This window comes from Vombatus ursinus, unplaced genomic scaffold, assembly GCF_900497805.2.
Source record: "Vombatus ursinus unplaced genomic scaffold, bare-nosed wombat genome assembly UNPS02014775.1, whole genome shotgun sequence".
Classification (NCBI taxonomy): domain Eukaryota; kingdom Metazoa; phylum Chordata; class Mammalia; order Diprotodontia; family Vombatidae; genus Vombatus; species Vombatus ursinus.
In genome coordinates this window covers 11,549,116-11,617,237 of record NW_020954553.1, presented here as the reverse complement: position 1 = coordinate 11,617,237, position 68,122 = coordinate 11,549,116, and the positions used below count along the sequence as shown (strand labels likewise).

At 46.3% G+C, this 68,122-nt stretch overlaps 3 protein-coding genes across 3 annotated transcripts; 1 reads left to right on the top strand and 2 right to left on the bottom strand.

Annotated features, from left to right (window-relative positions):
• Positions 1–7,512: 7,512 nt before the first annotated feature.
• Positions 7,513–25,019, bottom strand: SF3A3 (splicing factor 3a subunit 3). The gene is made up of 17 exons (XM_027864727.1): positions 24,866–25,019; positions 24,550–24,597; positions 23,398–23,450; positions 23,191–23,296; positions 20,914–20,986; positions 20,344–20,435; positions 18,983–19,065; positions 17,880–18,018; positions 17,554–17,622; positions 16,928–16,995; positions 16,656–16,763; positions 15,191–15,260; positions 13,128–13,292; positions 12,924–13,034; positions 10,896–10,986; positions 10,038–10,093; positions 7,513–8,821 (listed from the first exon to the last, which is right to left on the bottom strand). Exons 1-17 carry the CDS (start codon positions 24,959–24,961, stop codon positions 8,744–8,746), a joined length of 1,506 nt encoding a protein of 501 aa, XP_027720528.1. The 5' UTR covers positions 24,962–25,019; the 3' UTR covers positions 7,513–8,743.
• Positions 25,020–35,052: 10,033 nt separating this feature from the next.
• Positions 35,053–45,819, bottom strand: FHL3 (four and a half LIM domains 3). Its single transcript, XM_027864621.1, has 6 exons — positions 45,739–45,819; positions 37,283–37,454; positions 36,869–37,043; positions 36,569–36,738; positions 36,060–36,246; positions 35,053–35,869 (listed from the first exon to the last, which is right to left on the bottom strand). Exons 2-6 carry the CDS (start codon positions 37,436–37,438, stop codon positions 35,715–35,717), a joined length of 843 nt encoding a protein of 280 aa, XP_027720422.1. The 5' UTR covers positions 37,439–37,454; positions 45,739–45,819; the 3' UTR covers positions 35,053–35,714.
• A 10,327-nt stretch (positions 45,820–56,146) lies between these two features.
• UTP11 (UTP11 small subunit processome component) lies at positions 56,147–67,231 on the top strand. Its single transcript, XM_027864620.1, has 8 exons — positions 56,147–56,296; positions 60,195–60,256; positions 61,666–61,768; positions 62,611–62,724; positions 63,025–63,118; positions 63,216–63,346; positions 66,509–66,619; positions 67,147–67,231. The coding sequence occupies exons 1-8, from the start codon at positions 56,234–56,236 to the stop codon at positions 67,228–67,230; spliced, it is 762 nt and encodes a 253-aa protein (XP_027720421.1). The 5' UTR covers positions 56,147–56,233; the 3' UTR covers position 67,231.
• Positions 67,232–68,122: the final 891 nt, after the last annotated feature.

Genomic DNA, 68,122 nt, shown 5'->3' with positions numbered 1-68,122 from the left:
GATATGTGGCCTGTAGGGATCCCTATGTAGAGTTTAGTGGCCCTATTTCTATTTGAATTTGATATTATTACTTGAGGTAATTCTTTAAGATTAAGTTTCAATATGCTGACCTGAAATGGTAGAGGGAGTTTCCTCCTCCATGAGCTCCCTATACTAATGAAATCATAGCTCTGAATCCTATCTATATGTGTGCATATAGGTGTCCCAAAAGTCTTAGTGCAGTGCATAATTATATACGTATATATGCATATAATAACACATCAATCGAGCCTTATTGTATATTATATATATAATACAAATGTATACAATTATATACTATGTATATAATATTTATTCTATGTATGTATTATAATATACAATGTTACATTATTATATGTTTGACTGTATTTTATAACATATATAACTTGTTATATATATTATAATACATATTGTTTATATTATTAATGTTATATGTATTATATATAACATACATACATAGTGGTATCATATGTAAATAATATATTGAATGTATTACATAATTATATATTTTATCTAAAATGTCACATACATACACATACGTATGTGTGTGTATGTGTGTTCTGTATTCTAAGGTCTCTTTTGTTAATAATACTCTGTGACTGAGTTCAACCTCTTGCACAGTCCTGGACACATAAAAAAGACCTTCAGTAAACCTTTAAATTTGGACAAATTTGTGCTCGTGCTCTCTGCTTCGATTCTATAGAACCTCTCACCCTGCCCTCAACCTCCCAACCAATGGAGAGGGTTCACTCTCCTACCTAGGGATGTCAATCATGATGGTGAGGAGTGGGCCATTCTTTCCCCATTCCCATGCTGGAAAAGAAAACCCAGTCACTCCTTCCTTTCCAAAGCTGTGGGGTGGTTAAAGCCATGGCCCGTCCTGTTTTACAGATAGAAACCAGGTAAAGCTATGGGGCTCCAATGTCTCTCCCACGTGCCCCATTCACTGTCCACTACTTGCCTTTGGTAAATATCCACCTTTCAGTCACATAATGTTTATTGAGGTCACATTTCTGACGGGGAGAGGACATGGCAGAGGAGTCAGCAGAATCCATGGGGAGAAGAGCAGGGCTGAAACTTCCCTGACTGAGGGACAGAAGGCTAGAAGGAAACAGCTCCTTCCCACCAACAGCTCCCTCTGATCTCAGCAGAAGAGAGGATCTCTGGCCCATTCTTTTAGCTGCTTCCCTCTGTTCCTCTCTCATACCCTGGCTTCCCCATGCAAGACCCAAGGCTACTCTGCAGCGGTGATTGACCTCAGAGGAGGGGATGGGGAAAGGGCAAGAGGTGTATATCCCTGCTTCTAGAAACTCGCTGTCCCTGCCTTTCCCATCAATGTAGTCACCAAAGACTCTCTAGGCCCTGCAGCCCAGTAAAGGGCACTAAGGGGAGCAGCAGCTGCTGTGGTTGGCATGGTAATGGTGGCCTCCATCCCAATGCCCCAATGTCCCAGTGTCCCAGCGCCAACTGGAGCTCAGAGCAGGTGCCAGGAAGGAAAGATCCAGGCATCCTGTGCCTCTGTCCAGGGACTCATTTGCTTCTATTCAAACAGTGTGAAGAGGGGCAGAGTTGGGGGGGGGGTGTGGAGGGGTAGGATTTTGGTTTCTCAGGTGGAAAGAACAGGCCCTGGGGGAAAGTTCTGTAGCAGAGGACAGGAGAGTGGCAGAGAGGCTTATTTGGAGGAAGGGACTTTTGTTTGTTTGCTTGTTTGTTTCAGGAGGTGTCAGACACACTCACCAGCAGACAGGAAAAAGGGAAAGTGGAGACTCTGTGCTCATCAGTTCTTGTCCCACTGTCCACTCCTACTCAGGTGTGCCATCTAGGACAATGAAGGCACCAAGCTCTGAACTGCCCCTCCCCAAATCTGAGGTCAGAAAACGAACCAGATCACTTCAGGATCAGGTCCATGATGTAGTTTCCCAGAGGGACAGCCAAGCAGACCAGATCTCCTGGTGCTGTTGCCTGGGGTCCCCAGGCACGTTAGACACAGTCCTACCCCGACTCCAACACACAGAACACACCCCTTACCCAAGATGTCTCCCTCTTACTCTGCCACTGAGCCCCTGAGACTTCCTGAGTTGGGCTCAATCTCCCATAAGAGTCCCTAGAGAATGGTATCTAAGAACTCCAGGCTTGGGCTCTAGTCATCAGGAGGTGTGCAGGTTATGATCATGCAGAATTTATATCCAAACTGCAGGTCTTTCCCTCATCTTCTATTTGCCCCAGGGCAGAACAGGGCAGGAAGTAGCTCTCAGATACCATTGGTCACATCATGAAGGAAAAAACCAGCAATCCCTAATCCCTAAGAGCCCTATCTCCCCAGGCCTCAGGCTCCCCAGGGACAAGACATACCTTTCCACCAGGGCCCCTTCATTTAGATAACTCCTGTGTTTTGCGCACAAGATCACTGAGCCCCCAAGACCAAGGTTCTCACCCACCAAGAGAAAGGAACCCAAGGAATTCCCTCTTCACCCCTATCCAAAGCAAGGAGAACACAGCCTCAGGCCAAGAATTACTTCTGCTCCCATCCCCTAAGTAGTACCAATGGGGAAGGTTCTCTCCCCAACCGCCCAGAGGACACAAACCCTTAGCTTCCCGGGGGGTAACCAGATTCCAAGCCCCTGCAGCAGCTTAATGGACTCCTCAGATCAGCAGTGAGATCTGTCACAGAGGTCAGTGCAATCTCCCCACCCCTCCCAAGCACAGCTAGGGCACTTACAGGACAGAGATTTGGCTGTTCCTTCCCTGTTTAGGGGCTCCTACTCTGGATTATGGGTTGAGCTCCCCAACACTATGCATATTGGAAAGACAAGGCAACACTCAGGATGCCTGATGCTGGAGGTTAAATGATGATGGGTGGTGGGGAGGGGAGGAAGGAAGGGGAAGAAGGAACTGCCGTTACCGCCAGGTAATAGCGTAAAGAATACCCACCACACAGGGTTGTGAAGAAAATGTTTTGTAAACCTTAAAATGCCATAGAAATTTGTTATTGTTCTTTCTTGCCTGAATGATGGGGGACATTAAGATCCCAGTCAGAGGACTGAGGCTAGAGATTGTTTTTTACTTCCTATGTATGCCTAGCAAAGTACATAGTGCCTGGCACACAGTAGGCACTTAATGCTTGTTGACTGACCAACTGACCTAGAGGTAGGTAAGAGGGCAAGGCTGGGACAGGGAGACCCAGGTAGAAGAGTCCTAGGCAGAACAGCCCTGGAGCTTCACCCTCTCCCGTCCCCACATCTCATTATTTTCTTGTCTGAGCTCTTCACTGACTCTTCCAGCAAAAGCAATCCCAGTGGAAAGGGGTGGGGGTGGGGGTGGGAGGAATCAGCCAAAGATACCGGGGCTTTGAGTCTGAGATGGGGGGCACAGACTTAGTCTGGAGGGAGTGAAGTAATGGAATGCCTGCCTATCCAGGGAATAGGGAGGAGGGCTCATGGCCGAGAGGTTCAATCCCAGGTTTTGCCTCTGGCTTTGCAAAAATCATTGCCACAGTAGCAGGAGCTGAATTTTGGATTAATTTCCAAGAGGAAAATCTCAAACCTCCTACCCTGTCCTTAAAAAGGATACATGAGGAATCAGATGGCGGGTGAATAGAGGCATCTGTCTGGGGCCTTTGGGTGATCTCTCACTTGGAGGAGGAATAACCATGACAATCTTCAATACTCTTCCCCGGCTGTTAAAGTAGGGTAAGCAACTGAGTGGCCCGGTGAAGAGTACGCTGGACATGGAATCAGGAAGACCCAAGTTCAAAACCTGCCGGAGACAGTTACTGTGTAACCCTAGGCAAGTTAGCCACAGTTTGCCTCAGTTTCCTCAACTGTAAAGTGGGAATAATAACAGCACCTACCTTGCAGGGTTATTGTGAGGATCAAATGATATTTGTAAAGTGATCAGCACAGTGCCCGGAATAAATAGGCACTACAGAACTGCTTATTCTCTCTGTAGCTCCCTCACCACACAAGTCACTTAACCCTCCCATGTCTCAGGCTTCTCATCTGTAAAATGGAGAGGGTGGGGATGATAATAATAGCATCTACCTCCCGGAGTTGTGAGGACCCAAGGAAGCAACACATAGACCTTAAAGGGCTCTGTAAATGCTGGCTCTTAGATTGGGAAGCCAGCCTAGCACTGCCCAAATAAAGGAAAAACGCAACTCCGCCATGCCCCATGTGGGACCAGCAGTACCCACAACAGTAATAAACTGCAGAGAAGGGAAGGACATTAAGCTCATACTACAAGAAAACCAGTATAATCTATTTTTTTTTTCCGATAGGTAATCAGGGGTTAAGTGACTTGCCCAGGGCCACACAGCTAGTAAGTTTCAAGTGTCTGAGGACAAATTTGAACTCAGGTCCTCCTAACTCCAAGGCTGGAGCTCTATCCACTGTGCCACCTCGCTGCCCCAAAGGGCAGTATAATCTAAATATAACAGGGCAAGGACTATCTTTTGACTCTTTTTGTAACCCTGGCTCTTGGCTCGGAGCCTGGCACATAGGAGACCTTTAATAAATTGACTGACCTTCATCAGGAGACCTAGATTCAAACCCAAGTTGCTTCCTTTGGCTGAAACTTAACTTCCTAATCCATAAAGTGAGAAAAATATTTGTCTCCCTACTTCAAGGAGCTGGTCTGAGGAAAGTGCTATAAGAAATTTGAGCTATCATTCAAGAATGGAATCATGGGTCTCATTCAGATCTTATCTCTGAACTTCAGTTTTCCCATTTATAAAAATCCAAGGGTTAGAAAGAACCTCAGAGTTCATCTTACTTGAATATGAATTCCCTTTATAGCCTCCCTGACAAATGGTCATCTAGTCTCTGCTTAAAGGAAACTCATTCCCTTCTGAAGGGGCCCATACATCCTTTGGATGGCTCCAATTCTAAAGATTTACTTGAAGGCAGTGAGGCTTGGGTCTCAACACAAACCTAAGAGCCCCAGGCCCCCCAAGGCCAAGGAAGGAACTTGGAAATTTGAGTGAGTTATCAGGTACACCTCATGGCTTCCCTATAATAACATTTACATAGTACTTTAAGGTTTCCAGAAGCTTTCCTCAGAACTCTAAGAGGTAGCAAGTGGAGGTTATAGCCAGGAAACTAAGGCTCAGAGGTGAAGTGACTTGCCCAGGGTCACACAGCCCTAGTGAGTGCCAGAGGTGAGGACTCAGATCTGACCAATGAGTGCTCTTCCCACTACATGCCTATGCCTAGCACCTATTAGGGGTCTTGACCTTCACCTCCACCACCCAGCCAAACCCCCCCACCGTCCTGCCAGTTTATCACCTCCTTGGTTTTCCCTGGCACTGATTGCCCCAGTGGCTCATTACAGTAATCAAGTCCTCCTCGATGGCTCAATTAAGCTTAAATATCCATCTATGCTACCCTAGAGCCCCAAGAGACCATGTAGTCCAACTGAGGTTTTCAACAGCTGCAGGAACTAGTCTGTAAATTACTATGTGAGAAGTGGCCCTTGGGAGTCCTAGGGAGCCCAAGGGATAAGGACTGAACTCCCTCAAAATAGGGCACATGGAGCATCTTTGAATTAGCGGGCTCCCTGCCCCCATCCTTTCCCCACTCCGGCCCATCCCCCACACAGTAGTGTGGGTGATTTTCCGTAGGTATAGATCTGACCGTGTCACTATCCTACTGGTTGATCTCAAGGGACTCTCTTGGAGAAAACAAACTCCTCCTTCACAACCTGCCCCAAGCCATCTTTCCAGCTTCATTATCTCTTCCTCCCCTTCCCACACTTGCAGCCAAACCGGCCTTTGTCCCTTACACACGATGGCCCTTTTCTGTGTTACATTCGTCTTGTGTGCCCCATGCCTGGAATGCTCACTCTCCTTCTCACCTTGTAGCTCAAGCATCACGTTCTGATCACTCCTTCCAACTCCTAATGCCCTTCCAGCTATCCACTACCTTACACAAGGTTATTGTGATAGAAGAGCTTACAATACTAGAGAGCTATAGAAATAGCAGCTCTTCTTAAATACTCAAATGAGTAAAGCAGATTGTGGCCCTGCAGCTTGTGCCTGTCCACCCTGTGTGATTCTGGTTTCTGTCCATTTGTCCAGCCCATTCAATTAACTCCAGTGGTTCCCCATTGCTTTCCAAGATCAAATATAAACCCCTCAACCCTTCACAACCTGACCCCTGCCTGCCTTTCCGGTCTTCAAACACCTTACTCCCCTCGCCGTCCTTTGATCCAGTGACTCTGGCCCCCTCGCTCTTCCTTGGACGTGACCCTCCATCTCCCAGCTCCGGACCTTCTCCCTGGCTGTCCCCCAATACTTGGAACTCTCTTTCGTGGCTTCCTTCAAGTTTCAGCTCATGGCTCACTTTGAACAAGAAGCCTCTCCCAGTCTTACTTGAGAGGCTTCCCTCTGCGATTATCTTTAAATTTCCATGTATGTAATAGCTTGTTTGTACATTGTTATTTGAGTATTGTCTCCCTATCAGACCAAGAACAGAAGTTTGGCATATTTATACCAAAGGAAGGGATTGCAGAAACCCAGTTCAGGTTCAAGCATCTCCTGGGACAACCCTGTGGAACGCTCAGGTGCCCCCACCCCAATACTCCCTGGCCCTTCCCTGAGACATAGTACCAAACCCCAAGGTGGCATCCTCAGCCCTGTTCACCACCTTGCCCTGTAAACACAGCCCCCCTCCACTGAGGTCCTAAGAACTATGGAGGGTGTTGGTAGCGTAACCCAAGCCAATGCCCACCTCTCTGGATGACCAATGCCATGGCAAATGCACAGACAACAGTCTTGGCAGCAAGTTTGGGTAGGGGTGTCTATCTGCGGGTCTGCCTAAAAGTCAGACTGAATGGGTTCAAATCTTTCTGGCTGTTGACACTTTACTAGGTTAATCACGGGCAAGGTCAATTAATCTCTTTAGCCTCAGATTCCTCATCTATAAATTACGGATGAATAATGTACCACCTACTTCATAAGGATCAATTGAGAAAGTACATAAAATGCCATGGGAACCTGACAGCAGAGTATACAGGACAGCTGTTACTATGTCGGGTGAGGGAAAGCCCCACGCAGAGGCGGAGGGCAGGGCTCAGCTGTCCATTGCCAAGCCTTTAAGTGAAGGGGTGGGACACAACCAGACCCAGGGCAGAAGAGGTCCCAGAGGCTCCTGGCGCCAAGGACAGCAGAGAGAGAAGACTCGGGATCATAGCTTGGAGGAAACAGACCTAGAAGAGGCTTGAGGGGTTGGTCGCCTCTGCCTGCTTCAATTTACACTTGAGGATATTGATGCCTGGGAGGAAGACGGCTCAAGATCACATTGCTAATAAAAGCTGTTGGGGTTCAAACCCAGAGAGGAGGAGGAGGAGCAGAGCTTTAGATAAAGGAAGGGCTTCAGAAATCATTCAGGCCAGTCTTGTTCCCTTTCTGACCCCCATTTTATAGATAGAATCGGGGCCCACAAGAGTAGACAACGGTCAAATTTCCAAGGACGATGGCGTAGGGCCGAGTTTAATGTGGTATCATGGGGAAGAGGCATTTGGCAGGTAGCAGCTCTGACTGAAACTAGACAATTCAAGGCATATTTATCAAGTGCCTGCTGTATGCAAGGTACATTAGGTACTGAACCAAAGCAGGTCTTGGAAGGAAAGATAAGAAGACTCTTTGCTGAACGGTTCAGCCTCTAGGGAGGTGAGCCGGCAAGGCCGACAGGCAGTTTACCACAGCAACCTGTCTTCCGAGATCATCTATCACAATACCTTCCCATGACAGTGAGGGAGGACTACAGACTAAAGATCTTACTTCCTACCAGAATGGAAGGCAAGGAGACTATTTCGGTATCCAGAAGAGAAGGCATGTTTGTCTTTCTGTGGTGGCCAAGGAACCACAAATTGTCCTCAAGGTGTAGCCTGGCCACCCTCCTAGAAGAGGGGCAGAGGCCGGAGGAACACCCTTTTTCTCTCTGGGTCATCAGGGAGAAGTGCTCTTTGAGCGAAAAAAAAAGCTACACAATAAAAATAAGGAGCAAAAGATCTGAGGAGCCACAAGAAAATTCCGACCCATGTCAAGAGTGTGAAGAGCGTTTCATCATTTGTCCCTGTATCCCCCAGGCCCAGCACATAGCAGGACCTTAAATGCATGTTGACTGACTGTGAAGATAAGGAGGGCACTGAAAACACAGAGTTAGAGATCACAGGCTCCTCCCGTATGAGAAAGCAGGTGCTGGGGCTCCAACAATTAAGCATGGGGCTCCCCAGGGGCCATCGGGAGAGAAGTCCTCCAGTGAAAAGGGACAGGAGAAAGAGAGGAGAGCAATGGTGCTTGGTGGTTCCCTGAGGAGGGCCCTGAGGCAGCTCTGTGTTGGCTTCACATTAACGATAGAGAAGTCTGTCGATTTCTGATATTCTGACAGAGTTCCTTCTTCTTTTCAACCTCTGACCTTCCAGACTAGGCACAGAAAGTGACAGGAACTAATGGCCCGAAGAACTGGATTCCCTACGAGGCTTTCAGACGCACCACATTCAAATCAAATCTAGTTTTTTTGTGTTTTTTTTTTGCAGAACCTTTTTAATATAAAACGAAAATTTAAACATATTTCAAATCTTCACTATGTCCGCAATTCTTGTCTTCACAAGACACATGGTAGAACGTTAGGTCATGTAGCAGTCTTTGGGAACATGTGCTTGTGTGGAATAAAAAAATGCCAAATCCTAGGATGCTCTGCCAGTCACCGAGCTCGTCCTCAAGACACTAGAGCAGTCCCTGGCGTTTCAAGTCCTCATATGTTTTCTTATTCACAACATTTCCACTGGAATCCTCATACTCCTCCTAAAAAACGGGGGAGAAAGAGGGAAGTGGTTTATTAGCCCTGGGGAAAACAAGCATTTGGATGTTTGGAAATGGCCTCGGGTCACTTCTGGGCAATCTTAAGGTACGTGAGCAAAGCATGGTGGCTGCTGCTCCCCAATCTAGTAACCACCACTTGGTGTTTGCCTTAACACCTGCACTCCCTCTGCAAACCATCTTCACCCCTCCAAAACAAGGGAGGCAGTCTCGTTATCGATAATCACATCTGCACAGGAGCCAGCTGGTCATTAGATATCCCCAACAAAGGCAGATCATGCAAAAGTATTCAGAGCTCCTGGGGCAGGGGTTCTTAACTTGGCCTCCATCAACTTGTTTATCTGAATATCTTCCCTAACTTTTAATGTGACTGATTTCATTCATAATCCTATGTATTTTAAAAACAAAGGTTTCACTGGACTGTCCAAGGGTCCTGGACACAGAAAAAGTGAAGAACCCCTGCTGAAAGGCATCCACTCTCAATTTTTGTGGCTACTGATTCACTCTGGTAAGGCAAAGGACTTGTCTAACTGCTGCTCACCCCCCTAACAAATCCTCGCCAGAATTAATAGAAAGATGACACTATTTTTGAAGAAAGGCACATGGGTGACTTCTGGTTTTATGACACATTTCAAGAATTCATGATTTTATTGGTGTGGGCACTCCCTCAATCGGAGAATACTAAGGAAGCTGTCTTTATGAGTTGCTACAGTTCAAAAAATTCAGCCCTTGGTGGTTACCCCTCTGGCGATAAGTTTCTAGGTTAGTCTTTGGATGTCAGATACAGAGCCTACCCACCATGAGGGCCCTACCCACCATGAGGCCCTGACTGGAAACCTTTCCAGATTCATGGGACTTGGCAGAGCTTTTATTCTGGCTAGCACAGCCTCTGAAAACACAAGAGTCACCTCCTACTACAATGGGATACTTGAAAGGTGACAGTGGAGAGTTTATGATATATCCCACGTAAATTTCTAATTCACGTCAGAAACCAAAGGATGCTCATTATCCTATTACAAACCATACTCCTACAAGTATTTAGCATCAAATCTATTTGGACCACTGCCAGGACGTCACTGGCCATGACCAGAGACTCACTGCTGCAATGCAGCAAGGCTGGGACAATGTCTACAGCTCCCTGATAAAGAAGCAGGTCTTTGTTGCTTGGTATCATCCTTGACTAACTCTACCAGCCCCTTACCTCAGTGTCAGGCTGCCATCGTTCCGAAGCCTTCTGCAGTTTCAATTTGGCCCACACTACAAAATAATTACCAGCAATTAGTATTAACAGCATCCAGGGGCTGCACGGGACTAGAACTCCAAGTGGAAATAACAACAGTAGACATTAACGTGGCATTTTAAGGCTGACAAAGCCCTTTCAACTCTGTAAAGCAGGTCACATCCCTATTCCCTATCCCCTACACCCTTCCCTGGCTCTAATTTCATTGGCACAGGATGGGCACCTGCTGTGCAACCTCAAGTCCTTGAGAGCAGCCCGGAGCATGACAGGTTAAGTGTCCTAGAGTTAAACGATAAGGAAGAACTAGATGATGAGCAGAATGAGGGGAACCTTGGTAAGAATATGGCCACATCATCGTGGGGTTCATATTAATGAAGGAAAGCTGACGGCATTGTTAGTCAGATACTGAAGACCACTCCATTTTGCCAGGTACACTAATGCATGCCTGCAATTCCAGCCACTGGGAAGGCTGAGGCTGGTGGGCCTTCTCAGCTGAGCTAAGAGGGCTAACACTGGTCATGTGTCCACACTAAGTGTGGCATTAATATGAATCCTCAGGAGCCAGAAGTTGTTAAGATACCTAAGGAGGAGCAAACTGTTCCAGTGTGGAAATTGAATAGGCCATCGGTAATGGGAGAAGGGCCTGGCATGGATACCCTTTATACTTCCAGCCTGGCAAGACAGGAAAAGAGACAGACTGTGCCACCTTTCAGAGGGCTTTCTGTGAGGGCTGATTCACCACTGGTACCAAGGGTAGTAAGGGATAAACGGAGAGGGCACTCAAGTCTGTCCTAATACTTAGAACTAAAGGTTACTTACAAGAGACAGCATCTTCAATCTGGGTCACATTAGCAAAGTGGGCTGTATTTGGAATGCCCAAGCACCTCATGCCATGAGCATGACGCCACTCCTGGGAGGGAAGAAAGTCAGAAGGACGATGGGAAACAGGTACCAACTATACACAAAGCATTATTCTCACTTCATCCCTAAATCTTGAAACTCCCCCTTCATTAGACTCTTCCTAAAAGCAGTTAAGACTGTGATTAACACCACAGGAAGCAGCTGATTAAAAAAAGTACTACACCATTTGGCCCCAAACACTTTTCTTCTGAGTTGTACTATTTAGTCAGTCAGTTAAGGTCCAGCTTCTACACACTAGTCCATCTTGCTGTCAATAACGGTGCCATGACCACAGAACGGTAGGCAACACCATGGTGCAGCAAACAGAGTACTAGAGAGGGAATCAGCACAGTGTTCTCTAAGTACCCGCTCTACAACTAGCTAGCTGTGCAACTACAGCAAAGAGAACTTTCCCCTTTGGGAATAAGTTTCCTCATCTGTAAAACATGGTGGTCAGACTACATATCTCTCAGTTCCATCATTCTATGATTTTAGTGAACCTTTCTAATCAATCTTTTGACTAGTCATTTTAAAATACATACTGTTATTTCAAGGAGAAGTGGGTGAGAGAGGATGGCTGGCTAGACACAAACCACTACCACTACTAGAAAAATAATCCAAAGTATATCTCAGTGATGACTGGCCAATAATACCATCTCTGTAAATAATAAGTTCATTTCACTGTTGGTCTATGAAAGAGTAGAAAATATGATAAAGATTATGTTAGATATGAACCAATGTTTAAAAAAAGGTATACTTTTCTATGGTGCTCTTTTGTACACCCATCCTGGGAGACAGGGGATGCAGGTATCATAATTAACCCCATTTTACAGATGGAAAATAGCAAGCCTATTAAGTTAAGAGATTTGCTTAAGGTTACTCAGCAAATAAGTATCAAAATTCAATACCAAGTCAATTCTCTTGACTTTTAGTCTAACATTCTTTCTCCTTATTAGAAGCCTTTTCCTTCTTGGAACAGTAACTTCTAAGCAGCAAAAATAGCTGAAAATAAGAAGTTTAAGCTATTTTACTGACCATGGTAAATCCTTTCATTAACAACTTGTTTTATGGGCAGCTAGGTGGTGCAGTGGATAGAGCACCGGCCCCGGATTCAAGAAGACCTGGGTTCAAATCCAGCCTCAGACACATTAACACTTACTAGCTGTGTGATCCTGGGCAAGTCACTTGTCACTTAACCCCATTGCCCAGCCAAAAAAAAAAAAAAAAAAATGCTACTATGAACACTGTCATCCTTCATGTCATAAATGGCTTTACTTTCTGTAAGATGCACAATGCAGAAGCCCACAGTAACCTCAGGACCAGATGTAGACCCTATCTCAGCCTTTAATGCCATCAATGGACCATGAAAAGCTCTGAGAAAAGTGTAAGACATAAGTATTGAGAAGGCAAAAAAAGCCAAGGCAAAAGAAAGGGAATGAAGAAAAAGAAACAAAATTCAAAGAAGTATGGAATATTTGTATGGAATTATGTAGTCTGAAGAAAAAGAAGCTAAGAGAGTAATATACACATTCCTGCCTTCATTTCCTCCCTTTGAAAGAATGGTAAACAACACGGGTGTAATGGTGCACACACTGCCTCTCACAATCACTCTTTCGTACTGTTCAGCTTAACTGCTTTTGGGGAACATACCGAGTGATGGCTTCAGTCTGGCCCATGTATGTTACAACCAAGAGGTTCACAGGGTAAGGCCCAGCAGGATGCCAGCTCCGCAATGGCTTCAGCTCTGACGCCAGGGCTGCACAGGCATGTGCTGCTGGCCCAGGGCACCCCACCATATTCCAACACCTCCAAACACACTGTCTAATCATCCTTCCTCTTCCCTCTTAACTCCACAAAGCAGCTGGCCATGGGTTCTCCCCATTTAAAGATTTTTCCCTCCCATGCTTTGTTTTCCTTTCTGGTGGAACAGGCCTCAGGACTCCTTACCGCAAAATGCCGCTGGAAGGCCTTGGGTCCTCGATAGGTGTAGTTGCCACAGATCTCACAGTTATAGTTTATATTGAGGCCGTGCAGCTTATACAGCCAGTACGGAATGGGCTGGAAGAAATGAGACACAGGACACAGTAAGACCCTGAAGTGTGAAGACAGGAAGGGCTAAACAGGCTGTCGGAATAGGGTACAAGCACTCACTTTGCCATCCCAACCCAGGGGCAGGTTTTTGGGGTTGTAGATAATCTCATTCTCTTCATCTTCACTTTCACTCTCACTTATTTGCTCTTCCTCTTCCTCCTCTCTTTCCTCCCCTGTCCGTGCCTGTTTGCGCTGCACATTTTCATGAGTGAGATGTCGCTGTTCCTAAAGGACCCAGAAGATAAGCTAATTAATAAACAGGCAGGAGAAGTGCAGCCCAATGTGGGAGGACAAAGATAGTTGCTGAGGCACTATGGGTGGAACCGTGAAGTGATCCAGTACTTTTGGGACACCATTTGGAGCTATACCCCAACAAAACAGGGCATCCTCTCTGAACCTATTATACCAATAATAGGAATATACCCAAAAGAGAGGAAAAGAATCTCTATGTATAAAAATATTCACAGGAGCACTTTTTGTTATAGCCAAGAACTGGAAACTAAGGTGGGGGGGGAGGGGTGTGTGTGTGTGTAGTTGCCCAGCAAATGGAGAATACCTAAATAAATTATGGTATATAAATATAATAAAACATTACTGTGCAATAAGAGATGACAAGAGATGGATCCAGAGAAATGCGGGAATACTTGTATATACGGATGCAGAGTGGAGTAAATAGAACCAGAACAGTTCATATAATAACTACAACTTTGGGGGGGAAAACTACTTTGAAAGACTTAAAGAAAACTCTGATCAATGCAAAAACCAACCACAACTCCAAAGGACTAAACAATGAAACATGCTACCTACCACCTGATATGGAAGACAGACCAAAGTTACAGAGTAAGAAATAACATTTTCAGACACAGCCAATGTGTGGATCAATTTTGCTTGGCTATGCTTGTTAAAAGAGTTAGGTTTATATTTTTTTAATGGGGGGAAAACACTGAAGGAGAGGGAGCTAAAAATAGTGATGCCCCAAAAAGGGATGAAGAAAGCTTCACTGAAGTATTTTAATAAGCAAAGGAGGGAAGAAGAGAAAAACATAGAAGCAGGACAGCTTTGAAAGTAACAAGATGAATTTATTATAAATTTTCAAAAAATTAAAGGTATACATAAGATTTATATACAGTTGTTTTTCTGTTCTCTACATATGGAAATGTTTATGTTTGTTGATGTTTTTCAAGTTCAATATAACAAAAAATAAAAAGATAAATACATTTTTAATAAGGTATCTAGGTGGTATAGTGGTTACAAGTTCAGGGCCTGGAGTCAGGAAGCCCCAAGTTCAAATCTCCCTCAGATATCTGCTATGTGACCCTGGGGCAAGTCACTTAACCTCAGCTTCAGTCTGGGGAAACTAACAGCACTTATCTTCACAAGGTTATTGTGAAGATCAAATGAGATAAAGTATAAAGTGTTTTACAAACCTTAAAGCGCTATATAAATGCTAGCTTTTATAATCGTTATTATTGAGGGGAACCTCTCTCGATTTGCCCAAAATCCTTGAAACCATTATGTCCAGGGACATGGAATCAGGAACACCTCTTCAAATGGGCTGTAGCACCTGCAATTTTATTTTCTGATAGGACAAGGATTACAGGTTTTTAAAAAGCAGAGATGACTTACTGGACTTATCTGATCCGAATAGTTTCAGAGCTTCCTGTCTGAATGTATCTCCTGATCTGGGACAAAAAAGCCCAAAATTATAGTCATTCACTTAAAATCCTTTACTGTAGGGATCAAACTGTCTTAGCCAAAGGTGAAGAAACCTCGTTCTTCCAAAGACTAGAACTTGTTCCAGAAATCAAATGGTCTCAAATCCCCAAAACACCTCTTGAATATAAATACAGCATGCTCTCAAAAGTGTAGAGGGATGCAGATGATTTCCTAAAATCAAAAACTAGAGACAGATTTGGCATCCAGTTATGCTTGGGAAGACTGGCAACTTGGGCTGTGCCCAAGACCAGTGTGGAGAACTTGAAGTTGTCTAAAGAGAACAACCTTTTGACATCAATAATCCTTTTTTAAAATTTAATTGTCTAAGCGAAAACAGAGATATGAGTGGGTGGCCTTTCAGTGGATGATGTTGTGTGGTTACATTACCTTCAGAGTTACATACTCACCCCGAGAATCTCTACATACTCATAGATCTGGGCTTCAAGGAAAGCAATGTCTTTATTCCTCTCAGTGTCCCTGTGAACAAGAAGTAATCCAGGTCATTTGAAGAGGACTGAAATATGATATAATGGGGGTTCTCTATAATTCAACTCAATCCCCCAATCCTAAGAACCACTTAGCACCTCACTCCCTGTAAGTGAACATTTCTTTTAGAGAAGCAATTTTTAAAAATCTTAAAAGCCATAACCACCTAAACCCATAATGGGTTGATAAAACAAGAGTATACAATCTTCTAGAAATTTGAAAATAATGTCACAGAGGCAATGACTACACTTTATGCCACTGACAGAGAACATCAGAGTACTGGGGTACTAGCCTATCACCACTGAACAGACCAAAACGGAGTCATCTCTGATCTTTCCCCTTCTTTTCTCCCCCTCCCCCATATCTAAAGTTTCTAAATCCTGTTACTAACTTCATAATACCTCTTCCCAACTTTCTTTTCATATACACAGCCACTTGGACTTCAGTGCTTAGAAACCTTTGGTGGCTTCCTATTACCACTAGGATAAGACACAAATTCTTTAATTAGAACTTTAATATGGCTCCAACCTGCCTTTCCAGCTTATCTTACATTACATACCTTAACACAATCTATGTTACCACCACACTAGACTGTAAAATAAAGTTGAATTTCCTAAATCACCATGACAAATCTAGCCAGCATGCATTGAGACAAGCAATCCTCAACATAAGAAATGCACCTCTTTCTCCTTCTCTTCCTCCTCAATGTTTCTCAGACACCTTCTCTTTCTTCCAGGCTCAGCTAAGGTGAAGCCTCTCCTCTAGCTCTCAATGCTATCTCTCTCTCTTTCACAGGTCTCTCACTCCTCAAATTCTCTTAAGAGCACTTTGTGAGAGCTCTCTTTTGCCCCACACCTCTTGACTGTGTTATGCTCATCTAGCAGAGACTAAACTTGTGGAGGGCAGAAGGGGTTTTGTTTTGTCTTTTACCCCAAGTGCCTTGCTTCAAGTTTATGTTTAGTAAATGCTTGCTAAATTCAATCTACTTATGTTTCTATCTAATTGAGGTAACATTTCTATAGCATAGGCTAGAGTCAACTCTAAATTAAACAAGTGTAAATTTATTTGTTTGGGAATATTAATACAACTTTCCTCCAATAGTGCAGATACTCAAACTGGTCATCACTATGGATCAGTGATGGCAAAACACAGGCTTCAAAATCTACCTTTTAAACAATAATAGGCGCAACTCATTGGTAAAACACTTTGATGTGAGTCTTTAGGGGTCGAATACCCAAGTACTATTATCCCTAATTTACACGTGAAGAGTTTGAGACTCAGAGGGGAGTCTAATGCTTCTCTGAACACACCGTGCCGCCTGCCAGGGGAAAGGACCAAGACAGAACTAACTGTACAAGGGGACACAGAAGCTACCAGGTCACTCACCTCTTGGTTCCCTTTGATTTGGGATTCTTAGCAAACAGAGAGGAGTCGAGTGATTCCAGGGACTTGCCTTTAGTGCTGAATAGCCTCTGGGCCCGCTCTTCCAGCGTACTGTAAAGACAAGGGGACAAAGGGTTCCCTGTTATCACACCAGGTAGTCTCACCTGCACTTGGCTAGTATTACAGGAGTCAGACAAATGGAGCTTAAGCTCCTTTGATGGACAAGTAGAAAAAGGGAATACTGGGCAGCTAAGACTATAGTCTCCGCCTCTTACCCGCCACATTTCAGTCCTAAAGCCAAGAGTGCAGATTTCAGTCTGTCCAGACCCAAAGAGGCCAACTCCTATAAAACAGAGGAATAAGTTAGGATGCTGAAGAAAATGACTCCTGAGACCAAATGCTCCAAATGCTATCCTGCTAGAACTGGGTACTAGTGAAGGTTGGTTAACTCCTCTACATTTTAGTAAATGACTTCACATGTTGCTATGGCTGAAAAAATTCATCGGCTTGTGGCCAACTTTCTGTTGAGGAATCTTGCTGCACTTAACCAAGTTAATCCTCAAATGTCATATACACGGTCCTATGTTCATCCAGCATGTGAAGCCCTTCCAGACTGGTAGGACTTGCTTGAACTTGAGATCCCAGGGTGATCTCCATATCGTGGTAAAGCAACAGTAAAGTTAATAATCATAGTACCACATGTGCATATGGCACTTTACAATTATTCAAATGTATAGAAACACATTATCCCATTTGATTTTTCCTTATCTTATACAGATGCCCAGTTCTAGAAAACTGTGGGTTTTTTTTTTAATTGCAAAGAAAAGAATGTGTTACGAACAAACAAACAAGAGTAGCTGGTTAGTCTGTGAGACAGACTGGAGAATTACAGAAAACATACCTCCCAGGAGGAAAATGCAGAGAGGTCAAGATGGGCTCCAGCGTGTGTCAGTGCACTGCTTGTCTCTTTCTGCCAAGAAAGAAAACAAGGAATTTTATCAATAGTCAGCTCTAGGGCACCAGATCCCTCCTACTTTCACATATGCAAGTCTTAGGAATAACCTCCAAAAGAAAACATAAAAAGAAAACCAGATTCCATAAAACTACAGGGCAGAGAATGCTTCTGGGTCACAACTGAGTGTGAAAGGACCATTTATTATATCCTTTACTAAAATGCAAAGGGCAAGACTCATGATTAAGTTTCCTGAAAGAGCCCCTCCAGCTCACCGGCCAGCCTGGGAAGGTACCGTTGTCCCACTTCTTCTCAAATTCATTCTGAATCTTCCCAAACAGTTCATTCTGGTCTTGTAGGGGCTTTACCCTGTCTGTGTAGTCCTGGAGGTACTCGAGCAACATCTCCAGGTACCTGAGAGAGAGAGAGAGAGAGAGAGAGAGAGAGAGGAGGAGGGGGAGAGAGAGACTCAGTCAGAGAAAGTTAGGGGTGCTGTGATGGAGGTGGCAAAGCAAAATAAGTCTTGTTTCCCCTCCAAGCACAGGCCTGGTTTCGTCACTGCAGCCACAGCCCCAAAGACACAAAGCCCTAAGCATGAGAGCCTTATACGGCTTATGGGGGACGGTAATGAAGCAGCAGGTTGGGCTGAAGATGAAAAATCATATTCCTTCTATTATTGTACCATAAGAAATGACAAAAGGGACAGATTCAGAAAAACCTGAGACTCCTTTCAACTGATGCAGACTTAAGTGAGCAGAGCTGGGAGAATAATTAATACAATGACTACAACACTGTAAAGGAAAACACCCTGCAAGAAGGATGATGAAGCCCACCTCTCGGCAGACTGGATGAACTAGAGGTGCAGACGAGACAGTTGCAGACATAGCCAACGTATGGATCTATTTTTCTTAACTGTACATATTTATTACAATAAAAGGCTTTTATCTGGGAGAAGGGGAAGAAGAAGAGAGATCGTGATTAAAAAGAAAAGAAAGGTCCATCAAGAAATATGTTAAAAATGCATGGTAAAGAACACTAAGTTCACAAGGGGACAAAGACAAGCAAGGCAGTATTTAAATTTAACACATGTTAAATTTAACACATACTCTGCAAAAACCAAGCTGTACATGAGTTTCACAGTTTCATATAAAATTCTGTTTCTCCCTGTTCTTTCTATACAGAAGTATTCGTGTTTGTCAAGTTCATAATAATTTTAAAGTATATTCACTCTGCCAAGACTGGTAGAGTATAAATGTTCTAAAACTGGCTTTTTAGAGTTCCACATTCCCCAATAACTCTAGAGTGCTCAGAGAACAGCCAAGGTTAGAATTTAGCTTCTAATTTAAAAAAACAAGCCAAGAAGTTTGACAATGCTCACCTCTTGTACTCTGCATTCTTCCTTTCCTTGGGAATATCAAATAACTGGTCAAAGATAGACAGGTATGTGATATAATCCAGTTTCTGAAAATAACACAGGAGGCTTGACTAAGCTGGGTGTGCAGAATTCAAAGACACAGTCTAATCAATTCTACGCAAGATCCAATTTGAGAACTCAATGTAACAAGGTACAACTTGGAGTCTTTTCTTCATGTGCAATTTTTCCAATATTCAAACCCTGCACTACTTTGGTAGGTGATGTCTTAGTCTGGATATTTAGAAGAGAAGCAGACACAGTGACAAAAAAATTATAAAATTACAACGAGATTTCCTCCTGGCAGTGGGACGCTCCAGACAGAGTAAATTAACCTGGAAACTTGATTTAAGTTTCTTCTCAATTCTGATCTTACTTAATGTTTATGTTCTTCACTTGGGAGTTATTACTTGTCAATTGTTTTTGCAGTTAAAAATTCTCAGTACCTATGTCAGTGACATTTACACAGAAGGTATTTTGTAAACATTAGTTGATTTGAACTCATGTTTCTACCAACTATACTGTGAACTCCTTAAAGGTAGGGTCCATGCTTCTACCCTAGCCATCTTCTTGTCTTCCATCCTACTGCTGTACCCTGGGGACCACCACACTTCCAGATACCTTGCCCTGGGGGATTTAAGCCATTCAGCTTTGCCCTTCCTACTTTGGGGCTTGTGATTGGTAAGTGTATGGGCACAAATGCACAGGGTTAGATGGCCCCCCACACCGAGCTAACCAAGCCAAGCTTCTCAGTCATGACCTTCATCTCCCTTCCATCTAGCCTGCCTATGAACACGTACTCTACTCCCCCTTTCCATCTCTTCCTCTAGGAATCATAATCAAATCTATACTGCCATTGCTACTGAAAAAGGCATGTCAATCAATCACCTCCTCTATGGTTCCACTCACCATCCCTCTGATTTCTTCAACTAACACTGCCATTTGACCTCCTCTGGTGACCACTTCTCTATATGTGTTGTCTCCCCCATCAGGATGAATGCCCCTTGAGAATGGGGACTATCTCACTTTTCTATTTATAGTCTCAGCTCTTAGTAGTGTTTTAGCACATAGAAAGCGCTAATAAAAGCATTTTCCTTCATGCTTTACACATCACTGTAGTCCCCACTGCACAGGGCACATTGTCTTGTAAATAATGGGCACATACTATCTATTGTGTTTTCATTTTTCAAGTGAAGGCTCATTCAAACAGTGCACTTCACATTTCCAATCTAGCAGGAAGTGAAACACCACCTGTTTCAGAGTCAGTATCCCCAGCCCAACCTCCCTGATCCACTTTTGTGAATCAAGATCTCTCTCTAATATCTTACCTCAGATGCTTTCAAGTTAATGTACTTAAGGTAGCAGTCGTGAAGATCCAGGTAACGGCCATATCCTTCTTCATCTGTGAATTCCACCAAGTCTGAGGGAATCAGAGAACATTTGCCCCAAATAAATTAAAAACAGTCCCTTACACAAAACCCCTCTGGTCAGCCTATTCATTTAGCCTGTCTGCTTCTTCACTAGACAGTAAGGTCCATTCACAAAGCTGTCCCCTGCTGCTTCTGAGGTAAGCTGACCACAACATGCTGAGAAGCTTTCCAAGCCGCTGAAGCTAAGTGAACTCTGGAAGAAAAGGTCCCAGGAAGCTACTTCCAACTCCAGAGTCCTCATTTGATTCAAGTGATTATAGAAACTGAGGCCAATTGCTTCCTAAGTGACGTCCCCCTCAGCAAGGAACCAAGCCAAGATTTCAACTCACTAAATAGCCTGAGGGAACTAACATACATCTTCTCTGGGAGACTCTATTTTCCAGAGGGGGGAAGACAGCTGCAATTACACAAAAACTGGCCGAACAATTGCTATATTTTTGCTAATATGAAATGTGAAACCCCACTTACTTTGTGCCTCTTCACTAGGATTTTCTCTGGCTTTCAGGAGCTCCTCAAATTCCACTGACATTGGCACACAAATCTGAGAAGAGAAAGCACAAAGCCCAGATGGATCCTCTATTTCTTTTTTCTTTCTTTTTTTTTTTTTTTAGGCAATTGGGGTGAAGCGACTTGCCCAGGGTCACACAGCTAGTAAGTGTCACGTGTTTTTTAAACTCAGGTCCTCCTGACTCCAGGGCCAGTGCTCTATCCACTGCGCCACCTAGCTGCCCCTTGGATCCTCCACTTCTTCTGAACAGAAGCAACACTGTCTCATATGTAGGGCTCTGTGTCCTGAACTGGGCTCTCTATGCAGCATGGCTTCCAGCATTGTCGTTGACTCTAATACATCATAGCAAGGTGCTGGAGGGATACTCAAGCCTTCCCTCTTATTCCTATCCTCACCAGGCCTTACACTGTCTTCCAAACCCTCCGGGCACTGACATCTGACCAAACAATTCAATCTAAGGACCCTGGGCCTGGCCTGTAGCTGCATACTAAGGACTGCTAAAGCCTTTAACACATCTGTGTTTTCTCCCCTAATCAGAAACGTGACTCCCTGACAACTCTTGATTTTCCTTGCTTGCTTTTCTTTTTGTATCCCAACACTTAGCGCAGTGTTTGGCACAAAGCAAGTGCTCAATAATTACTTTTCTGTCCATCTGTTCATGACCAGAAGACAGGTGACAACCCAGAATGGTAAAGTACAGCCTTATACTGGCAGATGTGCTTCCTTAGCTACTGTGCCCACATTCCCCCTCAATGCAGGCATCTTCACTTGACTTTTCACCTTCAGCATCTCCCTGGCTTTTCATCCCCACTGGCACCAACTTAGTCCAAGTCCTTATCACCTTATACCTGGATGATTTTAACTGCCTCATTGGTCCCTGCAGCCAATTCAGCCTGTATACCGCTGGCAGATTACCTTTTCTAATTTCTGTTACTTTCACATAATGACCTTCCTCAAAAGCCTTTGATCTTTTCCACTTCCTACACCCCTGAACCTGAAATTCAAAGCTCTATAGTCTGACCTCACACTCCCTTTCCTCCTCTCCTGCTAATACAACATGACCTTTCACTCAAGGTTGGTTACTCACTGTTCTTCAAACATATCTTGTTTATTCTCACTTCTGCACCTTTTCTCACAGTGCTCCCTTACCCTGGAATTCCCTTCCCATGAATCTCTATCGAACCATCCTTAAAGGCCAAATTCAGGTCCTCATTCTTGAAAAAGCTTTCCTCTTCCTCCACCCCCTGAGCTTTCTTGCCTTTAAATGTCTATAGTACTCACTGCCTGTATCCTCAAAATCATGCCAGGTCAGAACTGGACAGATCTTCGCGGTCATCCAACCCAACCCCAAAATCAGACCCCAAAATTGAGCCCCAGAAACATGAAGTTGTAATTTGCTCAAAGCCACAGAGATTGTTAGTGCCAGAAATGAATTAAAACCCAATTCTCCTGGGTATAGGGGAAATAGTCCTGAGCCCAAGTCAGCACTGCTCAGTAAACCATGGCTGTCTCCTGTCTGGTACTTAAATATGTCTCTCCGCTGGGGTAGTCAGCTCTTTCAGGGCAAAGACCAAGTCTCAGACTTCTTTTGTTTCTTCTTTAGTACATGCATATAATGGACACTCAAACTGTGATCAACTACACACCATAACAGTAATAATAATAATGATAATGAACATTCACATAATCCTTTAAAGCTTGCAAAGTATTTTCCATACATTGTAACAACCCTGGGAGGTAGGTACTACAGGTATTATTATCTCTATTTTACAGAAAGAGAAAATGAGGATAAACTACTCGCCCATAGTCAAATAGCTAGTTACGTATCAGAGGCAGGATTTGAACCCAAGTCTTCCTCACGGTCAAGTCCAGCACTCTATTGTGGCACTATACCAAAATGTTTATTTGTCATACTATAATAACAATAATAAAGATAATCTCTATATTCATACATAATAAAATTACAGGAAAAAATGTTAATACAGCAAACTAGGAAAGATGGAGACAATAGCTGCCAAAGTCTCTTATACTGTCTTTCAATGATAAATATACTGCCCCTTGCTCAGTTGTTATAGGTCATCAAAACAACTCTAAGGTGCAGATCAGGTAACTGATGAGTAAAAACAAACCAAAGAGCCGTAATATTCCTCCTCTCTGCTGCCTCTTCTTGTAGTAACTATCCCTCCGCTCACTCTGAAAGTATATGCCACATTTCATCAACAACTCTTAGGGCTTACCTCATTTGGGTGCTTCCGGTGGAATTCTTTTATCTGTTTAAGTCTATTATAGAATTCTGCAAATTCATTTGGTCCTGAAATAGCACTGAGCTCCTCCTTTCTTAACCTGAAATTCCCAAAAGGACCAAAAGAGAAAACAAGAGACCAGGGTCAGTAATTTGATTGACACTATGAAGCCCCCATACATGGCCCAGCACTGCCACTTACCCATCCTTGTCATCATACAAATCTCTCAGGTTCCCACTGACTTCCATATACCTCTAAAAGGCAAAAAAACACAAAACAAAACAAAAAAAAAACAAATAAAAAAACACTTCATCAAATAGAGCAATTTCTGTCACCACACAACTGGATATCCAACAAAGATTCTTCAGTCCTCTAAGGGGCACCAAGACTTCAGCAGACAGTGAAGATATTATTATGATTAGATAGTGAAATATCTTGCTTGAGGTCATAAAACTACTACTACTACTAATCGCTAGCATTTATATATCACTTTAAGGTTTGCGAAGCTCTTTACAAACACCATCCCATTTTTACCTCCCAATAACCCTGGGAGGTAGGTGCTAAAATTATCCCCATTTTATAGATGAGGAAACCGAGGCAGACAGATGAAACGACTTGCCCAGGGTCGCACAGATAGGAAGTATCTGAACTTAGGTCTTCCTGATCCCAGGCAGAGCTGGGATTCAAATCCAGGATACGGATCCCTTGTCTATGTGTTGTGGAAAAGGTACTCCATGAGGGACCTAGATAGTCCAAAAGCATGGTCAGGTGTGGGCTAGACTCCATGTTTTCTCAGATCTAATTCTTCTGAGACTCTAATCTCTTCCTTCTCTGGTAGCTAACTTCAAAAATGAACACTGCGTGTTGGCACAGAATAGGTGGGTAATGGTTATTTCGGTGAAATGAATAAAGTGATTAATCCCACCTTCCACTGGATTGTGCCGGCCTTGAGAGCAGGGCCTGTTTGTTCTTCTGCCCTTCTTTGTATTCCCAGTGCTTAGCACAGTGCCGGGCCCACAGGAAACGGTTAAATTCTGGCAAACTGACCACCGATGGCCCGGTACCTCTGCTGCCCTTCTTGGAAAGCCAAGCAAGCATTAATTAAGCGCTCACTATATCAGTCAATAAACCGTTACTAATGTTCCAGCCTCAGAGCTGACAGGCCCTGGCCTAAGCACGAAAGACATTGATAACGACAAAAAACAGAAGAGTCACTGCTCTGGAGGAACTCACAGTCCCACGGGGAAGGACTCAGAGAGAAACTGGGGATACAAACAGACGCTACGGTCGGTGCCTGCCCTCCAGGGGCTTACACTCCAACCGCATTCGGACCCTCCCCGCCCCAGAACTCACGTCCTGCATAGCCCGAGTGCGATGGTCCGAGTTGATCTGGTCCCGGAGCTGAAGGGGGAAGAGACACGGACCCGGTCAGCCTCAACCTGCCGGGGACCCCCACCCCCCAACCCCCGGACTGCAGCGGGACAGTCCCGCAGGGCAGCCGGGCCCGCCAGGCTGGAAGCGCGCCCCCAGAAGCGGAGGTTGGGCCCTGGGACACGGGAGCCGGGGATCCCTGGGGCCGGGGGAGGGGCAGGATCCCGGATGTGACCGCTTTTTTTTTTCTCTCTCTCCCTCCCCGCCTCGTCCCGTTGCCCTCCCTCCGGCCGCTCACCGTAGACTTCTTAATGAGCATCTCCTTGGCCATGACGTCCATGAGCCGCTCTTTCTCTTCATGGTAGCGCCGCTGCTGCTCCAGGATAGTCTCCATCTTGCCGCCGCCACCACCACCTCACTCCAGCAGCCGTTACGACCGGAAGTTGCCGCAGCCGCCGGTGCGGCTCAGCGCGCTCTACCGCCCGCGCCTCGCACCTAGCGACACTGACGTTCCGCCCTCGCCGGAAGTCCTTGCCTGGGAGTGGGGCAGGGGAGGAGCTAGTAAAGGGAGAAGCACCGAGAGGAGCAGGCGGCTCGGGCCGAGGCGGCAGCGCCCCCTGCTGACCATGCGGAGACACTGGCGTCCCTCAGCCGCTTGTGCTCACGTTCCTGGAGGAGACCAGAGCAGCCAGAGGGGTCTGTGACCTAGCTGGGCTCCTGGGCTCCTGGGACCTCCTTGAGACTGGGGTTCGGGGACTGGGGAGGGCGAGGCAGGATGTGAGATAGTACCAGACCTCATTCATATCCCGTCCTCTTCACAATGGCCCCGTGAGGGAAGCCGGTCAAGGATCACTGTACCCATTTCACAGATGAAGAAACCGTATTTTTAAAATGCGATTTCGAGCTGCTAGAGATCATCTTGCCCAATCCCTTTATTTTACATTGTCGCCTTCATCACTGACATTTCTAAAGCGGCTTTAAAGTTTGCACAATGCTGTACACATTATCCCAGAGAATAATAATTTCCATAATCCTTTAAAATTTACAAAACCCATTTTTTTCACAGCCTTGTAATGTTATCAGCCTCATTTTACAGACAAAAAACCTGAGACTCAGATAAAGTGACTTGCCAAGAATGACACACAAAAATTGGGTTTTTTTTTTTTTTTTTTTGGTGAGGTGACTGAGGTTAAGTGACAGAGTCACACAGCTACTAAGTGTCATGTGTCTGAAGCCGGATTTGAACTCAGGTACTCCTGGCTTCAGGGCCAGTGCTCTATCCACTTCACCATCTAGCTGTCCCCACAAAAATTGTTTTAAAAAAACACACACAAAAAAAGACCTCCCCACTCTCTTCCATTCTCTATTCAGTTGTCAAAATGATTAAATCAAAGGTCTGATCATGCCATTCCTACAAAATACTCTTCAGAATCAAATACAAAATCCTCTGTGTGTCATTCAAAACTCTTGTAACCTAGCCCCCTCCTACCTTTCTAGTCTTCTCACCCCTTACATGTCCTCTTAGATCAGGCGACACTGGCCTTCCATAGATAGGACACTCTTATCTCTCCTTTCTGAGCATTTTCCCATCCACATCTGGCCACTGGACCCACCTGGCTCCAGAGAAAGTGAGGCTGGTGACTCCGCACAGCCCTCCCTCACTTAGATCCAATTCACTTAGAAGTCATGGCATCATGTCCCTGGCATCACAGTCCTCTTTGAGAATGAAAGACAACAGCACCAACCCCCATGCCTGGAATGTTCTCTCTCCTCCATTCCAACTACTGACCTCCTAGTCCCTCCCCTCTGTTAATTATCTCCAATTTATCCTGCATACAGCTTGCTTGTACTTGGTTGTTTACCTGTTATCTGAGGTCTTAGTATCTCCAGTGGTTGGCACATAGTGGATGCTTAATAAATATTTCCTGGTTAACATACTTATCTACATAGGAGGAAACTACATAGGAGACCCAGAGAATAACAATTTCCCCAGTCCTTTTATGAATGTATAAAACTCTTTTTTCATAGCCTTGTGATGTTATCACTCCTATTTTACAGATGAAGAAACTGAGACTCTGAGATGAAGTAACTTGCTAAGGATTGCACGGCTAGAACCCAGGTCTCCTGACTCCAACTCCGACCTACTTTCTGTTAATGTTCCTTTGTGTTTGTACTCACGTGTTAATAGGGGTCAGATGGGACTTTGAATTGAAATCCTTTGACTTCTGAATTTAGTGCTTTTCTTTCACTACATAATTAGACTTCCCAAACCACAAAGAGTAGAGATCCTCCTAACTCACCAAGGGGTTTGAGGCCTGTCAGTTACCCTCAGTCTGGTTCAGCCTGTCTGCCAAGACAGTTTTACTGGGGTATGGCTGCTGAACCCGCTACAGCTTCTTGGAACCAGAGGTGAGAGTTGGGGGAACACCAAAGGCTGATGAGTAGCCCTGAGAAGGGCTCAGCAAGCCTTCACACCAGAGGTGCTAGTCCTCCTTGAACATCCATACTGTGCCCCACCCCCTAGATGTTCTTAAAAAAAATAAAATAAAAAGGTTTGTTTCATTGTTCTCTGGAACTAAGATAGATCTCCATAATTTTTTTTAGAGTTGGCTTCCTTTTAGGGTTATTTTCTTTCCTATTTTTACATTATGGTGATCATTGTGGTTTTTTTTTTCTGGTTCTGCTGACCTCATTCTGCATCAGTTCATAGTAGTCTTTCCATGTTTCTCTGACTTTCTCACGTAATGAAGGCCCAGTGCTTAAAATATGGACACATTTGCCTCTCTGGTTAGGTTAAACCATGAACATGTCCCTACCTGCCACCGATCCAACTCTGGAAGCTGGTTTGGGTCATGATGAAAAGTCTTCTAGTTGGTTGGAGCTGGAAGAGCTGATAATGGAGAGATTGAGCCAGAAATGAGGGTACCCACACAAGAGTCGAGTGAAAGATCTCCATTTATTCTCCCCTGCAGGCTTCCAGTGAGGAAGAACTTTGATGGACCTCAGCAGAGAGAAGGGGTAGCCTTTTATCCTCAGCCTGCCATGGGGCCATATACGGGGCCCTGCGTATATGGCCCCTGTTTCTGTTGTATTTCTTCTTTCCAGATCTTAGATGAATGAGCGTATGAAAATGGAATCGACCAGGTTACTACCTTTTTGAGCTTCAAAAGGTTGGAAGAGCCCCTCACTGTCTCCTCAACAAATCAGATTGCTAGCAGAGGCCTTGGGAGCCAGTAGCAGCAATACCTGAATTCAGAGGAGCAGTCTGTTTGACTGAGCTGACAAATGGAGCCCGGGAGCAAGTTGCTCATCTGTGATGCCACTCCGTGAAGTGGATTTGGTGGGGATTCTTCCAAGGACTCTCATGTTTAGAAGGACCTATTCTCTACTGGATGTTCTAGCTTAAAAATCGAGTTCAATTCCCAGGAATTAAATTTGTGCAGATGGGAGCATATGCTCATGATTGAGGAGGGGGGAAGGCCCAAAGTTTGTAGGGGCTTTTTAACTTTGAGTCTCCTCTTCCCAAGAAAGAGCACACTCCTCAGTTTGGGGGTAATATTATGCAACTACTCTGCTAGCTGCTGGGTCATCTCCAGTCGTCCTGATGAATATCTGGCCACTGGACCCAGATGGCTCTGGAGGAGAAAGTGAGGCTGGTGACCTTGCACAGTCCTCACTCAAATCAAAGTCAATTGCAAGTCATGTTATCACCTCCCTGATGTCATGGTCCTCTTGGAGAACAAAGGACAAACACAACAACCTTCTTGCTGTATCTTCTCAGTAAGTATCCCTTTATAAAAGCTAATTACTATCGGCTGATTGATAGATAATGGGGAGGGAGAGAAGGGAATCACCCTGAATGGAGGCTCCTGAGTCATAGTATTAGAAATTCCAGCCTCTCAGAGTTATTCAGTGATAGAGCCCTGAGCAGGAAGAGTAGTAATTGCCCATTGTGGACTAAGCTGGCCAATGTCACTACCCCAGAGATGGTACAATTTATCAAAATTTGGCTTCCTTGGTTACTTTTTAAAATTTATGTTCCTAAAGTCATTATCACTGTATATATTGGTCCCCTAGTTTACTTCACTGTCATCAGCTCATACAAGTCTTTCCATTTTTCTTTGACTTTGTAAGTTTTTAGCATGTAATAATATCCCATGACATTTACGTATTACTATTTGTTCAGACATTCCCCAATTGATACACATTTTGTTTCCAGTTTTTTAGTAATTTATTTATTGATTGATCATCTTTTCAAGTTAAATGACTTACCATCAGTGCAATAGTTGACCTTGATGCCATTTTTGTCCTCAGTGAAGGTGTCCGACAATATTGCTGAAAACATGCTAAAAAGCCTGGGAGGAAGCACACAGCCCTGTTTCACTCTATTGGTGGCTGGGAAAGCTACACAGCATTGCCATCATGGACCTGGTATATAATACTGATGAACTTCCAACCAAATTTTGCCATGATCTTCCACAAGCTCTCACAATTGACAAAATCAAAGGCCTTGGTCAGGTCAATGAACATTGTGTACAGACCCCAGTTCTGCTCTTCGTGTTTCTCCTGGAGTTGTTGGGTAGCAAACACCACATCAACCATTCCTCAGCCCTTTCTGAAGCCATACTGGCTCTCCAGTAGACGACCATCTTCTAGGTGAAGAATCAGCCTACTAAGGAGGACTCTGGCAAGATCTTGCCAGCAATGACTAAGAGAGAGACTCCTCTATGATTGTCAAAGGATGATCTATTTTCTTTTCCTTTATAGAGATGGACAATAGAGGCATCCTTGAACTCCTGGGGATAACCTCCTCTTGCCATGTGACCTGGAAGATTTCAGTAGCTTTTGTATGAGCAGTGGACCCCCTGCCTTGTAAATCTCAACTGGAATAGATCAGCACCAGGTGCTTTGCCACATGGGAGGAGCCCAACGGCATTCAAAACCTCTTTTTCAGATGGAAGTTCGGCTAGACTCAAATTGACTTCAATCTGAGGTATGCAATCAATGACTTCAGCATTGGTTGATGATGGTCTGTTGAGAACACCATAGAAGTGCTCAGCCCATCTCTCCAGGATCATGGCCTACTAATCAATGTGGCTCCATCAGCACTGAGTAGTTGAGAGGCACCATAGTCTTTGGCCCATAAATAGCCATTAGGGAATTATTAACACACACACACACACACACAACACTCTTTGGGTTGTTTCTATCAGTGTAAAACTGAATTTCATCTGCCTTCTTACTGAGCCAAGAATCCTGCATCTCTGAGCTTTGCTTGCACTTTACTTTTGATGGAGTTAAATGCTGCAGGGTAACTATCCAATGGACTTCTCATTTTTCATTTAGCAGCTTCTGAATTTCCTCGTCATTTTCATCAAACCAGTCTCGATGTTTTCGAGTGTTGTGGGCCCGACGTGGTGCCAGACACCAAATTCCCGAAAGCTGCCCACTCTTTTTCTGCTCCATTGTTACCAGCCTGAGTTGGCTCAGCTTTCCCTCCAAGTTGGCAACAAACTGTTCTCGAAGGGAGAAGCAATCTAATTTGTTGACATTAAGTCTTCTGGTAGTCACCTTGCCTTGGGGCCACTGGTTTTGTTGAATTTGAATGTTTAGTTTGGAGAGGATAAGTCTATGGTTGGTCTAGCACTCTAGGCCACACATCTCACATCCTGTCCATGGATAAGTTCACTTAACTGTGCTCTCAGTGAGGTACATATAGATGATGAGGTTAACACACACATCACCAGAGCTCTCTCAGTGTTTGGGAGGCTCTGAAGGAAAGTGCAGGAAAGAAGAGATGTTAGGCTGCCTACTAAACTGAAGGTCTATGGAGGCATTGCACTGACCTTGTTGATGTATGCCTGTGAAACCTGGACAGTCTACCAGCGCCATGCCAGGAAACTGAATCACTTCTATGTGAATTGTCTCAGGAAGATTCTGAAGATCACGCGGCAAGATAAAGTACCAGACACTGAGGTCCTTTCTTGAGCTGAACTGACAAGCATTCAAATTCTGCTGCAAAGAGTGCGACTCCGATGGGCTGGCCACATTGTTCGAATGCCAAATGTATGTTTGCCTAAAAGATTATTTTATGAAGAACTCACACAAGGTAAGTGCTCACACAAAGGTCAGATGAAGCTTCACCACACTCTTGGTCAGATGATACAAGGACCCTCTCAGGGTCTCTTTGAAGAACCTTTGGAACTGATTGTGAGGCATGGGAGATATTGGCACAGGACTGCCCAGCATGGCATGCCCCCATCAAAGAAGGCTCTGTGTTCAATGAACAAAAGAGACTCTCAGTAGCTCCAAAGAAAGGTGATGTGCAAATTTAGAGGCATCTCCACTCCAAATGTTCACGTGGGCTATCTGTGCCCAACCTGTGATAGAGCCTTCTAGGCTTGTACTGCCAGAACTGGACACGTCATACACTGACCCCGACATGGGGATGTCATTTTGGTCCTCTTCAAGCATGAAGGACAACAGCCAACCACCTACTGGTCATCTGTCTTGTGACAGGTGTTTAGGGAGGGGGGGCAGCAGACAGAAGGGAGGCAATGTGGCTTAGTGGAATTTCAATGCCAAGTGCTGTACCCTTTATGGGGTACCTCCAACTCTAACTCATGCATAGGTCCCTGCTCGGCAGCTCCTCACAGGTTTAAGATACTCTGTGCTTTTACATTCTTAAAAACTATCGCTTATGAGTCCCCACCAGAGCATTTACCTTTAATAATCAGCAAGTTGACACATTTAGCTTAAAACAAAAGTATTTTCTGAGATGGTAGGAATAATAGTTACAACACATCCCCCTCATAAACCTGGGGCACACTCTCCCACCCGACAACACATCACAACCACACACAGCATTAGTGGAAAGATTGAGAACACGCTAGTACAAAGGCTGACACGTAGTACATGGGGCCAAGGCAACTCATCTGCAGGTCCCCAGGGTCTTTTCCCTTCTTGTAGTGTCATCGTGTTGCTCGTTCTGGGTGGCAGTGTCTCTGCTGGGGAGTTTGCTCAGCTGAGGTCTCTGAGCCTGTTTCTCTCTGCAGCCCAAATCTCAATATCCAGAGCTGGTTTTCTCTGGACTCACAAAGGCAGTCATACTGCTCAAAACTGTTTCCTGATTCAATTCTCAATTCAATTCCTTAGAAAGTATATCCTACTTTTTTAAAGGGCCATCAATTCTTGGCCAGCCAGTGGCTAAGTTGCCCTCTAATTCCATCATTTTGGATCAGAGACCTTGCAAAGGTCCTTCTCTGGCTCATTTTACAGATGAGGAAACTGAGGCAAACAGAAGTTAAGTGACTTATCCAAGGTCACACCGATAGTATGTATATGAAGTCACATTTGAACCCAGGTCTACCCAACTCCAGTCCCAACTCTCTATCCACTGTGCCACCCAACTGCTTCTAAATGGGAGGGTAGGGAGAGAGGGAGAGAATAGGGAATTTAAAATTAAAAAGAAAAGAATGTAAATTTTTTTTGTTTATATATAATGAGAAAAAATAAAATTAAATGCAAAAAAAAAAGGTAGGCTGATCAACTTCCACCCCATCCCCCACTACATAAGTGCCCCTGTGCTGGGATTACAAAGATAGATTCCACATAAAGGCCCTATTGTCATATTTGGAGCAGGAATGAGGAAACTGAGGCCCAGAGAAGGGAAGGGATTTGCCCACAGTCCCACAGATAAGTAGCAGATCTGAGATGCCAACTCCAAATTCAGTGTTCTCTTCATTCCACCATAACGCGTCTCTAAGCCAGGGAAGGGGTTGTACACAAATAACTATGACAGGGAAGAGCGAGTTAAGGGCCAAGGAGAGTCCTGAGAAGCACTATGGAAAACATGAGCCGGGAAGAGATCCCTTTCACCTGGGGAGTCTGGCAAGACTGGATGCTAGGGAGGAGGAGGTGCCAGAGTTGAGTCTTAAAGGAAGAGAGAGAGTCCATTCCAGGCATGGGGATTTCGAGAGGACAAGATGACAGAGAGGGACAGTTGTTTCAGAGCACAGGCAAGGGAGTACTATGAGATAAAGCTGGACTATCCAATTGGAATTAGATTGTGGAGGGCCATAAATGGAATTTATACTGACTGTTGTCAGTGGGGAGGCAACTAGGAGTCAGGAGATAGTCGGTATTGGAATCCTCCTCCTGCCACCTTTTTTTGGGGGGGGGGTGGTTGACCATGAACAAATCACTTCCCCTTTCCTGGCCTCAGTTTCTTCAGCTTGTAAAATGAAGGGATGGACCAAACGACCTCTGTGGTCCCCGCCCAGTGCCAATGTCTCTGGCCTCCAGCATTATCTGGGCAAGTGATGTGATTCATGTATCCGGTAGTGTCTGAAGGCTGAATTAGAGGGTGAAGGCAGTGGAAGCGGAGGACTGCTTAGGAGGCTACTGTAGTATTTCTTTGCCCCCTCTGCTCCCCTTTAGTGGGTGTGGGGAAGGGAGATACCCTTAGCATTCTCGGCTGGACTAACCTTAGGCGTGTATGTGTCTTTGTGAGTCACATGGGGAGGAGAGAGAAAGAGAGAGAGAGAGAGAGAAAGAGAGAGAGACAGACAGACAGAGACAGAGGCAGAGACACAGAGAGAGGTAGAGAGAGGGAGAGAGAGAAGAAAGAAGAAAGAGAGAGAGAGAGAGAGGAAGAGAGAAAGAGACAGAGAGAGAGACAAAGAGAGACACACAGAGAGAGAGAGGTAGAGAAAGGGAGGGAGAGAGAGAGAAATAAGAGTCGCAAAGCGGGCCTAGGAACTAGAAAGTTTTCTGCGGTCTGATTTCAGTCAAGTTACTGAAGGAGGGGGGATGTGGGGGGAGGGCTGGCTAGAAAGAAAGAAAGGGAATGAGGGGAGGTGGGGAGCGGAGGCAAACTGGAGGGGTCCAGGCGCCTCCTGCCTCCCTAAGTCCCTAGGGGGAGGGGACGCGTAGTCATTCAGACGCCGACCTCCCTAAGTCCCCCTCCTCCTATTTTTGGGGGCAGCCCTCTTCCCTCTCCCAAACCGATCCATGAATCACCCGCGTTGGGAGCGGGAGGGGAAGGCGGGGCCGTGACCCATTCATGCCGGGAATCGCATCCAGATGTTCCTGCCTCATGCAGCTGCTCCTTTGCCTTTTTTGGCTAAAAACGTGCAGCCGAGAGCGAATCCCCAGGGGGGGAAGCCTGGCCGCCCCCCCCTCCACCACTTCTACCCGTGTCGGGGGGCAGGGAGCTATGATGGGGGTCCAGAGACTGACTGTGGCAATGAAAGGGAAGGAGCCTCTGTTCTCGCTAGCTCGTCCCTTTTTGGGGCTTTGTAAGGGCACAGGGTGAGGGGAAAGGGGAGGTGAGGGTTGCAAAGGGTTGTTTCTAGAGGAGAACGAGGAGGTAGCCCAACGGTAGTGAAAAGAAGGCCTCTGGATCGGATCAGTTTCCTCATCTCTAAAATGGGAGTAATTATACATCCATTATCTACTTCACAGGGAGGATAAGATTATTATAATAATGAGCATTTAGACAGCCCTTCAAGGCTGGAAAAGTACTCTACAAACATTATCTCATTTGATCCTCACAACCCTGGGAGGTGGTTGCTATTAATTATACTCATTTTACAGATGAGAAAACTGAAGCAGAGCTTGAGACTTGCCCTGGGCTGGCTGGGTCTAGATGACAACTCTGGCTCCCCGGTTCCAAGTCCAGGCTTCTATGCACTGTACTGCAGTTAAGAGCTACAGAAACCAATCAATCAACAAGCATTTATTGAGCACCAACTATTTGCCAGGCATCCAGGGGTAGGGAACCTGCAGCCTCAAGGCCACACGTGGCCCTCTAGATCCTCAAGTGCAGCCCTTTGAATCCAAACTTCACAGAACAATGTGGCCCTTTAGATCCTCAAGGGTCACATGTGGCCTCGAGGCTGCAGGTTCCCCAACCCTGAGGATACAGAGATAGGAGCTATTAAAATTATAACCCTGGGTCACACTGTATTTTAAGAAGTCTAATATAGGGGAAGGGGTGGAGGGTTAGAATCAGGATACTTCTCATAGAGGCTTGATGTGTGACCTCTAGGAGGTCACTTTCTGCCCCTAGGCCTTATCAGTAAAATGGTGAAAATGATGCTTCCACAGAGCCAATGTAAGAGAAGGACTTTCTAAGTTTGAAACACTCTAGGAAGAGTGGTTTTTATTTTTGCCACCATTCTCCATCCCCACAGAGGACAGAAGATTAAAATTATCCTTTAAGCTACAGTAGGAGGCGAGGCCTTGGGAAAAGTGGGAGATGATATGTGTGTGAGTTGGGGAGAAGGGAGAGGGTGTGATCATTTTTACTGAGCTCCACTCCACAGCAGAGGCAGTAGGGGAGAGGGGATGGCCACCATTCCCTAGAGACTCTGCCAGATACGTGTTTAGCATCTGTACCGTTTGGAGAGAGAAAAGGTTCTTGGGCAAAAAGAGGAATCTGGGGTTAGGGGAACCCCCCCATCTCAAAAAGTAACTGCTACGGTTTCATCACACTTTTATTGCAGAAGCAAGAAAGGAAAGGGAGGATGAATGGTTCCCCCTTCCCCTTTACTCCCCTAGCCCCAATTAAGGGCCCTGTGTCCTTTTCTCCTCCTCACCCCGCACCCTCACCCAGTTTAGTCCTCAGAGCCAAGCCAGCCTCAGGCAGATGAGAAAGTGAAAGGACTGTGTCAGGCCTCTGCTGATACAGCCTGGGTTTAAGGCCGTCTGGGAGGACAAAGAAAATCTTTGGGTTTTGAGGCCTGCGGTCCTGGGTTTGTTGTGGGCAGGAGTGATCTCAAGTTTAAGGACCTGTGGGTAGAGACTTAGGGGTTAGGATTTTGGGCAGGCCAGGAGGCTCTTGGTGAGGGTCTCAGGTTCCACTGATTCCTAGAGCTAGAAGGCACCTCCGAGGTCATTTAGTCCAACCCCTACCTGAACAGGAAGATTGCTCTACAACATCCTGAGCAAATGGTCATCCAGCCTCTGCTTGAAGACTTCCAGCAACAGGGAGCTCACTACCTTCTGAGCTGGGATTGGGGAGCTGTGGGAATGGGGGGCATCCTGAGTTTGGGATGGGACAACCAAGGGGATATTTGGGTTTATGGGAGACCCCAGTTTTGAGGTGGGAGTATCCTGGGAGGTCCCCAGCCGGGGAGGCTCCCTCAGAGATCAGCTTGGCTGCATCCTTGGCAGAGAACTTGATCTCCATCAGGTATGAATCCCTGGCCCACGAGGGAAGTTGAGCAACGGGCACAGGAGAAGCAGCTGTGGTGCCAGTGGCGGTCCTCAAATGACACATACTTGCCCCCGCCAAGACCTGCCAGGGGCAGGGGAAATGGAAAAGGTGAGATCAGATCCCCCAGTACCTTCCTCCCATTCCCAGAAGGCTCCCTCCTCTCCTCCAGCAACAGTGCGACGGGTCCCCATTATCTACCGGGAGAAAGGCCCCCCAACCAACCCCTACCATAATAACCCCCACTCCCCAACAGGAGGAGCCAACCCCCCACCTGTGATGGGCCGCTTGCAGCTGCTACATTTCGGTGCGTAGAGCTCCCCAAAGCAATTCACGCAATAGGGGTCATCGTCCCGGGATGTGAACTGTTGGCCAGCCAGGGGGGTTTGGCACCCGGTGCAGACCAGGCACTCTCGGTGCCAGGGCTGGTCACGATAAGTCACTCCACCTTGTGTCAGTGTCTGGTGGGACAGGGACACAATCAGGGGGCATGACACTAAGGTCAGAGGGCTACAGGAAATATGAGTTTGGAAACATACAGGATATGGAATCAGGGAGCCAGGGTCAGGGAGCATGGGACTGGATGTAGGATATTGGCCTAGGGTAGAGGGGGTACTACCCTGCATCATTCGCTAGATCCTCTTAGGAGACAGAGCAAAGCCTTGGGAAGCTGATACGGGAAGGAGCTGGACATTTTAGAGATACCAACCCCTGGGTCCAGAGCCCTGACCCCCATCTTCCACATCTGTGTGTCCTCCTCCCCAAACCCCTGCCTGATCTTACCTTGCTGCAGCGGGCACATCGAGGGGCAAATTTGCTTTCGTAGCAGGGCACGCAGTAGTGAGCACCCTTGTCAGGCACAAAGGAGCGGGAGCCTAGGGGCTGCTCACAGCCGCTGCAGAGGAAGCAGTGTTCGTGCCAGGTCTGACCCCCGTACTCTAGCTTCCGAGACCCTGGTTGGGAGGGAGAAGGGGTCAAAGGACAGAATGGCACAGCCCCTTCCTTCAGGGACTCCACTCTCACTGCATGCCCAACACGGCCATGCCATGCCCATCCTCCCCATCTCTGCCCCCATGCCCATACCAGGCATGACGGTCTCCCCACAGGCCGAGCACTGGGAGGAGAAGGCGCTGCAATAACACTCATTACACAACAGCTCGTTGTCCTGGCAAGTAAAAGGCTCGTCTGCCAGGGACTTCTCACAGCGGCAGCAGCGAAAGCAGCCTTCGTGGTAGTGCCGATCTTCATAGAACAGTTCCTGTGTTGGGACACAGGGAGAGGAATAACACACGTGGGTTTAGGGTCAACCCAAACTCCCCACCATTCCCAAGGCCACACGGCATTCTCCTGGACAGATCCTTCTTCACTGTCCTCCCCTGAGGCACAAAGGCCTTTGCCCATTTCTCAGATAAGGAAAATGAAGCCCAGAATAGATTTGAGACGGAACCTAAGTATCTGGAAACCAAAGCCAGCTTGGCAGCTGGTGCCCATCCTCACCCGAGAGTCATGCCCAATAAGCTCCTTGCACTCAGCGCATGTGTTGGCGAAGGTGCCATCATAGCAGGGAACACAGTGGGGGCCGCCCTCTGCCTGGATATATTTCCGGCCATACAGGGACTCCCCACACTTGGTACAGTCGAAGGCCTCACTCATGGTGGTGTCAAGGGCCCTGAAGAGAGAGATCACAGAGGAGTCAGGGGTTATGGCTTGAGGAGATGGGTCACACAGGTGCAATGGGAACTGAGAAACAGTCGAGTCCTTCAGATCTCCTCAGTGAAATAAGAAGGCCAGCGTGGAGCTGGGCTAGAACGGCCTCGGAGGTAGGCAAGGTGGGTAGTCCTCATGGTTCAGGATGGTGGAATAAGAGCTGCTGTGTTTTCGGTCTTCTGTCTTAGACACACAGATTGTTAATGCCAGAACATTTCACTCTCTTTGGCCTGCAGGTATTTATCGTATGGTATTTAAGTCCCAAGTGCCCCAATTTTCAAAACTTGCCTAGTCTTTTCTCGGCTCTGGGGCTAAGTAGGGGAGCTTAGACCACCCCAAGCAGGGGAAGCAGAAGTCAGAGTAACCCTAGAAGGGGAAAGCCAGAATTGACTGAAGTGTGTTGAGGAAAGAACGGGGGGGGGGGGGGGGGAATTGCCTTTGAAATCTTAAGGCAACACTCCACTTCAGCTCTGGTCCTGAGAAAGGAGGGATAAGGGGCTGAGTGGCTTAAGGCTATAGAGAAGTCCTGGGGGATATGGACATACATAGTTGGTGTGTGGAGGGCTCCCCGTCTTCTCCCTCTGAATCTCCAGGGGAGAGGGGTCAGTCAGGGACAGGAAGAAGAGACTGCTTCCTAATTGGGTCCTAGCAGAGACTGATGGAGGGACGAACCCCCCTCCCCCACCAATGACTCACTTCCTGTCCTAGCTCTGAGGAGTTCCTTCCACTACCCACCCCCCTCACTACTTCCCCCCACCCTCAGGCTTTCCTTCCCTGGTGACTGATCTGGGTAAGGGGGCAGAGTGACACTAAGTCAGGCTTCCTCTCTGCCCCATCTTAACAACTGTCTTAGCTCCCCCTCGAAGATCTGATGCAGAATTTTACCCCTTTCCCAGGCCCTGAGAGAGCACCAAGGAGACCTTATTATTTTGGGAGCAAACTATGATTCTGGTGCCCAAGGTTGTAGAGAGACCAAGGAGAGACTTCAGCCTAAGACTAGATGCCAGGGTGGGTGTCAGAGAGAACACAGCTCAGGGGTCAGAGAAAAGGAAGCAGTGTAGTATATTATTAGAAAGGGTGTTGGATTTGAAGTTTGGGGTTCAAATCATAGCTGTAATATTACTTGTTTGACATTGGGTAAGCTAATTTTTGGAGGGGGGGGCGAGGCAATCGGGGTTAAGTGACTTGACCAGGGACACACAGCTAGTAAGTGTCCAGTGTCTGAGTCTGAGTTTGAACTCAGTTCCTCCTGACTCCAGGGCCAGTGCTCTGTGTACTACAGCTGCCCAGAACCCAAACACCTATCCGCCCCTGTTAATTCACTTCTCATTTATATTCAAGCCCTTGGTTTCCTCATCAGTGAAATAAGAGCTAGCCATTATTATACGGTGCTTTAAAGGTTGCAAAGGGGGAAGTTAGAGTGTTAAACTAATTGTCTCTAAGTTCCTCTTAGTTCTAAATCTATGCTCAATCAACAAGCATTTATGAAGTACCTACTGTGTGTCAGGGACCATGCTAGGTGCTGAGGATCAGAAGACAGATATGAAACAGTCCCTGCCCTGAAGGCGCTTGCATTCTAGGTGTAAAGACAACATGTACATACATAACCTTGACAGTGTCTGTTTCAAAAACTTTTCCCACAGAGGCTATAGGTAACATAGCTGTAAAAGCCAAATGAATTGTGGAAATTGCTGTTTTAACTGTGTTGGGAGAGACTATTCAGTGATGGCTTGAAAGAAGTTAAAGGCAGAAAGAAGATGGAGATGTCCTTTTTCTTGATGGTATTGTTTAAACCATTGATTTTCTTTCTTCTTCTTCTTCTTCTTCTTTTAAAGGCAATTGGGGTTAAGTGATTTGCCCAGGGTCACACAGCTGGTGTCAAGTGTTTGGTCTGAGGTGGCATTTGAACTCAGGTCCTCCTGACTTCAGGGCCGGTGTTCTCTCTACTGCGCCACCTAGCTGCCCCCTTAAACTATTGATTTTCAAAGAAGATGATAAGATTTCTTGAGAAGAGACTTTATTTGGGATCTTGAGTGAACTGAATGGTGGACCTATGTTTCCAGAAGTAAGGAGAAGTAATCTGCAGTTACATTGATGGTTGGAGGTGAATACGACTGTAAGCTAAAATATTTTTATTTAATCTTATGAAATTAAGGAACTTAATATATAAAGATATACAAATAACTATAATTCAGAAAAGAGATATCTATTGTTTATTAAATAAATGATATTTGATGAACTGAGGTTGGGCCTTGAGCTTAGTTTATTGATAGCTACATTAAATGTTATTAATGAGGAAATAAATAAATATACTCCTAGATTACCTTAGAGCTTGGAGTAAAGTACTACTTAAGTAGCAGGCTGAGAGGTGACCTATAAGTGAATGTGGGCCTTATATAATCCTGCTAATAATAATATACAAAGTAAGTGGAAAGGAATTTCTGGAGGGAGGACACTAGCAGCTGGACACTTATGGGGTAGGTGATGAGGGAGATGTAATTGCTCCTTATGGTCCATGCCCAGGAAAAAAGAGAGGAGATGCCACAGGTTGCTTCCTCTCACCTCTGTCCCACTATTAGAACCCTACTTTTTTACTGTATATTTATTTTGTATATACCTTGTGTTTACTTATCTGTGAACATGTTGCATCCCTCTAGTGCAGGGGTTCTTAATTTCTGTGTCATGGACCCCTTCTCAGAATCACATTTTTAAATGTGTAAAATACATAGAAATACAAAGGAAAACAATTATATTAGGATATGCTTATCAAAATATTTTTCAAGAATAAAGTTCACAAGGGGCAGCTAGGTGGCGAAGTGGCTAGAGCACCAGCCCTGAAGTCAGGAGGACTCGAGTTCAAATTCGGTCTCAGACCAAACACTTGACACTTACTAGCCGTGTGACCCTGGGCAAGCCACTTAACCCCAATTGCCAAATAAATAAATAAATAAAGTTCACAGATTGCAGGGGTTAGGGGAACAAGGGTTCCACTTGTTCTAGTGGAATGTAAACTCCATGAAGGCAGGTGTTATTTCATTTTCTTCTCTTCATCCCCAGCACTTAGCAAAGTGCCTGGCACATGGCAGACACTTAATTAATGCTTGTTGATTGACTGGCTGAAGATGGGAGGAGGTGGCAACAAAGAGAATGAAACCCAAGGGTGAGAATCCAACGTGGGAAGCCTTTCAAAAGTTGAGGGGGCACAGTTAGGATTCCAGAAGCCTCTGCATTCCCAGCCCTTTCTCCTAGCCTGCCTCCATCCCCTTCACTCCCCAGGCCTCCAGCCACTCAGGTCCATTTGTTTTCCCACAGCATGAACTGGCAGTCTTGGTGTCAAACATATGCAGCATCTGTGGGGAGCGCAGATGGCCAGATGTCAAAATTCACTAGCAAATGGAGAGAAAAAAGAGAGAGAGACGGGTAGGGAGAGAGGGAGAAGGCGTGCCGTGCACAGTCTCTATCTCACATGGGTCATTCACTGCCCGTACCCTAACCATTCCTGATCTCATTCGCCTTCTTGAGACCCTGGCAAGGCACTCCTCAGACTTTAGGACTGGCTAAGCTGCTCCTTACAAGGCTGTAAGGTCATTCCTTCCCCCCCTCCTCCTAGCCTCTGAGGGGGACAGATAAAGAAGAATTTGCGTTTGGAGTGAGGGAGACAAAGATGGTGTTTTATAGTGGGAAAAAGCACTGAATTTAGCCCCAGGGTACTTGGGTTTGAGTTCCAATTCTGCCACTCAACTTTGGTTACCAAGTTATATGACCTTGGACAAATCATTCTATCTCTCTGAACCTCAGTTTTCTCATCTGTAAAATGGCAGCAGTAATAACCTGCTCTGCCTTCCTCATAGTTGTCAAGAAAAAAGCAGTTTGTGAACATTAAAGAGCCACATAAAAAGTGAGCTCCCATTATCTTATCTTCCTAGATCTAAATCTTACTTCCCCTTGGCTCCCAGCTGGGCTTAGGGGGGGAAGGGAGGGGAGGCGGAAGGAGGGGAGCCCTAGGAGCTGTGGCTGCAGACACCCGGCCCCCAAACCTCAGACAGTTTCCATTTTCTCAGGAACAAAGCGTGTTTGTGGGGTGAGGTCATCAGCGCAGCTGCCTTTGCAGCAGGCGCAGGAGCTGGAGTCGATGAGACTGGGGACTGGGGGGAGAGAGGGTCCCAGGTTACCCCAACTCCCTTCTCAGAAGCTTCTAAGACAGAAGACCCCTAGCTAGACACCAGTCTCCTTGCCCCTAGCCTCAAGTCTGACCTCCTTGGGGCACCTGGAACCCAGCCTGGGGTGAGACAGAGAAAGGTAACAGAGTGGGACAGGAAGGGGCTGGAAGTAGGAGGAGGAGAAGATGGGAAGGCCCTGGGGCAGAGGCAGAGAAAAGCCGGGGAAGTTAAAGGGACAGAGACCAAAGCATCTGATTCTATGGGGGAAAAGTAGTCTGGCCAGCTAGCTGTCCTTCACACCTCTCTCAATCCCTCCTCAGGTTACCTTCAAGCCTCCCATTACATTAGTCTACCCTACTCCCCAACACATGTCTAGTTACTCCTTTAGTCCTCACTCCTCCCCTCAGTTTCCCCTTCAGCTCCTCTTATTTTATCTTTGCACCTCCCCACCCTTCCCCCGTACCATCACACTTCCCTAAATGCTATCCCTCATTCCTCTCCACAGCGACCCTTCTATTCCCCTCCCCTGCCACAGTTGAGACCAAGCTGCACAGGGACAGCTAGGGAGAGAGAGCTACAAACAGGACAGGAGACTGGCTCTCCCCCGCCTTCAAGGAATAAAAGAACCCCTTCTCCTTCCCCTCAGTGGAGGTTTCCTCTCCAACAGACCTCACTCTGATGAGCGGAGCTCATCCCAGGTTGGTGGGGTACACTGGTCACCCTCCAGCTATGGGAGTTGGGCTAAGTGGCCTCAGAGTCCCCTTCCTGAAATAGTGATAGGGAGAATGGATTTAGGGGAAAGAAACCAGGGAAAGAGCTGAGGTTCCTTTGGGGATCAGTCATTTCTGGGGAACAGGGATTCCCTGTCAGACTACCCTGACTGCAGTGATCCTTTCTAGGGACAATCCTTCCCTGGCACTCAGGAGTTCAGGTCAGTCCTTTGTGCCATGGTAGTTTGGGGAGGAACTCCCAGATATGGGCAATCTACTTCTGTTCCTCTAGGGTGCAGGGTGTATGTAGTTCTGCTACAGGGAATCAATGCTTACTTGACTAAAGTCTCCATCAGCAGGTTTATCAGGCAATATGGGACTCTATTAAGATTCCTGAACTTGTTCTTCAGGGACTATTGCTCTGTGACTCAGTTTCCTCTTCTGTACAAAGGGGAAGACCCCTCTGGAAAAGGGTACATGCAAAACTGAGAGAACTCTGGGGGAAGCTGATTCTTACTCTCCAGAATGTTCCTCCCCTCTGGCCTGGACACCTCTATTCTCCCCATTCCTCCCCCCTTCCCCCCAGCCCATGCTTTCTTTGGCCCAGCATCTGAAGCTCTGCTTGGCCATTCAACACCACATGTAAGAGTGGTCAGTGCAGGTGTGTGGCCGGACATCCGTCTGGGAGTGTTCAGGACCCTTTCCTTCCTCCCTGGCCTGGCCTCCAGCTCCTGAGACAAGGGGTTTCCCCTCCTGGGTTGGGGGGAGGGGGGAATCAGAGTAGCTGGCATTCATAAAGCACTTACCATAGATTATTTTATTAAATTCTCACTAATCCTTTGAGGCAGCAGCAATAGATGTTACTATCCTTAGCTGCCAACAGCAGCACTTGAACCCAGGTCTAGCCGACTTCTGGACCAACGCTCCATATACCACACACTACCAAGCCTGTCTGCTCTATCTGGTGCAGCTGGAGTAGCCAATCCTTGTGGATGAGATTTAAAGGCCCTCCAGGTCACTCTCTTCTCTCCTCCCCCCTCCCCACTTTATACCCTCCATTTCCTTTCTGGGCAGCTTTCTGCCCCACAAACCTAGGTGCATGCCAGGATGGGGTGGGGGTGGACGACAAGAAGTCACCAGAACGCAGAGTTCCGGTGTATTTGATTCCCTCTTCCTCCAGGGTATCAGGGCTACAAAGGAGAAATCTCAGTTCTGAGATCTACACAGAGCCATTTTAGTGCCTTCTTAACTCCTAGAATCCTGTCTGCACAGCCAGAGGCAGGATCCTATAATACCGACTCTTTACGCCCAGGAGTGGGCAGGCTTTGAATTTCCCCAGTGCAGTGGTGGTGGCAGTGTTGGGTATCGAAGATGAGAGACACTCCATCCCCTCCTAGGCTTTGGTCCAAGCCTGGGACTCTTCCCCCTAAGAGGGAGTGCCTTCTGTGTGTGTTCTCCCTTCTTAAATTTCTCATAGCACTTGGTCCAACTCTCCTTTGTTCCTATCACATTATCTCTAGTAGGAGGCTCAGTTTTGTTTCCACTGAGTCACATGCCCCATAGTAGATTCTAAGTTCTGGCCAGGTAGGGGCAGTGGACGTAGTAATTGTCTTCCTTGTGTTCTTGGAATCCAGCATAGTGCCTTGTATGTAGTAGTCATTTGGTAATAAATATTTGGTGAATTGAACTAAAGTGTTGTGTTCTATAACCAAAGAATGGAGCCCCTCTCTAGGGGCAAAAATGTGGGAAGGGCTCCCTGACCAGTCTGTTCAGCATGGGAATCAAGCAGAAGCCCAGGTATTCCCTCAGGTCCAGCCTGCTTAGCTCCAGTGGAAAAGCCACTCTTTACCAAACCCTGGACTCCAGGGTCACCCAGCCATCTCTCTCTCCTCCTCGTTTTTGACACACCTTGTGGATCCCCTCTGAGCTCTACAGGAACCTCTGGCTGCCAAGAGGCTGCCAATACTGAGTTCTCAGGGAAGAGGAGAGATTTGGAAATGTTTCAGCCAAGCTATCCAGAAGGCAGAGAACATTAACGGGGTTAGGATCTAGGTTCCCCTTGCTTCCTCTATCACAGAGGGCCAGACACTCCCAGTTCCCTAAATGTTCATGCAAATAAAGTTTCCCATTATACCCACTAACTACTCCACTGTTTGGAAGAGCATACAAATGTGAGGACATTTATTTCCCCACTGGCTAGCAGAGAACCTGCCCTGCCCCCCACCCCTCAGCTGTGACTAGGACTACAACCTTCTCTCTCTGCCCCCCTCCGCCTTTCCTCCCCTTCCCCAGATTCCAGGAGTTGGTGGGTTTGTTGACAGAATACTCAAGAGGAGAAATTTAACACTCACACACTTTCTCTCTCTCTCTCTCTCTCTCTCTCTCTCTCCCTCTCCCTCCCTCCCTCTCTCTTACCAGCTGCCTGGCACCAAACCTAAATTCTCCTCTTTCCTCCCCCCTCCCCATGGGGGCCTGGAAGGACAAAGCTGCTTGGGAAAGGAAAAGGCTTGGTAAGGGAAGGATGGATGAAGCTCCCATGGGCCCAGGGACAGCCAGTTCATTCAGTCTTTCTCCCCTGGGGCTGAGGCACTAGGACAGAGATTTGAAGTGGAAGATAGAAGTTTGGGGCTAGCCAGGTATGTCTGTCTCACTCGGGAGTCTCTGTGGGTCTGTTTCTCTTTGCCTGATGCCTCCTCCATCTTAGTCTCTCAATTGTGTCTCAGTCTCTGGGTGTCTCCGAGTTTCTGTCTCTTCCTTCTCCAGCTTGGCTCCCCACAGCAGTCCCACACCCAGTGAGACAGCGGGAGCCTCCCCTCCCCACTCCCAGCCTCCCTTCCTTGTCCCCCAAGGTAGAGTCTGGCCAGAAACTAGCCGGCCGGTTCCCAGCGGGAGGGCACAGACAGCGGCCGTTGGGAAAGGGCGGAGAAGGGGAAGATGTCAGTGGGGTTTCGGCAGCGGGGAGCTCACTCCCATACCCGGCCTCGACTAGGTAGCTCGGCTCGGCACGGTCTCCCGGGCTCTGGGGGCGCTCGGAAGCTGGGACCTGGGCAAGCAGGCAAGCAAGCCGGGGACAGGCAGAGAAACAGCTGCCGTTAACCCTTTGTGTGCCACTCGGGAACTCTCCTCCGCTCCCCGCGCCCCCTACTCCCGCCACACCTTCCTGTCCCAGCAGGAGAGCACGGCCCCAGCAGGAGGGGACTGATCGGCCCGGGACGTGGGGCTGGGGGCAAATTCAAGGGTAGAGTCTAGCCAGGAGGCTTGATGGGGTGGAGGAAGGGGCGCAGCCGCAGCTGGGGCCGAGGGCGGGGTGCTGGGGTAGGGTCCCAGTTGGCCGAGTCTTTCTGCCCGCCGCCGTGCGCGGGGCGGTGGCTCTTACCTGGGGGGGCCGGGGCCGGACTCGCGGCTCAGGCGACTCCTGTCCAGAGACTGTGTGGGCGACTCTGAGCGCAACGTCCCTAACCCCTCCCGGAGGAAGTGAGGGCGGGAGCCCGCCCAGCCCAGCCCGGACCCCGCCCCCGGCCCCCCTCCCCCCAACTCTGCCCAGTGCCTCTTGGACCCACCCCCGTCCTTGTTGCTCTCCCCCCTACAACCTGGGACCCCGCCCCCTCGACCAGAGCCCCTCCCCGAGTCCCCTTCCCCAAGTCTGGCCTATCTGTGCTGGTCCTCCTCTGACCTTGGGCCTCAGACTATGGCCTAGCACATAGTAGGCATTTTGAATTGAAAGCCTTCCCAGGGCTTTTCGGAGACCCTTGCTCTGGCTTCTCTGGCTAAGGGTTAGGAAGTATTATCAGGTGGGGTCTGAGCCTTCAGATTTAATATAGAGCTTTGTTAATCTAGCCCAATCCTTTCATTTTGCATCTTGAGAAACTGAGGCGCAGAGGGTATAAGTGCCTTGCCTAAATCATATAGGTGGTAGATAGCAGGGCTAGGATTTGAACCATCTGCTCAGAGATTTAGAGCTGGTAGGGACTTTTATAGGGCATCTAAGTCCAAACCCTTCATTTTACAAATGAAGAAACTGAGGCCCTGAGGGATTTGCCCAAGTGACAAAGAGTGATAGAACAAGGATTTGAAGCCAGAAAATAGGATTCCAAATCTTGTGCATTTCCCACCATACCAGGTCCTCTGACTCACTCACTATCCACTGATCTCTCCTGTTTTCCATGGTGGAATCTTTCTTGCCTCTACTCTAAGAATCTGAGTATGGCCTCAAGGAATTCCTTCCTGTGGGTGGGGTGGAGGTGTCTTTTGTCCCCTAGATCCCTAGCCCAATATGACTAGGGAGCACAAGTTAGATCCCACAGCTTGGGTGGGTGGGTGGGGGGCTCAGCTGGGGTTAGCCTGGCTCTAGCCATAGCAAGGGTAGGGGCATGTTGCTGTCTCAGGTCATAAAACTGCTAGATTTAAGGCTGGAAGGGCATTTAGAGAACAGCTAGTCATAGTATCATAGACCTAGAGCTGAAAGGGACCTCTGAGGTCATCTACTGTAATCTCCTCATTGTAATAGGTGGGGAAACTGAGGCCTGGAGACTTGTCTACAGTCATCTTTGGTGGTATTTGAACCCAGGGCTCTGACTACAGTCAGTGGTTTTCCCACTGTACCAGGGTACCTCGTAGCTTTCCCATTTTACAGAAAAAAGCAGGTTGAGAGAACAAGTAGACTCCCCCAAAGTTACATGGGTAATATATAATTCTCCCTTGGTGACTGGAGAGGTGGGGGGGACATACTCCTGCTACTCATAGTGGTGACAGCAGGAAGGATTCCTGCAGATGGATCTGTGACCTTCCAGAGTTCTTTATTTAAAAGTTATGAGTGCTGCAGTGAAAGTGTGTGTGTGAGTGAGAGAGAGAGAGAGAGTGTGTGTGTGTGTGTGTGTGTGTGTGTGTGTGTGTAGGGGGAGGGGGGGTTGTAGAAGGGAGGGAGATGCCTTCTTTCTCCAACCTACCCTCTGGCCCCATCTCTGACACCAAAAATATCCTGACTCTACTGCCTCTGTTTCCCCAGTGTCCAGAAATAGCCTTGACCTTTGAAGCCCTGGGGAGAGCCTGATGATCCTTGATCCCTTGATCCCAGTGCTTTTAGAGAAGCAAGAGAGAAAGGCCAGTGGCTGGGGGTGGGGGTGTTGGAGCTTTTTTTGCTCCAACCTTCTCCTGTGCCATAGGAGGCTGGGTGACTGCCTGCCTGCTGCCAGTGACACCCTGTCCCCTCCAATGCTTTGAAACACCCCCACCAAGGGACGATGGGGCTTGTCACCAGAAATAAATAGCCCCTGAGTGATTGGGGGAGGGAAAGTGGGGGAAGTGAGGAGGCACTGCTGGGGCTGTTTGCAAAATAAAGAGACAACAAACTGATCCTGGAAATAACCTCCCAGATAAACTGGCTCCAGGGACAATTAAGAACAGAAATTCAAATCCCAGGAGAGTCTCTCCAGCCCCCCTCCACTCCCACCCCCATTAGGTTTCTTTCCATTCTGAGGCTCTTGGCCTCTAATTCTGCTTCTTTTTTTCTCTAGACCCAAGGGATTCAGAACAGTGCTAAATTTATTCTGAGCCCTGTGGTGAAGGAAAGCCTGGCCTGTAAGTCTTTTCATGTGGTCGTGGGGCAGATCCTTTTCAATGTCTGTGCCCCAATTTCCTCATCTGTAAAATGAGGGGGTTGACCTAGATGGTCTAAGTTTCCTTTCAACTGGAATGATCCATGAGGAGGCATCAATACTGGAGTACTGGAGGTCTAAGCTTTTGGCCATTGTCTTGTGGTCTGGTCTACTGGGGAGAGCCTGACCACTTAGAGGGAAGGGATTCTGCCCTGGGGAGGGGATGGAACACTGGGCAGAAAGGGAGCACTGAAGACTGGAATGGATTCTAGGATCCTGGTCCTTTTAGGGAAGAAGGTAATGGAGAAGAAACTAAAGGTTCATGACTGAATGAAGGAGGTTGAGTTGTTGCAGGGCTGGGAGGCTAGGGAGTGGAATGGCAGGAAAGAATGGAAGAGATTCAGAGAGCATCAGATCTGGAAGGAACCTTAGACCACAGAGTACCACAGCATGTTAGAGTGGTAAAGAGCCTTACAACATAGGTCAGATCTGGAAGGCAGCTCAGACATGATGGAGTGCCATCGCTCATTTTACAGAGAGTGAAATTGAGGTCTCATTTGGAACAAGCAGCAGAGCCAGGGCTAGAATCCAGGTCTTCTGACTTACATCATGGATTTCATGCTGGAAGGAACCTTAGAGGCCATCTCATTTAACTGCCTAACAGATGGGGAAACCGAGGCCAAGAGACTTGCTTAGGGGCATGTAGGTAATAGCAGTGGTGGAATTTGCACCTGGGCCCTTTGACTTTAAATACAACACTCATTCCACTGTACTGGGCTAGGTGGTACACTATGATATTATGCACTTAAGTCAAAAGTTCTGTGCTCTGAATTGGAGGAGATACTAAGATTAAAAAAAAAAAGATAATCCCTGTCCTCAAGGAGCTTACAATTGGGTAGGGAAATGAGACCAGTACTCAAATAACCACAATAGGAAATAGAACATAAGAGCACAAGAGAGGTAACAATGTAACAAGAGAATTAGGAGGCTGCAGAGATCACTTTAAGCTATCAGTGGCAGCCAGGGAGCTTTGGGTCTTAAGGATGGGTAGGTCTTAGGATAGTAGGATTTAGAACAGGGGCAGGCTGCACTTGAGGACCTAAAGGGCCACATGTGGCCTCGAGGACAAAGGTTCCCCTGATTTAAAATTTAAAGACCTAGTGTAATCACCTAATTTTGCAGTCAGTCAATACTTGTTTATTAAGACCTATTATTTGCTTAGTAGCAGGGATATGAAAGAAGGTAAAAGAAGGTAAAAGTTCTGCCCTCAAGGAACTGGCAGTCTAATGGGGGAGACCACATGCAAACACTTACATACAAACAAATTATATGCAGGGTAAATTGGGGATAACCAACAGAGGGAAGGCCCTAGCATTAAAGGGGATTGCGAAAGACATGCTGGGGGGAATTTTAGCTGGGACTTGAAGGAAGCCAGAGAAGTCAAGAGGCTGAGATGAGGGGAGATAGAATTCCAGGTGAGAAAAAGTGGGCTGGAGGTAGGATTTGGCCAAGGTCACAAAAGTAGTAAATAGCAAGTCTGGAATTCAGAAGCAGTTCACTGCTCATTTTACTGGGCTGTGCTGCCTATGCTCTGGAATAGGCCGCAAAATTGGCCGTGTCTTTTTGTCCCCTTCCACAGCCCCAGGTCCCCACCCAGCCTGTCTCTGGCTTCTTTGGCCTTGGGGACATGCCACCAGGGGACTCTGTGGGGTTCAGGCCACTTGGACTTTCTGTTCCCTCCTTTACTCCACCCTAGAGGCTTCATGGAACAGGTGCACGGGAGAAGCAGGCTGGTCAGGCAGCTGCCCCCATCCAACCCTGGCAGCACGTGGATGCCGGCAGTGGGGGCGGAGGGAGGAGGAGTAATGTGCTGAAGGGGTTAGGAAGGGTCAGTCCCAGCACATGCATACCCTTTGTCCAGCCTGGACTTGACTCTGCTGAATAGGAAGGAACTTGGTTGCCCCGTGGTCGCGTGACCTTCTCTAAATGTGAAAAACTCTAAATGCGATGAAAACAGCCTTACTTTTCTTCTCTGATGGCTGTACTGTTTCTCTGCTCCAACCCCTCCTTTCTCTCACTTCAAGGGAACTTCCTTCCTCCTCAGGATTAATTTGTCATCTTTGCTTTGGGGTGCCACCTGCAGGTCCTGCAGGGGTCTGTGTGTGTGTGGAGAGGGGTGTCCAAGGACATTATCTCTGGGCTACTATTGATCAGTAGTGACATACCTTTAAATTTCCAGGGACCAAAGCAAAACCAACATTGCTTTGTATACCCCCAGAAAGGCCCTTCCAAAGGTGGGGTGGCTCAATGGGAAGAACATTGGAATGAAAGTCAGAAAGCTTGGGCCTGAGTTCCAACTCTATACTTACTAACTTAGCCAAGTAACTTCACCTCTGAGTCTCTGTCTTCATCTGTAAAATGGGGATAATAACACCTGTCTTGCAGGGTTATGAGGATCAGATGACATAATTGTATGCGGAGGGACTTGAGAAGCCAGTACAGATATGAGGGATTATTCAGTAAATGCTTACTGATGGGTTTATGACTCTTGGGGGTGAGGTAGTACAATGGGTCTTTTCTCAGTTAGATTCCTATGCTTTGAGCTGTGTGGAGGAGGGGGGAGGGCAGGTAGCCTGCAGAAGCAGTTCCTCTCAAGGTGGGTTTTGGTATAGATCAGCCCAGCCTCCCATCTACATCTCCCAGGACGGTAGTGAGGACACAGAATTTCTCAAGCTCCCTGTATCTGGAAGTTCTGATCAGAGTAATGCAAGTCAATGTGGGGTGGACTTAGTGAGAGCCACCCTAGAGGGAGGAAACTCATTTCCCTGTAGCCACTGGGCTGATCTGAGATTCCTGTCCCTGAGACCCTGTCCTTCAAAGGTAACTTTGTGTCAGAGAACACAGGATGTGAAAGCTGGGAGAAGACTTAGAACAGAGAATGTCAGAGCTGGGAGGGTCCTTAGAACTCAGAATGTCAGGGCTGGGAGGGTCCTTAGAACAGAGAACGTCAGAGCTGGGAGGGCCCTTAGAACTCAGAATGTCAGAGCTGGGAGGGTCCTTAGAACTCGGAATGTCAGGGCTGGGAGGGTCCTTAGAACACAGAAAGTCAGGGCTGGGAGGGGCTTGGGTCATAGACTGTCAGAGATGGAAAGAACTCTATGTCAACTAGTTCAGCCCAATAACTTTATAGGTGGGAGACTGGCACATAGAGGGAAAGAGTTTCTTGTCCATGGTCATATAGTTTATTAGTGGCAGAATTCAGATGAAAACATAGGTCACCTGTCTCTGAGCCCAGTTGTCTTTGCATTGTACCACATAGCCCCTCTCATATCTGGAGGGAAACAACCAGAATGATTCATCAAGGCATTAGGGTGGGGGTGGGGACATCTAAAAGCAAGATATGGTCAAAGCTCAAAAATCTAACATGGTAGACAAGATATGTGTGAGAAGTTAAGCAATGTATGAAACTATGAACATGACATAACTTATATGAGTCTGCTACCTAGAACCCCAAAATTCTGAGGGTCATGGAGAAGGGAGATGATTGTGTTGGGCCAGAGTTCTCAGGAAGCTTTGGTTCATGTTATGGAAGAAGCTCTGATCATAGTCTCAGTGACTAGAGGGTCCAGTGTTCCGAACTAACAGGTTGTCTTTGCAAGTCTATCCTGGTATAGAGGAGAGGGCTTTGACTCTGGAGGGTCTTTATCCCACCTTGGAAGGTGGGATGGATAACTCTAAGCACATCATCGATCTTCTCTGGGCCTCAATTTCCTCAACAGTAAAATGAGAGGCTGAAGTGGAAGTTCTCTGTGGCTTCTTCCAGTTTTGGCTGTAGCTATGACCCTATAACCTTGATTGGCTAAAAGGTGGGTTTGGGTTTAAGTTTCCAGTTTTTTTCAAAATGAGGGGTTGGCCTTAGATCCTTTAAAACTCTAAAATCTTGGGACCCTGAGTCCTGCCTCCTTTACTTAACAGGTAGGTGATTTTGGGCAAACAAACTATTTACATTGTTGGGCTCACAGGGTTAAGTAACTTGCTTAGGGTCACACACTCCAGGGTTTGATTTGAACTCACATCTTCCTGACAAGTCCAAAGTTTTCATTCAGTATACCAACTAGCTGCCCTAAAATTTAAAAAAAATTCTCCCCAAGTGCAGTTTAAATAATTCTATTCTTTCAGGGCTTTTTAACTGTTTATAGGTTATCAAATGAAATTAGATAATAAGCTTTTAAACTCAATTCTAATCTACAAGGAGCAGTGGAGGGTCAGAACCTTCATGCTTTTACAGTAGGTTTTGTTCTTAGAAACAGCGAGATCTTCGTCATGGGGACAATAGTAGCCTGTATGCAGCTGCTTCATTTAAGTGAAGAATTAACTATTTTAACCCTTTTAGGCTTCAAAAATTCTTTAGAGAAAGACTGTTTCCTTGACATATTTTTAGTAGTTGATGAAAAACATCGCAATTCATGTTTTCACTCAGCATCAGTGACGTAAACCCTATTCTGTGTATTTTTTTGCCAAAGGACCATATCTTTTTACCTGTTGTCTCAAACATAAAACAGGATTATCGTGTTGTGGCACCAAATGTGTCATAGCCAAAGAGTTGTTTTCCACTCGGTGGTCTGGAAGCTAACATTTAGGCAACATCACTAACACACCACTATCCCTTCTATTAATAGGCTCTGTGTATTAATTTTAGTCATAGGATCTGTTCAGCTGCAACAGTCAATATCTATCAAAAAGACCACTGAAATGATTCTATTAATTATCTGTTGCCAAGAAAAAGTGGGAAAAGTGTGTTGTAAACCACAGCACAGAAATGAGAACTGTTGTTATTCTGCTCTCTAGACCTCAGTTTCCTAATATGTAAAATGGGTATAAGAACATGTGTCTAGCTTCCCTCATAAGGGTCTTATGGGGCCCGACATGGATGTGAAAGTGGTTTGTAACCTGTAAACTACTATAAAAACATGAGGAATTTTAATTTATATGGCCAGGAGCCAGAGAAGCCTTAATTCTCATGTTTAGGAAGAACTGTGGGTCAATTTATTTTTGTTCTCATGACCAACCATGAATGGTAGCTAGTTATATGGGGCTACTGCAACAACCCCAAAGCAGCAAATTAAACTCAGAATTATGGAAAAAGGTGAAACATTGTTAAGAGAATATGAATTTGGGTTTCTTGTGTCTGACTCAGCCTCCAGGAAGGGCCAACTCCACGTTTTGAGGTGGCAGCTCAAAAATGGTCTTACCCTTGATCTTGCCGTGACGCACAAATGTGCTGCCTTTAAGTTCAAGAATTTTGAACTCTCCTTATCCAGTCATAATCGCTTGGCTTTTCACCTCTCCTTCCTCCTTTTTTTACATAACCCTATTCTTCATCCACACTGTGATTGCCAATTTCTTGACCCCCTCAATTCTCTCTTAGGCCATCTCCCCTGCACTATCCTCTGTCCTCTTTTCCCCATCTTCATCCCTTGGTGAACCAATTCAACTCCACGTTATCATCTCTTGAAGCTCCCCCCCCCTTATCATATCACTGATTACATCCAGCTAAGCCTCAGCCTTAGATCACTCCTATTTGTCCCCTTTGCTCCTACACACATGCTGCTGTACAAAGGTCACTCATACAACCGTTCTGACTGGGTCCACTACAAATTTATGTTACACAATCCCAACCAGGCCCTCACTGCTGCCAGGCAACCCTGCTACATACCTCCCTCATTGACTCACTCTCCCACTCTCCTCAGTGGCTCTTCTAGACCTTTTCAGCCCTCCTCACACCTCCCACAGCTCTCCTTCCCCCACTCTCAGCTGACAACTTGTCTCATATTTTACAAAAAAAATTGATCTCTCTTCTCCTCTCTTCCTTATCCCCTATCACACTGGTGCCTTATGCCACTCTTTTCTCCTTCACCCCTGTCTCACATGATGAAATGGCCTTACTTCTTTACCATGACTAACCCCTCTACTTGTTCAAGTGATCCCAGTCTATCTTCTCTTCTAACGGACACCCCGTCATCCCTACTATTTCACATTTTCAATCTATTACTGTCTATTGGCTCATTCCCTACTGTTTACAAATATGCACATATCTCCTTCATGCTTCCATCTCTGCTATCATCCAGTATCTCTTCTACCTTTTGGGGCTAAATTCCTCCAAAGGCAGTCTATAACAGGTGCTTCCACTTTTTCTCCTCACTCTCTTCTTAACCCTTTAAAATCTGGTTTCCAACCTCACTGAAATTGCCCTCTCCAAAGTTACCAGTAATCTCTTAGCTGCCAAATCCAACCGTCTTTCTCAAACCTCATTCTCCTCCACCTCTCCGCAGCCTTTGACACTGTTGATCACCCTGTCCTTCTCTCTTCTATAGGTTTTTTGGACATGACTCTTTCCTGTTCTCCTCCTTCCTATCTGACCCCTCCTTCTCAGTGTCCTTTTCCTGGATCCTCTTCCAGATCACACCCTCTAACTGTAGGTATCCACAGGGTTCTATCCAGGGCCTTCCCTTCTTCTATTGCTACTTCACTTGGTGATGTCATCAGTTCCCACGGATTTAACTGCCACCTTCATGCTGATAATTCTCCAATCTATTTACCCTGCCCCAACCTCTCTGCTGACCTCTTGTCTCTCCAAATGCCTTTCAGACATCTCGAACTGGATGTCCAGTAGACACCTTAAACTCAATATGCTCAAAACAGAGCTCATCTTCTCTCCCCCCACCCCCTGCCCTTGCATATGACTGTACAGGACACCACCATCTTTCCAGGCTCTCAGGCTTGCACCCTAGGAGTCATCCTCAGGTCTTCACTCTCTCACCTTCCATATCCAAGCTGTTGCCAAGGCCAATTTCACTTTTGCATTATCTCTTGTATACCTTCTCTCTTCTCATGCCGTCACCATTATAGTGCAGGCCCTCATCACCTCATGCCTAGATTATTACAATGACCTATTGGTGGGTCTACCTGCCTTAGGTCTTTCCCCCCACTACAATCAACCACCCATTCAGCCACCGAAATGATTTTCTTTTTTTCCTTTCTTTCTTTTTTTTTTTTTTGTGTGTGAGGCAATTGGGGTTAAGTGACTTGCCCAGAGTCACACAGTTAGTGAATGTTATGTGTCTGAGGCCAAATCTGAACTCAGGTCCTCCTGACTCCTGGGCCCCTGCTCTTGCCACTGCATCACCTAGCTGCCCCAAAAGTGATTTTCTTAAAGCAGAGGTCTGTCATTGTCACTTCCCTACTCAATAACTCCAGTGGCTTCCTATGCCCTCTTAAGATCAAATACAAAATGCTGTGTTTGGCATTCAAAGCCCTTCATAACCTGGCCCCCTCCCACCTTTCCATTCTTCTCCCACCTTACTCTCCAATAGGATATTCTTCCACCCAGTGACACTGGGCTCCTGGCTGTTTCATGAACAAGATACTCTATCTCTTGTCTCTGGAAGTTCTCTCTGGCTGTCCTTCATACCTAGAATGTTGTCCCTCCTCCACTCTAACTAGTGACCTCCTTGGTTTCCTTTAGGTCCCAACTAAAATCCTACCTTCTACAGAAAGCCTTCCCCTTCCCCTCTTAATTTCAGTGCCTTCCTGCTGTTAATTATTTACAATTTATCCCATAGAGCATGCTTTGTTTGCATGTTGTCTCCCCTCTTAGACTGCAAGCTCCCCAAGGGCAATGGCTGTCTTTTTTTTGTACCCCCAGCCATTAGCACAGTGCCTGGCACATGTTGTTGCTGTCCAGTCGTGTCTCGTTCTTCTTGGCAAAGATACTGGAGTGGTTTGCCATTTCCTTCTCCAGGTACATTCTACAGATGAGGAAACTGAAGCAGCGTCAAGTGACTTGCCCTGGATCACACAGCTAGTGAGTGTCTGAGTCCACATTCCAACTCAAGAAGATGAGTCTTCCTGATTTCCCGGCGCTTTAACCATTGCACCAGCTAGCTGGCATATAGTAGGCGCTAAACAAAGTGTTATAGATTGTTTTATAGCTAAAGACTAGCAGAGCACGAAGTCTTAGGCGGTGGAATACTAGAGCCGGCACCCAACAATGGGCGAGATGTCACGTGGCTCCAGCCCAAAAGAAACTACATTTCCCAGAAGGGCTTTCGAGTAGCCCCAGGTTTGGCAACGATTCTTCCGAGGAGGTCCGAGTTCGATAGGCTGTTCGGTGAAAGTGAGAGGGGCCACCCAGCGGCGCGGCCTGTTTCCGGCGAGGCGGCTGAGGCGGAGCGGAAGTCGGAGGTGCCTTTTGGGCTCTCGGAAGAGGGAAGCGACATGTCGGCGGCGTTTAAAAAGGCAGCGAAGTCCCGGCAGCGGGAGCACCGGGAACGAAGCCAGGTATGAACCCCTCCCTCCCTCCCTCCCTCCCTCCCTGCGGCTTCGCGGGTTTCCAACCCCGCCGTGACTCGGTCGCGCGGACCCGGCTTTTTTCACAGGGCGCTCAGCCTGGCGCGTGCGCACATCTTGGGCCGGCTCGTCGTCGGCGTTCCCGCCCCCTCATTTGCATACCACGCTCTCTGGGCTCCTACCTCGTGGAACCATCAAATGTCAATTTCTAGGGGCCGAGAGGCACAAGCTCCAGGCTCCAGAAGCTTGAGTTCTGGAGAGGGCTAGCAGGAGCTTATTTACGCTTTGCATAGAAGTAGTGGCAGAGTTAGGATCAGAACCAGGACTTGGACCCAGATTCCCTAACTTTCAGGCCAGGGCTACGTTCAACGAGTTTTTATTATGTTGCATTTATTCTGTGGGTAGAAAGGTGGCCTGGGAGTCAGGGAGACCTGAGTTCAAGCCCCACCTGTTACACAAGTTGGCTGTGTGGCCCCAGGCAGGTTATTCACAGTGCCTCATGCATCTCTAATGCTTGAAAGTTTTAGAGAAGGTGCCTAGTAGCATCTGTAGAGGTAGTTTCTTCATCTGTGAGTCCCATTTTACGCGTGAGGAAACTGAGATGGGGGAAGATAAATGAACTGCTCAAGATCACACAGTTCATAAAATGGATTAGCTAGGAGTCAAATCCAGGCCCTCTGATTATAGGTCCAGAGTTCTTTCCTCCGTCTGGTGTTCAAAGCCTGTCATAACGTACTTCCCTCCCACTTTTCCAGGCTTCATGCACCTTATTTCCCGGACATCCCAGTGACACCGGCCTTGGGCTGTTCGATGAACAAGACATCATCTTTCAGCTCTGGCCGTTTTCTCTGACTGTCCTCCAAGCCTGAAATGCTCTCCCCTCCTCATCTCCACCTACTGCCTTCGGTGGCTTCCTTTAAGTGCCAACCAAAACCTCCTCTATGGGAAGCCTTTCCCAATCCCTCTTAATTCTGTTGCCGCCTTTCTGTTATTTCCTAGGTAGCCTGTATATAATTTGTACATGTTTGTTTGCTTGTTGTTGCCTCCATTAGATTTTGAATTCTGAGGGCAGAGACTGCTTCTTTTTAGATCCCCAGCCCTTAGCTCAGTGCCTAGCACGTGGTAGGGCCTTAATAAATGTTTACTGACTGGCTGATTTAACACTGTAATCACTTTGCTAGGGTGGTGTAGTATGAGAGTCTTCTATTGTTAGTTAGGAGACCCGAGTTCTGTCATCCTTTCTGTTATCCACAAGCATTTCTTTTTCTTTCTTTCTTTCTTTTTTTTTTTTGCTTTTTTGGTGAGGCAATTGGGGTTAAGTGACTTGCCCAAGGTCACACAGCTAGTTAAGTGTCAAGTGTCTGAGGCCAGATTTGAACTCAGGTCCACCAGACTCCCAAGGCTGGAGCTCTATGCACTGTGCCACCTAGCTGCCCCATCCACAAGCATTTCTTAAGCTCTTAGTTATGTGCTAAACTGAGGGGATAAAAAGAAAAGGCAAAAAACAATCCATGCCTTCAAGGAGCTCATATTCGAATAGAGGAAACTACATGCAAAAAACTATGTATATCTAAGTTATATACAGAGTAAATTGGAGATGATTAGTAGGGGAGGTTTCTAGCATTAAGTGGTACCAGGAGAGGGTTCTTGCTGAAAGCAGGATTTAGCAGAGACTTGAAGGAAGCCAGGGAAGCCAAGAGGTGGAGGTGAGGAGGGAGAGAATTCTGGGCATAGGGGACAGCCAGTGAAAATGCTGAGAAATGGCAGGGTTGGAAGCTGGATTGTCAAGTGTTAAAAGAACTCCAAGGAGGCCAGGATTACTGGATTGTAGAGTAAGTGAGGGGGTGGGGGGCAAAGCATAAGAAGCCTGGAAAAGTAGGAAGGGGCCAGCTGATGAAGATCTTTAAATGCCAGGTGGATTGGATACTGGGGGTAATAGGGATCATCCTATAGTTTCTTTGGGCAAGGCTAGGCTGTGCCCCGAAGTGACTTGCTTTGAGCAAGCAATTGGTTCATAGGAGTTAGAGCTTTTAGAGGTCAACTAGTTCAGTCCCCTTATTTTACAGATGATGAAATCTGGGCCTCGAGAGGTTAAGTGACTTTTCCAAGGTTACATGACTTGACATCTGGTGTTCTTTCCAGAGTAGGCTGCTAATACTCTCTGAGCCTCAGTTTCATCATTTGTAAAATGAGGAGATTGGACAAGATGTTCTGCAAGGACCCTTCCAGCTCTCACGTTCTGTGGTTACAGAGTTCACTTCATGGATGATAGGGAGCTGTTGAAGAGGAGTGATATAATAAATGTGCTTAATTCTCTCCCACCCCCCATTCTTCTGATTGATACACGTCTTCCAAGAACAGATCCTGACTCCTGAACCCCTTGTTGATGGATACTTTTCCCCCTGCATTCTCCCCAACTTCCACTCTTCCCACTACATTTTTCCTTTAATTTATTATATAAATCTTTTGTTCTTATGTCACATTTATTGCCTACTATGTTCCTCCCTGCTCTGCCTAGCAAGCTTTCTCTTTTAATAGATTAAAAAAAAAACCATTCAGGAAGTTAAGTGACTCACGGACCTATCTCTGACACCGAATGCAGTATTGTAGACCCGAAAGCCCCTACTTCACCATCAAAAGAGAATTGTCTCTGGGCCAAGTGTGGTCATTCTAATGACCACTGTCAGTTTCACTTGATCGTTCCTTTCATTAACATTGCTTTAGTCAGTGTATATGTTGTTTTCATGGTTCTGCTGACTTCATTCTTCTTGAGTTCACATTAGTCTTTCATGTTTCTCTGTTTCATTTTTGTTGTTTTTTTTTCCAGTGCAGTAAATATTCCACCACATTAATGTGTCACTATTTACTTAGTTGTTCTCCAGTACACTGGATATCTAGTATTTTGACAAACTTAATCTTCTGTAGATGGAATAAAGACTATATCTTGCACATATAAATATTACTGTTTTTCAAATGTTTGTAGATGCTCTTGTGATGAATAGAATATAATTTCATTTAAAAGCAATATTGATTTCATAGAGGTTTTTGTCATATTTTTCTTTATTAATGGTTATTTGGTACATTCACCATCATGTGGGGATAAATTATATTTTTTGACATTTTAAAGGTTTCTTATACTTGAAAAAGTTGGGAACCATTTGGATAGGGAATTTTTAAAGTCCTTTCCTACTCTAAATGCTCAGACCAGATGGTTATGAAGTATGTGACCATAGAGGAGGAACCTACAGGGAAAAAGTCATGGATTTACCAAAGATACTCTTGTTTGAAAGGATGACAAAAAACGATGAACCACCTCGTAAATGTGCAGTATATTAGTAGACTTCTAATTGTTAGATCGCTCCATAAAAATTGGAGGCCTAGCCGAGCAACCCCTCGTATGATGTCAGAGTAACAGATACACGCTCAGCCACCCCAATTCCATCCTTGTAGCCTCCCGACCAGGGGTATTCTCCTTCAGGTAGAAAGCTTTCCCTCCCTTCCCTAAGATTTGCTGGGACACTGGACATACACATTGTGTTCCCTCTGCTTGATTTTCTACAAACTCTTGGATCCAGTTCACATTAATTTTAGTTCTGCTGGCAACTGCTCACATGGTGCACAGTCATTGTTGCCTCCCTCTGTCCTTAATTGGTTAGAAAGCCTGCTGTGGCCAAGCTTTTAAACTTACTGGCGCCCAACTCGATGTATCTTGTCCTCTGGCAGAGGATAGGTATGGAGGAAACGAGGAGGGAGGGAAGCTGGGGCACAGGGACAGCTCCAAGGACATGGATTTACTTGTCTCTTCAGAGGGGCTGGTGGCAGTCAAATGGGAGCTTTATTGGGTGTGTGGTGTGCTGGGGAAACCAAACGCCATGTTTTTGTCTTCTAGCCTGGCTTTCGAAAACATCTGGGCTTTCTGGAAAAGAAGAAAGATTATAAACTTCGTGCCAAGTGAGTTGATTCTTCTGTTCAAGCTGCTGCAAATAACATGATAGTCTTGAAGCACTGTGACAAAATTGCTTGAGTTCCAGAAGGGGATTGTTTCCTGCCATTGATGAAGTAGCCAAACCTTTGGCAGCCCCTCAGACGCTTTTCCGTGGCCCCAAACTGGTCTGTTAGTTTAGGCATAGTAATATTTGTAGCAGCTCCAGTTGCAACGTAATTTTTCATTCCATTTTGTTCCAGATTCGTTTCCTCAAAGTGACTTTGTTTGTGATGGTCTTGATATTTGAGCCAAAAAGCAGGATTTTTTCCTCTCCAGTCCTTGAAATGCCAGATAGCATCTCAGTATCCAGTTGTTCCAACTCTTACATCCCCATGAGGTGTGGATGGGAGAGTTTGTGAACCAGATGTGAAAGCTGGGGTCATAGTGACTGCCCTCCCCTTCCACCCTTACCCCTAAGATAATGAATCCTTGATAGCACAGTTAGCGCCATTGTTCTTGTCGGATGCTTGCTGTGACCTTTCTTGGTCATTCCATATGATGGCCCAGGTCTTCCTTGTATCTCCAGTACAGAATGGGAGGAGCATTTTACAGAATTTTGAAGGCCCATCAGTTCCCGAAGGAGGTGGGTAGGCCCTGGTGCTAAATCAGGGACCCAGAAGACTCATTCTCTCCTGGTGCTGTATGACTTTCATTGAGACACAATGTCTCTGACACTTGGTTTCCCCAGCTGTAAAATGGGCATGATAGTATCTGCCTTATCCACACTTGCTGTCTTTGTCACTCCAGAATTATGTTCTTTCCATCTGTGACCCCATCTGGCATCCAGACCCCCCTTCAGATGCCTAGTTTCTCACTTTGTGTGGCTCTTAGCTTCTTGAATGACAGGAACGTTGCTAAACTGAAGGAAGCCAGGTAGCCCAGGTTGGGTATGACAGGCTGGGAGAGAGGGGGGTCAGACAATAACTGATATATGGATAACTCTTGACCTTTGACAGTCCTTTACACGCACCACCTGACTGACCCTTAGAGCTACCCTAGAAATAAGCAGCGCTGTTGTTATTCCCACTGTACAGATGAAGAAGCCAAGGTCCAGAGAAGTTAAATGACTTAGCCAAGATTCCGTGGCAAGTAAGTGGCCAGGCTGGGATTTGGACCTTGGTCTTCTTACTAACAATCCATGGCTTCTGTGACATAGGTCGTACTTTGATTTGATGAGGAGAAATGAACTGGATCTTTCATTTGCAAGAGAGATGTTGACAGTTGCTGAATTGCTTTGGGCCTACAGTGAACTGTGGGTTTCGTTGTCCGTGAACTTTCAGATCCCTGTCCAGGCTGCCTGTTGGGATTGATCTGGTCTGAGGAAGTCATTTAGTAAACACAGTTTAGTAAAAACATGTGGGGATGTGTTTTTCAGTGACTACCACAAGAAACAGGAGCATCTCAGAGCCCTTCGGAAGAAGGCCCTGGAAAAAAATCCTGATGAGTTTTATTTTAAGATGACTCGGGTTCAACTCCAGGTCAGTGTCTGATTGACCCAGAAGTATTCACTGAGTATTTGCCATTGTGGGAGGGGAGGGCAGAGAGGTAAGGCTAACCCTGGTCTAATCTCCAGTTTACCTATCATCAGATGTATGTCCAACAGGCAAGCTTTTGGGGGCTGGGTATGAATCATTTTATATTAGTGGTTGCTCTGGAAGAGAACGTATATAAATGGCAAAATGAGTTTGTGCCACATACACTTAGTGCAGGAAGAGGGGCAGGAGGGGATAAGCCTAGATAGCTTCATAAGTAAAAAAAGACTTGGAGGTCCTAGTGGATCTCAGACCCAGTATGATTCAATAGTGGGACATGGCCCTTGAATAAGGTAATGCACTTTTTGCCAGAGTCACTACAAGACGGCTTTTGTCCAGAATCAGAGCAGTGATGGTCTGGCTGTCCTCTGCCCACATCTGAGGTATTTTATCTAGCTGTGGGTGCCACATTTTAGGAGGGACAAGTTGAAGTCCTTCTAGAGGAGGATAACCAGGATGGTAAAGGGTCTCAAAACCCTATCAGATGAGGACAATTTGTGAAGTAAAGAAGACTTTGTGGGGAGTGATTGTTTTCTTAAATTATCTAAAGGGATGTTAATGTTGAAAAAGGATCAGACTTACCCAACGTGACCCTCGAGGGTGGAACTAGGGTTAATGGGGACCTTTAGAAGATGGCAGTTGGAGGGGGCGGGCATCCTGCACAGTGCAGGTGGAGCTGAGCTGTCTGTGAGGGGAGCAGCCTCCTTTAGAGAGGCCCGGGCCACCTGCGGGACACCTTAACTACTCCTCGGGTGATTAACTCAGTGGGTGGTTGAACCGGCTTTTAGGACGGGGTCCACGTGGTCAAGCAGCCTAAGGACGAGGTGACCGATGAGCAGCTGAAGGTGATGAAGGCTCAGGACATCAAATATGTGGAGATGAAGAGGGTGGCAGAAGCCAAGGTACTATGGGGAGCGTTCTCTCCTGATGTTTCCCTCTTGTTAAAATGGGGTCCTGCATGGGCTTGTGGGCCTCAGTTCCTTTCTGGGAGAGTGTGACGTCATTGAAGGATGATCCCCAGCCGAGCTGGGTCTTCGGTGGGCAGAAGCTTGCCCAGGTGCAGTCTCGGCACCCTCGAGTGCACCTCTTCTTTGCTTGTTGGGGATGTGGGCTGGGGCGGGGGGAGGCGGGAAAGGGTAGCCTTTGAGACTTGTGGGCTGAGACCCTAGAGTCCAGGCCCATGTGCCCTTGACTATCTGTAGAAAATCGAACGCCTGAAATCGGAGCTCCACCTGCTGGAGGCCTCGGGAAAGCAGAAGAACAAGCACGTCTTCTTCTTTGATACCAAAAAGGAAGGTATGGGGCTCCCTGAGGACGGGGGGCTTGGGTGAGGGCGGGGGTTGGCAGCTGCTACGGGCGCTCACTCAGGAAGCTCTCCCTCTCTGCGCTTCAGTTAAAGAGTTTGATATTGCCACTCACCTGCAGACGGCCCCTGAGCTAGTGAAGAGGGTCTATAACCGGCCGAGGATAGAGACTTTGAAGAAAGAAACCGTGAAGGGCGTGACGAAGCGGAGCCAGATCGAGGTGCTTTTTGCCTCAGTTCTTTCCTTTCAGCCTCACGGGGGGTGGGAGGACTTTTTGTTTCCTTTTTGCCACCTTGTGTAACAAAGGTACTTGTTGTAAACTCTTCTGTTTGGCTATACAGATTTCTGAGACTGGAAACTGGCTCATGATCTGGTTTGTTTGGAGACTTTGGTGGTCTTCTTGATTCATTGACGATGGTAGTTTTGTGGTGTCTAGAGTCAGGAAGTCCTAAGTTCAGATCTAGTCTCAGATACTTACTAGCTGTGTGACCCTGAGCAAGTCACTGAACCTCTGTCCACCTCAGTTTCCTAATCTATAAAATGGGGATAATAACCAGAATCTACATCTAGGGTTGTTGTAAGGATAAAAATGAGATTTAAAAAAAAAGTCTTTTAAATGAGATATTTATACAGCACTTCACAAACCTTAAAGTGCTATGCAGATGCTAGTGATTATTATTTTGGTGCTAAAGATGTGATTGGGTAGAGCTACTAATGCAGGTTTGGACCAGCTGGACTTGTAGACCCTCAGTTTTTTGATTTTGTTTTTTTAAAATAGAATTTTAGTGCTGGAAGGCATTTTAGTTATTAATCCAACTCCCTCATTGTACAAATGAAGAAACTGAGCTATAGAGAGGGGAAGTTATTTCTGTCAGTTCACATAGCTAGTAAGGGGCAGAGCCAGAAGAAAAAGCCAGGTCTTCTGACTTTTAATCCAGGGGTCAGGGTTCTTTTTTGTTGTAAAACTAATCAGACTAATTGTAGGTGTAGAGAGTCGGATTTGGAGTCAGATCTTAATTCATATCATGTCTCAGATATTTATTAGTTGTGTGACCCTGGGCAAGTCACTTAGCCTCTATTTGCCTCAGTTTCCTTATCTGTAAAGTGAGGTTAATAATAGCACCCTAACTCACAGGGTTGTTGTGAGAATCTAATGAGATAACATAAGTAAAATGCTTGCAGACCTCAAAGTATTATATACATTGGGGCTTCTCGGTGGCGCTATCATGCACAGAGAACTGGGCCTGGAGTCAGGAAGACTCATCTTCCTGAGTTCAGATATAGGCTCAGACACTTACCAGCTGTGTGACCCTGGGCAAGTCACTTAACCCTGTTTGCCTCAGTTTCCTCATCTGTAAAATGTTCTGTAGAAGGAAATGGCAAACCACTCCAGTGTCTTTGCTGAGAAAACCCCAGATGGAGTCATGAAGAATCAGATAGCACTGAAAAATGACTGAAGAACAAAAATTTGTTATTTTTATAAATAATAACAAATGAGATTATTGGTAAATTTGAGTACAGTCAAGGGATCATTCTTCCTCTATTGGTTCAAGACATATCACAAATGGTAAAAATGTTTAAAATGTATAAGTGAATATATTGAGGGACTAGGTAATCTCTGGGATTCCTTTCATCAGTAACATTCTCTGATCCTATGGGAGAGGATTGAAGGATAAAACACTTGGACTATTTTGGTCTGAGGCCTTGTATTTAGCAGTGATTATGTATTTCCCCATGGCCCCACCCCTTCAAGTTTTTTGGTTATAAATAATAATTCACATTTCTAGAGTAGCAGTTGACAAGATGCTTCCATGCCCACCATCTTCCTCGATCCCTACAACAGTGCTTGGAGGTGGTCTTTCTCCCTTACTTTTTGGATAAGGAGATTGAAGCTCAGGGAGATTGTCATTTGTTTGGGTCACTCACAAAGCTCAGATATTGTACAGTTGGTGCCAGAGCCTGGGTCTTCTCACTCTCCACCATGAAGCCCACCTCGCCTCAATGACGAATTTCTGTTGGGTTTTCCCTTGTGACTCTCTTCCATGATTGTGATTGGGTTTATGAAACATGATGCTTGGTTTCTCAGAGAATTGAAATCTCAGTTCTGACTGATTCATTGAAAAAAAAAATTTGTGAGTTTCAAGCAGACAGCTGTTCTGTTGTGATTTGAATCATTTACACAGCATCAGCTTTGCCTCCAATGTTTAATTCACAGCAGTTTCCTCTAGCTCAGAGGCAGCTAAACTTGCTTTAGTAATATAAATACCCCTAATTAGTTTGAATATATTGGGCAATCCCATAAATTTGACAGTGTGTGCAATAAAGTGAAAACAAAAGCTGTCTGAAACCGCTGTTGGGAGACTGTGGCCTAGTTGGTGAATTGTCTTCTCAGGTCCAAGAATATTCCCTCTACATACACAGCAGTTGGAGCAGCCAGGCTGGTTTTCTGGCATTACTCTCTTTGTGAAATAGTTTTGGTAATAGTTAAGTGTGTCGTTGACCTTTCCTGAGTATTACATGCTGGTCCCCCAAGAGATCACTGTCTATCGCTACCTGGTTGCATTGCTTTGCCCTAGTGGATGGGGAGGAGTGGAGAGAGGTAGGGTGCTGGGGCGTGCCCTGCTTCCCTTGTTTTAGCTAGCAGTGTTTGTCCCTTGTGATCGGGGCTGTTTGGGGTGTTCTGCTCAAGGTGGATGGACTGGAAGAGAATAGCCTCTTCGCTCCTGTTACTGTAGAGCTAAACATTGGTGGAGCTTTGGCCCCACGTTAGGTAGTGACCGTGTCTCTGAAAAGGAGGGATCAGCAGGGAGAGGCTTCAGAATGTGGGCAGGGCCATTTCTTTTTTTTCCTGAAGTTTTTTTCAGCATCTCATAGAGTGCCTACAAAAGGACCAGGCCATACTTTGCCAGCCCCTTCTGTTGGCCTCGAGATGTTCAGATCCCAGACAGACAATGGAAGCGGTTGGGGGGAGGAGAGGGAGAGGGAGGTTGGAGTTAGGAGGTTCTGAGTTTGGATTTCGTCTCTCCTGCTTCCATGCTCTGTGACCTTGTACAAAGTCACTTCTGTCGGTCTGAGTTTCCTGCATAACAGGGCTAATTATCAGTTACCTCATAGGGTTGCTGCCCTCGGTAATGATGCCCTTGGTAAACAGAAACGATCTACAAAAGAGTGCTGTGATTACTGGAGGTTCCAAATAAGTGCAGTTCCCAAAAGTCAAAGCAATTCATCCATTGCCTCGTAGCGAGGCCCTCGTGGAGTCATGAAAAGAGCTTGTTTAAGCCTTGGCCTATCTGGCCTCCCATTGGGCTCCGAAACATTTCTTAGTGACTTTTACTCCATTTGTTTGTTTTGCTGAAAATACTTGTATGTTTTTCTCTTACAGAAGCTAGCTAGAGAGAGGAAAAGGCAATACAGCCTCCTGAAGCAACGTATCGAGAGGGAGAAGGAATTGTTTGTTATTGCACAGAAAATCCAAACACGAAAAGATCTTCTGGTGAGTAGAGAAAAGCCTCAGGCCTTCGTTTCTTTTAAAGGTCTTAACTGAGACTGGATTTCATCTGTGTGTAAATCAGGCGTGGTGAAAATGTCTGCTCCTTAGGGGCACAGTTTGAGCCAATGTCTGTTACTCTGGGAGTGTTGAAATGTTCCTTGATTAAGAAGGTAATAAGGGGGTTATTAGTCAGTGCTTTGGAACAGCATAGGGTAGGAACGGGCAGCATTTGAACTTTATAGCTTATGAATAGCTCTCTGTAACATTTAAACAGGTTAACAAAACAGTGAGTGCCACTCACTGGTGTTTAAAAATAGACGATATTGTGTAGTTAAATAGCAGAGCTGAAGAGTCTAAGATGACACTTCCATGTTATTATCATCTATCTACTAAATGTCAGACTCTTTAGATACTCATAGACTTTTAGTTCTTTCACATAAATAGCCTATTCATTTGTTTCTCTGTTTTTGAGACCTTCTTCTTCAAACCCCCCCCCCCAATTGTACTAATTTTTTCCCTCTGTTTTGCAGGATAAAACCCCCAGAGTGAAGGTGAAGAATGAAACAGTCAACTCCCCAGCTATTTACAAATTTAAAAGTCAACGAAAACGTTAAATTCTTGTTGTCCAAGTCTGGTCATTCTTTAGGCACAAGAAGTCTGTTTTACTAATAACTTGTGATTCTGTCCAACAGGGTTTTCCTCCCTGTGGCTACAATATGGACGAACAAAATAAGTTCGGGTTTAGATGCACCTTTCTGCCTCCTCAGAAGAGATGAGACAGCTTTCTGAGGAGGTTTTTATTTTTTTAATCACCTTGGGCTAGAGTATGGGCTGGGGTCCCATGAAGGCAGAGGTCCAGGAACACCTTTCCCCTTGCTCAGGCAGCTGAAATCAGAACAGACTTGGCTGCTTGCCCCTGCCCTGTGCGCTAGTGGAGTTCCCATGATTCAGAGGCCACAAATGGCTTGGCATGGCCCTCTCACCCTGGGGACACAGGCCGCCCCCCCCCTCCAGAATCACACCTGCCTCTTGTGCCCTTGTAGGGATTGTGGGCTTGCTGGAGGCCTGACAGGACTGAGCATGCTTAGAGCAGATGGTTGGGGGGAGGGGAGAGTGCTCAGGGAGGCTTGCTCACACTGCACCAGTGCCCTGGAGGGGGAACAGCTGTGGGTGGATTTTAATGATTTTTTTTCCCATTGCTATCATTATTAACACTTAACAAGTGCCCATGATTGCCAGCCTCGGTACAGAACCGAGTGTGAGGTAGCCTCTTTCTGCAAGGGTCACCTAATAGGATTGAGGCACAGCCTTGAAAAGAGAAGGGAATGTATAAAGGTCAGAGAAACTCATGGAAGCTAACTAGCTTCTGGAGGGAAGTGTTGCCTAGTGGGAACACCGCAGCTCCCTCTATAAGGTGGCATTGAGTGTGGATAACAGTGTATCGCCTTTGCATATGTAAAGCCACATAAATGCTGGCTGTTACCGTTATCATCATTATTACCGAAG

Bases quoted from the DNA above. Each gene is read 5' to 3' on its own strand.
- FHL3 (XM_027864621.1), bottom strand. From the start codon at position 37,438: ATGAGTGAGGCCTTCGACTGTACCAAGTGTGGGGAGTCCCTGTATGGC. The intron at 37,044-37,282 runs GTGAGGATGGGC...GTCCCAACACAG, and splicing joins TTATTGGGCATGACTCTCGG to GAACTGTTCTATGAAGATCG. The intron at 35,870-36,059 runs GTGGGGGGTTGG...TGCCCCTGGCAG, and splicing joins CTGCAAGCGGCCCATCACAG to GTCTTGGCGGGGGCAAGTAT.
- UTP11 (XM_027864620.1), top strand. From the start codon at position 56,234: ATGTCGGCGGCGTTTAAAAAGGCAGCGAAGTCCCGGCAGCGGGAGCAC. The intron at 63,119-63,215 runs GTATGGGGCTCC...TCTGCGCTTCAG, and splicing joins CTTTGATACCAAAAAGGAAG to TTAAAGAGTTTGATATTGCC. The intron at 63,347-66,508 runs GTGCTTTTTGCC...TTTCTCTTACAG, and splicing joins CGAAGCGGAGCCAGATCGAG to AAGCTAGCTAGAGAGAGGAA.
- SF3A3 (XM_027864727.1), bottom strand. From the start codon at position 24,961: ATGGAGACTATCCTGGAGCAGCAGCGGCGCTACCATGAAGAGAAAGAG. The intron at 19,066-20,343 runs GTAAGATATTAG...TGTTATTTTCAG, and splicing joins TTAACTTGAAAGCATCTGAG to AAACTGGATTATATCACATA. The intron at 10,987-12,923 runs GTAAGGAGTCCT...CTTCCCTCCCAG, and splicing joins CCTTCCAGCGGCATTTTGCG to GAGTGGCGTCATGCTCATGG.